Below are 72,089 nucleotides of genomic sequence, written 5' to 3' on the forward strand. Positions count from 1 at the left end.
AAAAGAGGACAGTAGGTTGTCAAATCCCATTTCATTTCTAATTGTAATATCATATCATATTGTATACCCTATTTCATTTCGTTTTATATCTGATTAAAATATTATATTGTAAACCCTATTTCATTTCACGACACGACTCTATAAATGTCTACTGGCCCACGTACTTATGTAAATGAGAACAAACTACTCTTTTCAACCTGTGGATAAAAAGCACTACATACAACGTCACGGCAGCATGAAACGATTGCATTGGTTAGCTGCGCTATTACAATATATGATTCATAGCACAAGACGAGACGTCATCGCGCGTATGATATATACCTTTGCACGCTGGTGTGATAAAAAGTGCCAACAAGTAAAGGAATCGATAGTTTGCACACATATTACGCACCGTACTAACGATTCTGTTATTAAAGCCGCTAATCGTCATTTTCATGTTCCGCAATCTGATTAAAATACAGATCTATATTTCGTTTTATTTTTTATACTTTCGATGGCCTCTACTACATGAAGATCTGACCGGTTGTAGTGGAAGGTCGCGTCAGAGGTTATACGAGCGGTTTTGACCTATGACGTCAGACATTTGATTAATCAATCAGCGTTGATGTTTCTAGTGGGTTACCCACAGTTCCGTACACCTCACGCCAAAAACTCACCGTAACCGACCGTTTCATTGGCTAATCTCACAAATAATCTAGAACGCGGGTTATATAACAACTCTTCCAGATTCTAGTGTAGTATAAAGACAAGTGAAACGGAATTTTGAACTATAAAAAAACTAAACAAAATAGGGTCTGTGTTTTAATCAGATTACATGTTCCGGACAATATTTGTGGTTTAATGGTCGAAAGCGAGACATTCAGTAATATATTGAAACAACACGAGTGACGTAGTCACGAGTTGTTGTTTCAATATATTACGCGATGCTTTAAGCTCGAGACCATTAAATATCTTAAAATACAGACACTCGCACGTGCTTTGCAATGAAATACGTCACGCGGGTCCAAAATTTTAACTAGTATAAATAATGTTCGCTGGGCACATTGCCCTACCATTATTTGAAATAATGATACGCCAACATCAAAAGATGACGTCACATCTGTATTTTAACTCATTTTATGCGATTTGATCCACGCTAAGATGTACACTAATGTATTATTTAATACTTAAAGATGCTTTAGGTACAATTTAGACGAAGGGCTGACAGTTCTCGCTATAATAGTTTATAAATAGGTAATGAAAAGGAAATATGTGGAAAAATACAGGCAAATTACTTCATTCTGAACGGAATTATTGTCGTTAGAAGAACAGTGTAATCTCGATTGTCGTTATTACGATAATAAACAATATCTCGATTATCCATTTTTAAAATCAAATCCTTAACTAGCAATCGTGTTTAGATCCATTGAAAATCAAAAGCATCCAATAGCATGTGAATAAATGTCCAATTAATGATTTATATAATTTTTGAGGCCAAAGGAAACATCAGCATTAGGCTGATTTAGCTCTTACACAATGCATCTTAAATTAAAGTTAGCTCTTACACAATGCATCTTAAATTAAAGTTTTGAAGATTATTTGATGGATGGGAGCCACGTTGGCTCGGCGAGTAAGACGATGGCTCGCTAACCTGGTGGTCCCCTGTTCGATCTTTCTGTTGGCCGAGAAATTTCATCGGGATTTTCCGGCGCGGTTCCCCCTTGTCACGGGGGCTGAAAAGGGACACGTATAGTCGTTCGGATGGGACAACAAATAGAGGCCCCGTGTACACATTGGCGTGCATGTAAAAGAACCCTTGACAGTCGGAATGCGAAATAAGAGTAGGCCGTAGCGCCGCTGCCCGGACACCCTGTATTACGTATGCCCGTCTTCATTAGTCGGAGAAGAAGAGTAGTACGTTAAACCGGTTTTCATTTCATTTGACGGACCGAGGACTCCCTTTAAAACTTACATGGAATATCTACAAAGAATTTCAACTTCGTGACTTCATCAGAGAAAGTCTGATTTTGACAAAGGTCAACATGATCAAGTGTTACATAAGAACAGTTGCAACGATGCATTGTCAGCAATCTGGTTATGTTAATACAGATCTTTCTGCATACTCCTCGTAGTGTTTCGTTTTATTAGAGCTAATCCCACTTAACACAGCTGTAATGGAAGCAAATTTCTGTTCCAAATTATGACTGGTCAACATTCCGATTAACAACCAATAGCTAACTGCGTAACAATATCATTACGCTTTAAACAGAGATCCAAATTGGACCAAATATGTTTACATAACGTTAAGTCATGACTCACCATTTTATTACGCCCAATTAACCAGTGCAGAAAAACTAATTGCGAGACAAAGAAAAGAGACTATCAAAACGGATACAATGTAAACAATACTGTTCGGAGAGCTTAAATCACTGTCCAAAGTTTTAGGGAAACCCAAGATTAAACGAAGGGCTGTCATGTTGCTGTACATGGGATAGATTTGACTGAACGGAAAGCATAGACACACTCCCTCAAAATCCCAAGTATCACAGTATCAGAAGCTAATCCAGCAATGGCCAGAGAGGGATTTGTGTATAGGACTGTCAAGAGCTATAATGCCGATTTATTAACTATGGAATCATCAGCGGCAGGGACTCCGGAAGCTAAAACTACCGACATCTATGAATGCCTTCCATGACCTATTTACAACCTACCAGTCTAAGTTCAAGTATTATATTTATTATTTTTAATACTAAAGATAGAAATGCACCAGCTTTAATAGGCAGGGACATTGAAAAAAATGGGGTTTAACGTCTTGCTATTCTGTATTGGTGGGGCTAATGACGAAAGACATACATGTACACGTGTTATATGAAAAATAATTTGCCCGGACAACGGCGTTATGGCCTACTCTTATTTCAAATACTGTCAGGGGCTCTTTTACGTGCACACGAATGTGTACACGGGGTTTAGGTTTTTCGTCCCATCCGAACGACTATACGTTGCCCCTTACTACACCACTGTCAATGGGGAACCACGCCGGAAAATCTAGATGATTTTTCTCAGCCAACGCAGGGATCGAACACCGGATCTTCAGGTTAGTGAGCCAACGTCTTACTAGCCGAGCCACCGTGGCCTCTCATGTACAAGGAAGAATATTAGTCTAGTCAGTGTGTATGCATCATCTGCATAAATTATAAACAAAATTTACTGATGTATCCACATATAATGCGCACCTCAATTTTATTACAAAATAAAATAATTAAAAAAAGACCCCCGCCTCCCCCTCTCAAACAGAAAGAAAAGGAAAACCTTTTTAAATTTTATCCCACTTTTATTTCAGATGAACGAAAAAACAAAACTAGCGATTTGTCGTCTCTAATAATCTAAAAGTCAACTTTTTCTTTCATTTTTCTTTGATTCCTGACAAAAAAAGAAAAAAAAAGATTGACTTTCCTTATATAGCAATCACGTGATGTAACTTGACCTATGGTAAAAGACATCTTTGACGTCACACACCATTCTTTTCCTTTTATTTCGATTTTTTGATAGATTTCCACTTCTGTTGGGTTTTGTTTCGTGTGTAAATTGTCGGAAATAATTAGCAAAAATGATGTCAGTCACTGATTCATCTACATGTATATAGGTCAATGTATTTGGAAATAGATCAACATGCAGGCATGGAGGACATTTTTTTTCTCTCTTTGTCGTCTGTCATTAAATCCTGATCTTGTAATGAAGGCAATAAAGACTCAAACCAATGACGTCATTTAATAATGATGTTTCCTATGGTACACCCGCTGTCTGTAATTATGGGGGTTGGATGGCCGAATGGTTACGCATGCGCGTTGTATCATAAGGTCTGTCATTGGGTCAACTGGCGTGGTTTCGATTCCCCGGCTGTACGTGACAAGGAGAAGGGTCGCCTGTCCATCCTCATAAGTTTTCTCTAGGTCCTCCGCCCCCCCCCCTCCTACACTGCTAAAGACCCCTACACACAAGCGAATTATTGAAATAAAATTGAACCATAATATGGTTAGTCCCGCAATGACCTAGTTTGTGTTACCCCCTCCCCTCTCTCTCTCTCCCTCTCCTCTCCCTCTCTCCTCTCCCTCTCTCTGTGTTATGCATGCATGCAATGTCAGCTTAGTTCAATTTGAGGGTTGTATTGGCTGAGTTAGCGGCAGTTGCACAGTGAGTCAGACGCCCTTGTTAACCGGTGTTAACCGAGAAAGTTCATCTACATTTTCCGGCGTGGGTCCCCCCCCCCTCCCCCAGTGGTGTAGGACAGATATTTAAATGATATTCACACTAAAGTCGTCTATTCATAGAAAAATCTCAAACCAAACGAACTAAAGATATCACTGAATGCATTGGGCGAGATGATGTGGGCGGTGGAGCAATTGATCTAAAGGTTAGAGTAGTTGTATAGAATTCTCTGGCTGAATAATAGCAAATATCAAGCTCTGATGATGGCTGGACTTTTTAAACCGGGACGTGTGTGTGTGTGTGTGTCTTGCAGTGCCAGATTTACTACTGTGCTCAGGTGTGCACACCTAAACATATGCCGGACTTCCTGTGTAGGCATGCCGGGTCTACCTCCTTCAGGGCCCAAATAAGGGGCCTCATAATCTAACTAGCACAGGGTCGGATTTGTCCTAATTCCGACACTGAGTGGGGTGGGGAAAAGTAATCTGAAATTTCGGGGAACTAGCCCCTATTGACCGTAAAAAAAATCAGCGTAAATATATTTTGTTGTTTCGTTTAGTTTTTTCTACTTGTTATTTTAACACGTGTGCATCACAAGTGCCTGTAACGTGGAAAATATGGCTACGATTAGTAGATCTGAATACGTTTTGTAGTTGATGAAATAACCGTAAAAGTGAATGATTGAGACTTTGTTTATTATCGTAACAACGCAGTTATGACAATCGAAGCAATATAAATTTGTTATCGCCGACAGCGTGGCTCAGAGTGAAGTAATTTGACTGAAATTTTCAGAATATTCTCTTTACATTATCTACTTTTAAACTATTAGAGCGAGAACCAGCCAGCTCTTTATCTAATCTTACCTAATGTAGCTTTAATATTTTGATTATAACATCAATATTCTCCAGTGCACTGTGTATCACATGTGTATTCACGAACAACAAACAGTAAATATACATGATATAACCGTCATTTTATAAGATACGGTGTGTCGATAGTGTCCATTCTAAACACAAATATAAAGCTGTTGTGTAATACTCGTGCAGTATTAAACAAGAAATCGAACTCGTCAAGATCTTTGGTCATAAACATATTATTACATTATATTTTGACATTAAAAGTTTCAACTGAATGGAACAAAAATTGTGGGCGTATAAAAATGAATTAAGGTCAGTAGAACTGTTAATTCAGGTAACAGTTGCATAGACTGGCTATTATGAAGCTAGCAAAATACCACATGTTGATCCATTGTTACTGTTGAAACAAGGCGTGTCTGTGTGAATGACTGCTGGGCGGTTAAATAGTCTGGCTTCAATGGAATAGCAGTGCGTTAACCCCGCGGAACAAAAACTATTTACATTTATTCCGATAAGTATCGATTTCCTACGTAAAAATCAATCTAATTGTCTGTGACTCAGGTATATGTCATGACGTAATGATCTTCCTCGTTCCATGGTACCAATTTACCCAAGTAAGTATAGTACGTCCGACGTTTCTGCACCAGCAGGGCTAATGAAATTATGACGGCGGCCTTTCCAGCAAGGGTTCTTATCTGTTACGTGCACACACCAACGGATGGGACGAAAACCCGAGGTCCCGTGTACACATTGGCGTGCACGTAAAAGATCCCTTGGCAGCTGGAATTCGATATAAGAGTAGGCCGTAGCGCCGCTGCCCGGGCAAAATTTCCCTCATAGCACACTGTATGGCGTATGACCGTCTTCATTAGTCCAGGTTAGGAGCAGAACAGTAGGACGTTAAACCCCATTTCATTTCATTTATTCCTCACCACTGACAAGGGGAAACACCCACTCTTACATAGTTTCTAGGCCCCGTCTTCATAAGCCCATTGATCATTTGCCCAGTTTTATCAGTGGTGCACGGCGGAGGGTCTGGTAACGGACATCGTATAGTCCGAAAAACCGAGGTCCCGTGTACAATTTGGCGTGCACGTAAAAGAACCCTTGACAGTTGGAACTGCATTGAGGAGTAGGCCGTAGAACCCCTGTCCGGGCAAACTTTACCTCAGCATACTGTATGACGAATGCCCGTCTTCATTAGCCAAGTCGGTGCAGAATAGTAGGACGTTGAACCCCATTTAATTTCTAACTGAAATATCATACTGTAAACCCTATTTCATTTCACTTTAAATAACACACGACACGACTCTATTAATGTCTACTGGCCCACGTATTTTTGCAAATGAGAACAAACTACTCTTTTCAACCTGTGGATAAAACGCACTACAGCGTGAAACGATTACATTGGTTAGTTGTGCTATTACAACAAGGGCCTAAAGAAAGACCTGCAAATAGGCAGGTTTAGCTCTTGCCTTTGCATAATATTTAACAAATTTGGACGCCCGGACTGGTATTTTGGATAAAAGAATTAGATAAGGTTAAAAAAAATTTATTCTAGTGATGGAGACAGTGCACGAGGTCATTTCTAGTAATACATAATACGAGTTTGTGTAAGGGGGTGTTCACATACATAATATTATTTTTATTTGCCTTACAGATTCATTGTAGACTAATAGGCGGATTCTTGTGACGTCATTATGTCCCGGCAAAATTGTGTAACTATTTGGTAAAATAATATTCAGAATATGTATAGATTGAAAAAAAATATACCAAACAAAAACCAGCAAGGGGCTTAATTATTTGCCTTCATACACTATATTTTAAAAATTATTTATTTGTCTATTGTAAAAATTAACAGAAACTTAACGGTGCTGTAGGCCTATACTTTTGTGAAAAGTCATGAGGCCACAAGATAGTTGACGTACAATTTTTTTTAGTAACTCGTTTACCACCTGTTTTGTTCATTATTAAATATCAACCATAGAATAAGAACAGTAATGAGAAGCATACTGCAATGTACAATGTGTGTAAAATTGTGTTTTGCTTGGTGCTTAATGTCCACTTTCACCGAAGGTGATATCGCAGACAAGTTGTCGTATTTATTTTCATTTTTATTATCTTAGTGCACGCGCAGGGAGCTTTCGTGTGGGAGGAAACCGGAGCACCCGGAGTAAACCCACGATGTGGAGAAGGCGCCCCTATCTCCTAGCCAAATACGCTCACACCTAGACCACTAGGCCATCCCAACCCCCCTGTGTGTAAACGCTAACCATTCTATTTAATATAGTAGACTAATAAGTGTAACGAGTAATATCTGTCACGTGAGTATCACGTGCTTAACAACATGACATCACAATCCATTGTATAACGTAACAACCATGGTCAGCGCATACTATTAATAATAATACAGCCGGTTTTCATAGACCGAGAACATTGGTGTATTTATTAGCTTTTTGAGCATTTAAATTTTTTTTTTGAGCTCCCATCTGTCGTTAAACTTGGCCTACCAAGATGAGTTTGCAACCGGAGCCATCGTTTAGAAGCATGGTGCGCAGTAGTGGTTTGGCTGAAGAATGGGTCCACGAAAATGATAACAGTAAATTCGGTCAAGTAGGCTGGAGGTGCACGACTAAAGAAGACGCCTATAGCAATACAACATTAATTGGAAACTGGAATGAGAAGAGATTTGATATTAGCCGAATAAAAAATAAACCACTTCCCTCGCAGGTAAGATATTTTATTTCGGCCTGAATTAGAAAGGACATGCACTCGAATCATATTAAAAGTCGAATCATGTGCAACGGACTTGATACAGTTAATTGTATATTATTTTAAATATTTTTTTTTCTGGTAGACCCTATAGGATAACCATTATTTTATATATATATATATTTTTTTTTTTTGCTTTTTTTTAAAAGTATAACTAACATTTCTTTTAGTATAACCAATATTTATCTGTTATTATTATTATTATTTTTTTTAGTATAACCATTATTTTGAATCGACATATGATGCTAGCCATAACGTAGCACCCAATCAAATGCCTAGAGAATTGAAACATTTAAAAGGTAAGAACATGTAAATAAACCTCTTCTAGAACAGAAATGTCGATTTAGAATTCAAGACATTGCGCTTTTAAAACGTTGCCATAGAAAATCTACATGTAGTCAGATGTTTGGTAGTTTATAGATCTGTTTTTGAAACCGTTAGTTCTCTGTGTGCAGAATGCTAAGTCACATGTTTGATCGTTTCTGACACTGGAATCCTGTGTTCAGGCCTATTATTCAGATTCCGAACCCCGGTTTGATCTAAGGAGAACGTACTTTCGGTTGTTGGGGGGTGGATGGCCGAATGGTTAGCACGCGCGCGCTGTATCATACGGTCTGTCATTGAGTCAACTGGTGGGGTTTCGATTCCCCGGTTGTACGTGACAAGGAGTAGGGTCGCCTGTCCAGCCTCGTGGGTTTTCTCCGGGTCCTCCGGTTTCCTCCCACTGCTAAAGACCCCTACGCGGAAGCGAATTATTAAAATAAAAATTAAACCATATGTTAGTCCCGAAATGACCTAGTTTGTGTCGAGTGGACGTTATCCCCATTTCTCTCTCTCTCTCTTTCGGTTGTTTGTTTTAAGTAGCCCGGTTCGGATACGAAAATATAGCCAACCCTTAAACCTATTGACAGTTCAGTTATCAAGCGGTGTTTTTAACTGACTTGGAACGCCCACCCCTCTACTTGAGTATATAAAAAAAAACCTGTGTAAATATGACAGTTAATTGAATGAAATAATTTAGGGTTTAACGTCCTACTGTTCTGCACCAAAAGGGCTAATGAAGGGTATAATAGAAAGCATGCTTGGGTTTAATCCCTTCAAGTGTATCTGGTCATTTACCCCCTGATTGGGAGTCGCGATGGCCCAGTGAGTAAGACATTGGCTCGCTAACCTGCATGTCTCGTGTTTGATCCCGGAGTTGGCCGAGAAAGCTCGTCGGGATTTTTCGGCGAGGTTCCCCATTGCAATTGGTACAGGAAAGAGGGGCTGGCAAGGGACAACGTATAGTCATTCGGATGGGACGAAAAACCGAGATCCCGTGTATACATGGGCGTGCACGTGAAACATCCCTTGGCAGTTTTAATTCGATATAAGAGTAGGCCGTAGCACCGCTGTCTGGGGGAAATTTCCCTCATTATACTTATAGCACTCTATGGCGTATGCCCGTCTTCATTAGCCCACTCGGAGCAGAACACTGGGGCGTTAAACCCTTTTTTATTTCATAATACCTCCCTACTAAACCGACATGAATATAAATGAAAATTATTATTATTTTATTTTACCAGCACGTCATCCACACGCCTTCCCAAGTCACCAACCAGAATTAGATCACCATAGTTTAAAATCACAGTATAATAGTTGGGAAACTACGTCACGTGGATCTTACGTCAGTCCTAAAGTACGTCAGCAACCAGTATCTACTATCGTACCAGACACCCAAACATCATAATGTCGAACTATTTTATTAATAGAAACTTTTACAAGTATGCTTACTTTCTTTTTAGAATCATTTTACAACACGTATTATTAAAAGTTGTGATTATGACTTATTCAAACACTGTTCGGAAAAGCATTATGTAAGAGCTAAATCTGCCTATTGCAAGTCTTTAATTTGGCTTCAAATGTTATAAAAACTATTATTTAAACATGTATTAACATGACAAGCCCATGGCTCAAATTCTAGGTAGATTAGAACGCCTCGGTCATTTAATGATTTAATTTAAAATGGAGAATCGAGGATAAGTCTCGAATAACAAGTACATGTACCGTTGTTACGATGATAAACAATCAATGCACATATATTCTCAAAACTACAAACAGTGATAATTTCGCTCAGAATAAAGTAATTTGAATGAAATTTTCAATATATTATTCATTTTGCATTATCTATTTTTAACTATTCTAGCAAGAATGGCCAACTCTTTATCTAAATCTTACATAATGTATCTTTAACAATAAAGGCGTTATTGTCTCTTCAAACCAAAATGTACTAAGTCTTGAATTCCAATATAATTATTATACATGTATACTAAAGCTTTATTTATTTGTTTATGTTCTCTAACATTTATAATTTAACGGAGCAAATAAAATCAAAATATGCCATTTTCAGTATTAATAATATCAAACCAAATATTTTAGTCATTTCCGCGGTCATATAAATATGGCCGTTGGTTATTTATGTATTTCTTGTCTACGATATCACCCTAGGTGGAAGTGGACGGAAAACTCTAGAAACGAACGAACGATTTATGTATTTTGAGATTTGTTGTCATGATAGATTATAATCTGTTATTGTATATTATTGTATGCATTATATATTATAGCGAATGACAATATTTGTATAATAAATATTATTAAAGACGGTATTTTTATTTTTGTCAGTTTTTTTTAACCTGCAAAGGCTTTAGGTTCGGTGTTTAAAGAATATTCACGCACATTCACTTCCGGGCACAAGTACATGGTATTAAACCATTGACCGAGATTAATTAAATTGAAGTAGTCACAGTATTTAGGGCGATTAGGGGATTAAGGTAACTTTTTATTGGGACTCTCCTGGTCGGATTAAGCTTGCATGGGGCCCTTGAATCAAAAAGTGCAAAGGGAGCATATTCTGGTCATTGTCTGTCACAGTTACACAAATGCACTTTGTATGACAGTATGTTAGATATATATATATTAGTTTGTCAGTATGGTAGATAGATATAGCTTTGCTTGTTTGTCAGTATGGTAGATAGATATATTTATTTGGCACAAACATATACAACATAATAATGACATATTTACTTTTGATACAAAATTGTTTGTAGAAGTAATTTTGGGGCCTCCCTTTAATATTGGGGCCCCTGGCTGCAGCCTAATTAGCCCCCATTTAATCCGTCTTGGACACACTGTAAAATAACAAACATAAGGGTTGGTTTAAGATTATGGGGGAGAGGTTAAGTCTCCACATAAGCACTGACCTAGGATGATGAAAATTTGGTTCGTGATATTTCCTACTTTTATTTAAAAAATACATGCAATAGATAGATTAATATATATACATGGTTGGTTTCGCTGTTTTTTCGTGTTGGTAGCGCTGATGATCGTCTCTCGGTGTCGCTTGCGGTATTCTGGTATTTTGGTTTCTGAAGAAAAAAGAATAAATTTGAGGCTCTCGGATGGGAGTCACATTAGTGTGTTTCCATCTAAGGATTGGATTTTCTAAAAACGAGTTTCTTTCCACTATCCCGGGGTTAGGGCTAGGGAATCTTATAACTTTGATTTATTTACTAAGGGTTAGGGCTATAAGTGTTTGATATATTCTTTGCTTTGGGTTAGGGGGAGTACTGGTGTTTTTTAATCTGATTTACTATGCGCACTAGGATGTCTTTCAGATTTTTATTTTTAGAATATGTAATTACTAGCAGGATATCCGGCTTCGCTCGGGGATCATAACTCCGAAACCGGAAATGGTAGACTAACGCCACCTGGCCTATGTTATGTTACTCCCCGGTCGGAGCTACCCCTATACCCCAAATTTCAGACTCGGGGCAGACCTAGTGTAGCCGCCAACCCCGCTTCGCTCGGGGGTCATTACTCCGAAACCGGAAGTGGTAGACTAACGCCACCTGGCCTATGTTACTCCCCGGTCTGAGCTACCCCTATACCCCAAATTTCAGACTCGGGGCAGACCTAGTGTAGCCACCAACCCCGAACAGACAGACAAACAGACAAACGACAGTCACAAATATTAGTATAGATAAGTTTCTGTGTGAAGATTTTCGGGTGATTTTCTTGGAGATCAGTATAGTGTTTTCTGGTGATTTTGGATGCAATTGCTGCTGTTGCGTTAAATGGAACTACAAAAGGGGCTATTGCGCTAGCCGTATGAATATTCAAACCTGGGGGCTGCTGTTTTCTATTTGTCAATCTAGAATTTTTCTCTTGTTAGTCTAAACGTTTTAATCTCTTCTGTAGTTTCAAAGTCGCTCTTGTTGTAACTGAATATGTCCCAATCTTTATTCTGGTCAACAAATTGTACTATTTTACAATATTCCAATTAATTGATGATACAAATTTCATCTTAACACACCTAATTTAAAAAATTGGAAAAATTCAACTACACTGTAAATGATTTGAAAAGCCTGACGTAAAGCTTTTCAAATGACGTGACTTGGATTTAAAAATATTTTTGAACCCCCTGGACAAGTAAAATAGGATTTAATAGATAATTTACATAACAGGTAGGACACTAACACATCTAGTACTTAGAATAAGGCTATTTTTTTATTTTCTGGAGCTTTCAAGCCAGCAAGAGTGTTATTGTCCCTTTAATCCTGTTTTTGTTGCTCGTTTGAGTTAAGAATTGTTTTTTGCGATTGTGGTTGAAGGGTTGATATTTCTGTGAATCGTTATTCGTAAAGAACGTCCTTGTGAATATCCTAAGTAATTACATTGCCAATAAAGAGTCAAACCAAGATAGTATTAAAAGTTTAATTTTCGTATTATTTTTGGACTAAAGGGAGATAACTCCACATTAACGGAAATTCTATTCTTACCCGGTTGCATACTATTCACAAATTGTACACATTAAATCTTTTGTTTATCTCGAGAACTTATTTCGGTCGAGGTCAAGATGGTATATATAATCTTGGTTTGTTTTTGTTTTAATCTTTTAGATTATATTATATCAAAATATAGCAAACATTTTTCTTACATTTTGTGTTTATCACAGAGACATGGGTAGGTAGAGCATTGGGGCCTGTTTCACGAAATTTTAACTAAGATAAAATCTAAATTTTAGTTATTTGACTAGATAATATTTTACTGATTTTAGTGCTTAGCCAATCAGAATTGAACTATCTACCAAAATTTGGATTTTATCTTTAGTTAAAATTTCGTGAAACAGGACCTAGGTTGACTAAGAAAGTTAATTAGCATTTTCCGGTCTAGTTTCCCCTTATTAGTGGCACGTCTAGCCTTAGAGTGGCCCAAAAACACTGAGATGCACATTGGCTACACGTATCAGAATCTTTGACAGTTGGAATTCAATACAGAGTAGACCGGAACGCCACTGTCTGGACAGAATTCCCTCATAGTACAAACAACACTTATTCTTTTTAATAAAATATTTTATTAGGATCAGTTTAGATAATAAACATATAAATATATTATAAAATGATTCCAGTCCTATTAATAACCATTTACCATTTTTTAAAATTAAACATGTACTTGATATACACATTCAATGTACAAATTAAACATGTACATAAATATATACATTCAATGTACAAATTAACCATGTACATGAATATATACATTCAATGTACAAATTAACTGTGTACATATACATTCAATGTACAAATTAACTGTGTACATATACATTCAATGTACAAATTAAACATGTACATATACATTCAATGTAAAAATTACATGTATATGCACATTCAGTGTATAAATTAAACTCATAATAACATGATTACTTCATTCATCTGCGGGAGATCAATATAACACTGATTATGTATCCATTGGACAACACACTGGTCTCTCATTTTGGTTAGGTCTAAATATTAAGACCACCTGCAGATTTTGTCAAGGACATGAGATGTAAACAGGGCTAGCACTAACACCTCACAATCCTCAGAAACAATCCTGTGCCTTAACCCTGTTTACATCTCGTGACCTTGACAAAATCTGCAGGTGGTCTTAATATTTAGACCTGAAACTTATTTGTCTACATCGAATGCTGTTCGTCTGGACAAAAAGGCGCAACGACTGAATTGGAAATATTGTATCAAAGTAATGTTCTGCATTCTTCCAAAACCCTATCCACTTAAAGACAAACGGAAAACTCTTTGGCACTGTGTATATACATAGTTTGTGTCTATTGTGTCTAAAATAAATATTCACCTGGAATGATCATGAGTATCTTTATAGTGAAACACTATATAAGAGGTCTTACTGTATTACCCTATAACAATAAGCGCAGGATGACCACACTACACGCAAACAAAACTACGGTAGTAACATATATGTCGTACAGACGAAAACGTAAGCTGGAATGCTGGAGAACTGTTATGTACAATCTGCAAATCGAAGTTGATTAAATGACAAAACCTTATGATCTAAAGCGCACATATTAAACCATTCGGCTACCCAACCCACCACATAACAATAATAATAATAGTATAAATAATGGTCCTCTAGCACAGTTTGAATACATTTAACTAAACATAATCGCCGAAGACGAAGTAAAGGTAATCATTATCTGCTGATAATGGAGGAATGTCTGCTTTTGAAATAAAACCATTATTTGGCAATATTAATAAATGTGTTAATATCAATGATAATTATTAGTTTTAGTTAAGTTAATATGATAAAAATAATAATAATCCTTCTATTTATATAGCACAATGGTACTAAGGCAGAAGTTTCTAAGTTTCTAATGTGCTTTTTCTGGTCTTCTCTATTGAACTATGGAAAATGCCTCAAAAACAGGAAAGTTTTTTAATATTAACACTTCCCTATGATGCCATAGTGAAATAGAACAAAAAATTTAACTAAAATACTTTTAGAATGCAGTATATTCATTGGCTGGGAGGTAAAATATGTACTAAGATTTTAAGCCTCAACCAATGAAAAGGCTGCATCTTTAAAATGTTTTAGTTAAATCAGTGGCTATAAATATATCAGTAACCATATAAATCAAGCATATATATACAGAAGAGCTCTTTTCTCCATTGGGTTCTTCCTTGTTGGAAAACTATTAATGATGCATTACGTAAAAGCTAAATCTGCCCATTGCAGGTCTTTTTTTCTGGGTTCATTTCAAATCTGTTATAAATTACTATATAGACATTTATTCACATGACAAGACTGTAATCAAATCTCTAGACCATCGAATGACGGAGACTTAAATGGACTAGAACTTTGTCCAAAATATGGTAATTTAAATGGATAATCGAGGCTTAGTCTCAGTTGTCAAGTACCATTGCTATGATAATAAACGATCTACACTATGTCTTCCAATAGTCACAAATTTGCTCAGAATAAAGTAATTTGACAGAAATTTTCAATATATTCATTATTCATTATCTATTTGGAACTTTTATACCAAGAGCAGCCAGCTCTTTATCTAAATCTTACATAATGCATCTTTAATATATTTTCTACAGCTACATATAAGTCATAAAATCAATACACTACACTGTAGATTCTCTCTAACCTGATTTGGCTGGTCCTCCATATGAAACTGAAGGGCTTTTCTATATATACTTGTCTAAGTTTTAAAAAAGTATACCGGTAAATGTTGTACAAGCTTATTCAAAATTATACAATTTAAGCATTATCCAAATTATATAATTTAAGCTAAATAAAAATTATACAATTTTTGTTAATTAAAAATTATACAGTTGAAGCTTATTTGGAATTATACAATTTGGGCCAAATGAAATTATATAATTTAAGCTAATTCAAAATTATATAATTGAAACTATTCCAAAATTATATAATTTAAGCTAAAGGTGATTTGGAAATAAATGTATAAAAACTGTCAGATATTTAAACAAAAAAAACCCCCAAAAATATATCAAATATTTATAGGGAATTATCTGTCATCGACAAATTGACCAGATCAATAGGATCTCTTTTCCACACAGTCTATGGGGGCATAGTCTAAAATCATGTGCTCTGAAAATAATGGTGCAATACAAAAAATAGAAGGGTCCTCAAGAAATATTATGCGCTGGGCCCAAATCAATATTCTAAAACTGATTTTGTATTTAAAAAATCTTCTAATATATATTGTGTATTACTATTATATAATTACATAAATAAAGGTGTGCTTAAAATAAAATGTCAAAAAATAAAAATACATGAATAAAATTAATAATGAATACTATGCTGTGGTGCAAAATATAAAATATCAATTAAACAAATAACATACATGAAAATAATTAATTTTCTTACAGATTGGAACATACAATAAATATCTAGAGTAGTGCAGTAACTTTGGTGGTGAACAATGTTAAATTTTGTCCAGAGTAGTGTGGTAACTTTGGTGAACAATGTTCCAGTATACTTTGGATGAATTCATTGTACAAATTGTTAATGATTTGAAAGGAACTGATAGGTAACTTAGTTTGGATAATTTTTTAAGTCCAAATATAGACCATCATCAGATCAAACAGATTTTATATGGAAAGGCATCTTTAATGTTATTTTTGAAAGAGGTTTTCCAAGTTATAGGTGTCTGTGACTCAGCCCCATTCATGACAATTTGATCAATTCTTAATTATTAAATATTGTATATTTTTAATACGTCTACTCAAACATTTAATAATAGTATTTCAAATTTTCAAAAATTAGAGACAGGTTAGCTTATATGTAATAATATTTCTTTAAAAAAAATAATAAAAAAATAAAATGATTTTGGCCAATCAAATATGTAATAATATCTCTTTAAAAAAAAAATAATAAAAAAATAAAATGATTTTGGCCAATCAAATATACTTCTTGTAGTATTGTAACATCCTGAGAAAGACACTGTCCATATGGTTGAACCGGATGACTAAGATTGGAAAATTTTGACAGCAATATAAAAATATAAACAGAGCTAGATATTGGCAACATCCTTTATATTGTGGTCTATTATCGGAAAATAGTTACATAGAAATCGTTTATATTGTAGTCATATATCAAGAATAGTTACACAGAGATCCTTTATATTGTAGTCTTATATTGAGAATAGTTACATAGACAGTGATCCTTTATATCGAGAATAGTTACATAGAGATCTTTTATATCGTGGTATATTATCAAGGATAGTTACATAGAGAGAGATCATTTATATTGTGGTCTATTGTCGAGAAAGAAATATGGAATGTATGTGTATAAAAACAAAAACAATACAATCTGCCATATTGCATGTCTTTTTTCTGGCTTCAAAACTTATTAATTTAACATTTATTCACATGACAAGCCCATAGTCGACTCTGTAGGACGTGGGGTGGCTAAGATATTGAGCGGATTAGACAATGTCTGCCATATCTTTGTTAAACGTTGATATGGATGGAATATGTTTATCACATAGGCAATGGTGTTTGAAATTCAAGACTAATTCTTGTCAAAACTTCAACCAATCATAACTTCGCTCAGGTTAAAGTAATTTGACTGAAATTTTCAATTCTTTTTGCATTATCTATTTTTAAACTAATATAGCAAGAATGGCCAGCTCTTTATCTAATTCTTACATAATGCATCTTTTCTAAACATGCTATAAAAACAATCAAATATTTTAACAGTGCTAAAAACAAATAAATGTAATTAACAATACATAAATAATAAAGGTGCTATGAAAAATAGATTTACGGTGAACATTACAACAATTTGGTGAAAAATTAAAAAAAAAATAAAAAAATCCAAATTAAAGTCGCTGATGGTCATTAGAAATCCACTCTAAAATATACTTCAATTGATTATTTTTAACATTTAATAAAGAAAATAAAATCAAAATATTCACTTGCATTAAAATCAGGACTAACAGTGGATATCGAATATTGACATATTTTCAATTCATCTTAACTTTGAAAATATTGAATGGAACTGAGCCATTTTTGGACTGATATTTTTTTTTTGTGATTCAACTTTTGCAATATTGTAGTTTACAACAGGTTCAAAATCACCCAAACGAAATGAAATGGGATTTAACATCCTACTGTTTTGCTCCGAACTGGGCTAATGAAGACGAGTATAAGGACATACAGTGTGCTATGAGGAAAATTTTGCCCTGACAGCGGCACTACAGCCTACTCTTATATCGAATTCCAACTGTCAAGGGATCTTTTACGTGCACGCCAATGTGTACACGGGACCTCGTTTTTTCGTCTCATCTGAATGACTAGACAGCTGTCCTTGTCAGGCCCTCCGTCCTGCATCACTAACAAGGGGGAATTCACCCAAACGACAATCAGAGACTTTAATTATTTTTAAAAAGAGACAATACATTTTAATCTGCAATAAAAACAAAACATTTTTTCTAATGTTAACGAACAAACACAAATTCTTTGCATAGGCTTTACAATATATATATTTATATATATATATATAAAGAAAATATATATCTCAGTTTAAGCCTTTGATACTATAAAATCAGATCGAATAGCTTGGAATATTTATTTGAATTTGAATATTTGTGTGAGTACTAAATTAAATTTGATATACCTTTTCTACCTTTAACAATGAAATTGTCTTACATAGATGATGTCAAATCGATATTTTAACCCTACAGCACTGGGTACATGTAAATTGAGTACTCTAGTTAACCCTTTAGCACTGGTTACATGTAAATATTGACCACCCCACTTAACCATATAGCACTGGGTACATGTAAATATTGACTACCCCAGTTAACCATATAGCACTGGGTACATGCAAATATTGAGTACCCTAGTTAACCCTTTAGCAATGGATACATGTAAATATTGACCACTCCAGATAACCCTATAACACTGGGTACATGTAAATATTGAATACCCCAATTCCTTGAAGAACATTAGAGAAAAGTGATATATTAATACCAGTACATCCTTGGACAAACCATTTACTATGGACGCTATAGCTGTGCATGTGATAGGGAGGTTTACAAGGAAATTAGTTAGGTGCTAAAAGGGTTAATACATTACATACATAGAAACATTTAACAGTGAAAATTAATTGATATATTGAACCATGACCAACATACTAAATAATATTTAACCAGGTTATGTCATTAGTAAGCTATTCACATAAAGAGTTCCACATTTCTCATGATACCCAAATCCAACAGTAAAATGTGAAGAAATAGCCAGATTACCTTATCTGAAAATCACAAATCAAAATCTTTAGATGCTGAGAATTGATCATTTAATAGATAAAATTAAAGAATCCCCGCCAAACAGAACCAGCAACAGACTTGTAGATTTAAAAGATCTTTATATCAACCCAACGTTTCGGGTGCAATACCCCTCCTCGTTTTCCTGATCATTTAATAGTTAGATTATCAAGAGCTATTTTAATTACATGTAATTTTATCTAAATAACAATTTATATTATATATTTTATCAAGTATGTTCTTTATTATCTCTTTATATTATGTATATGTAATATTGTGTTGCTCTACCCGTCTTTGTGAAGCGCATGAGCACATTCATGACGCAGTTGTGAGTTATAGAAATGTGTAATAATAATAAATTTGCATAACCGGGTAGTAATATAACTCATTTTTTTAATTGCACTGATTAACTGACCTATAATCATGACAATCACTTACTGCTATATTTATATCAAGCATATAGCCATGATTATCCAGACACTGTTATGGCACAGAAACTCTTAAGTTTTATTCCTTAGAAAAATTATCACAGTGATTCCAATGGTTCCAGGAGTGAGATAAAGGAATTTCTACCGCAGTGATTTCGATAGTTCCAGAAATAAAATAATGGTTTCTAGGAATTTCTACCACAGTGATTTAGATAGTCCCAAAAATTAGATAACGCTTTCTAAGAATTTCTACCACAGAAGTAACCACTAAAATATATATCTGAGGCTATTCCCTAAAAGCCATTTATCAACAATTTCTATGTTTTAATGAATTTTATACCCTATGTTAAAATTTACAAATTAATTATTCAATTAAGAAAACAAAATCAAAAGAGATAATCTCCTGGCTTGGATTCAATCCGATTAATAAGAGGCACATCAAAATATTTTAGAAAAGATTATAGGTGGCTCTGGCTTGTTCTGAACAATTTCAATTTATCAAATCTTTGTAAATACTGAATGGAATTGAACCATGTTTGGACTGATATTACTTTTACAGATTCAACATTCACAATATTGGACAGATGTTCTTTTCATCTTTCACAATATTGAAGCTTATCAGGGATTCAAATCTCTCAAATAACAACCAATCTGATTAAAATACACATCTATATTTTGTTTCGTTTTTTTTACTTTCGATGGCCTACACTACATGAAGATCTGACCGGTTGTAGTGATAGGTTGCGTCAGAGGTGGTCATACAAGAGACTTTTGACCCTATGATGTCAGACATTTGATTAACCAATCAGCATTGATGTTAATAGTGGATTACTCACAGTTCTGTGCAAAACATCCCTAAAGCTCGCCGTAACAGACCGTTTCATTGGCTAATAGCTCACATCATTCAAAACAGGATAATGATAACAACTCTTCCATATCCTAGTGTAGTAAAGACAAGTAAAACGAAATTTTGAACTATAAAAACGAAACGAAATAGGATCTGAGTTTTAATCAGATTGAATAACGACCCGAGACTTTAACAACAAAAATAATTAGTAAATATTTCTTAGAAATAATAGCATGCTTAAGCAGTAACATTGACAAAGGCAACAAGTTTGAACTTTGACTTGAGGTCATAACAGATGTTAAAACCCGGCCGGTTCACCACCTTTTCTAAAATCACAATTTGCGTATAATTTATGATCATGTTGTGTTATGCCTTGCACGATGGAGGAACCAAGCTTTACTTCTGTTATATTGTGGCCTTTCTGCTTTAATCCATTCATTATATGCTGGAATAAAAAGATAATAGAAATGATAGAGAGCGAGATCACAATTCATTCATGATAATTCATAATATATTGATTATTTTTTGTCCCCTCTGAATGACTAGACAGTCCTGCACCACTGACAAAGGAGAGCAAGAGAAAAATGGGGTTTGATTCCTTTCAACACAAACTAGGTTACTTCGAGACTAACACGGTTCAATTTTATTTAATTAATTCACTTACGTGTAGGGGTTTTTAGCAGTGGAAGGAAACCGGATGACACAGAGAAAACCCACGCGGGGAATCCAAACCATGCTTCTTGACTCAATGACAGACCTTATCATGCAACCATTCAGCCACCGAACTCCCCACTGACAAGAGGAAACCACACTGGAAATTCTGAGGAACTTTTTCGACTAACACTTCGAGTGGACCTGAGACCTCCAGTTTGGCTATGAGCCACCGCGGTACTCGAATGGTTGATGAGATACACGCTGAAAACAAATTCTGGACGGCAGGACGGACTGAGTCCATTTCATATATCCCCCTGTTAATTCCATTTTGGCATGAAATCATAAAGAGGAACATACTGTTCGCACAACAGTGTATCAACCTACTTTTCATCAATTTCCAGCCGTCATGGGTTCTTTTATACTCACACAGATAGACCTACTCTGCTTCAAGGGTTCTTTTATGTGCGCACAAATAGACCTACTCTACTTCAAATTCCAACAGTTACGTGTTCCTTCACGTACACGCGGATGGACCTACTCTTCATCAAATACTAATTTCCGAGGGTTCCTTTACGTGCACATGGGCAGAGAAAGTTCATCAGGATTTTCCAGCATGGTTTCTCCATGTCAGTGGTGCAGGACGGAAGGCCTGACAAGGACAGCTGACGGATCTAGTTTTTCGTCCGTAATAAATAGTAAATAATCTTACCACATTAAAACCTGTTTCATACGATATATACGGTGGTAACAATTGATGATGTAATCTTCTAGCATCTATAGATTGTTTTATATTTTTACCAAACCATAATACATTCATAGCAGCCTGTAATCAGAAAAAGACTATATTATATATACAGAAAATACAGGACAAAATATAACTTCAATAGTTTTTGCAGTATGGACATGACCATAACCATTTCAGAGTTAGACTGTAAGATTCTAAAATCTCAACTGTCATGATCGGGAGATTATCAGTATTGTCAGATCTGAAATCTCAAATGTCAGTTTGATAATGATCATAATCTGGAAATTATCAAAATGACCAGATTTATAATTTGACTCTTTCATGATGGTTTTCAACTACTCCTAAGCCGATTGAAATAAACCTCAGTTAATGGGATAAAAGACCCACGTAGGCTGTTGCTGTTCTTATTCTAGATCCCCCTGTTGATCCAAAAACCAATCAAACAAGTGACTCCTTGTTACATTAAAAAATGTGGCTTAAAGGAATTGGTCAAGTAAATGTTCTGGAAAAAGAACTTACATAAGCTGTTCTTATTCTACATTCCATTTACCAATCTAATAACCTACAAGTTTGTGTCGAAGACCCTACTCCTTGTGAAGGATCGAAATAATATGCGGCTTATAAGATTCAGCTAAGTAAATGTTCTAGAAAAAGGACTCACGTAGGCTGTTGCTGTGGTTATTCTAGATCCTCCTGCTGCTCCAATAACCAATTTAACCATACCAGATTTATCTACTGCTATAGCCGGACACATTGAAGACAGCGGTCGTTTACCAGGTTTGATAAAATTAGCAGGTGATGGGGGAATACCAAATTCATTTGTAATATTTGGTGTCGAGAAATCATCCATTTCATTGTTGAATATAATTCCTGTTCTCATTCCACGTAATTTTGATCCAAATCTACATACAAAAAAGAAACAAAATCTTGCATTTGTGCACATTGTTAATTCACTAAAACTTTTAATCTAATATGGGGTGTTCACAACCATCATTGCACCCTGGTGAGACCCTGCAGTGGCTTGGTGAGTGAGAGGCTGGTGTGCCAACCAGGAGTTCTCGGATTCGCTGCTCCTGTTAGCAGAGATAGATCCTGAGGATTTTCAGGCATGGTTTCTCCCCTTGTCAGTGGTGCAGGACAGAGGGCCTGAAAAGGACAGCTGTCTAGTCATTCCTACGATACAAAGGCTCTGTGTACATATTGGCATGCACATAAAAGATTGTTTAGGGAGCAGTGGTTTAGGGCATTCTCTATTTTTCAGGGAACTGGAGTAAGAGATTTTTACCTGTACTGCTAAAGGGTTAATAAAACCATAAAGTAAGGTGCTAAAGGGTTAATAAAACCATAAAATCAGGTTCTATAGGGTTAATAAAACCATAAAATCAGGTTCTAAAGGGTTAATAAAACCATAAAATCAGGTTCTAAAGGGTTAATAAAACCAAAACAACTGGGGTTAAAGGGTTAATAAAACCATAACATTAGGTTAATAAAATCATAAAGTCAAACTTACTTAGCATTAACAGTACTAGTTACAGAGACAGCATTCCCATCCTGGTCTACAACCGATAGATGAGCTGTACTTGTGGTTAGTTTATCGTAAAATGTTGGGCCATAATACATTAAATCATGTGTTTGATTATCCCAGATCATAGATCGAATATATTCCGCATAATCTCGAGATGTTAAATTGGCTACTAACTAAAAAAAGAAATAAATATCTCAAAGTTTGTGGTGTCTCCAACTTTTTAACGGGGACATTCTTATGTGTTGGAATATTACATTTCACAGGAGCTGATTTCAAACATATGGGTAAATCTTTAAATGACCATAATTAAAGATACATTATTTAAGATTAAGATAGAGAGCTGACCTTTCTTGCTATAATAGTCAAAGCCTACGATCAACTCTCTAGATCATCGGATGGTCGAGATTTAAATGAATTCAAACATCCAAGAGATTTAAAGTCTCAGTTGTGAAGTACGGTTGCTAAGATGATGAACGATCTATGCTATATCTTCAAACGGTCATAACTTCGCTCAGAATATTAAATAATTTAAATGATATTTTCAGTATTTTCATTGTCTATTTCTGAACTACACAACAACGTCCAGGTTATATTTTATCTAAATCTTACATAATGTAGCAGTACTGAAAAGTTTGATTTTTTCCATCCGCTGAAAGAAGTAAACTAGTAGTTTTCAACTTTTGTGCAAGCGTTTGAGTGTTTGAATGTTACGTCGTCAGAATATCAAAGAGTAACATCTAACTTGTTGGATTAGCTTTGAGCACAAAATATATTTTAATCATCGTAAAAAGAAAAAAAAAATCTTAAGCACAACTTACATCTCTAACGTCGACAAAATCTTCATCAGCTAAATCTGTTCTTTTAGCGTAGGCGAATTTAAAAGCTTCGACCATTCTGTGATATGTTAAAACAGAACTGTCTATGGAATCTATATCATCAGATATAAACTTGTAACCTGAAACAACATTTACAACAATACATTTACAGATGTATTACATAAGATTTAGATAAAGAGCTGGCCATTCTTGCTATAGTAATTCAAAAATAGATGATGCAAAATGAATATATTTTTAATTCACTTGCGCGTTTGGGTCTGTAGCAGTGGGAGGAAACTGGAGGACCTAGAGAAAACACACAAGGTTGGACAAATGAACCTACTCCTTGTCACGTACAACCAGGGAATCAAAACCATGCCAATTGACTCAGTGGCAGAGTTTAACGTCCACTCAACACAAACTAGGTCATTTTGGGACTAACACAAGGTTAAATTTTATTTCAATAATTCGTTTCAATAGTTGGAGGAAACCGGAGGACCTGGAGAAAACCACGAGGTTGGACAGACAACCCTACTCCTTGTCAAGTACAATCGGGGAATCAAAACCCTGCCAGTTGACTCAATGACAGACCTTATGATAGCCTACAGCGCGCATGTGCTAACCATTCAGCCATCCCCCACCCCACCCCGAAATGGAATCGGGTTTAACATAGTATTATAAAGTATAAAGAGTACTACTTACCATCTAATATATTAAGTATAAACGATAAAACAGCACCACTAGATGGAGGTGGAGGGGAATACAGTTTTAATCCATCATTTAATTTAATCTTTAATACCTTCCTTTGTTTAGCTCTATACATCTTTAAATCATTCTCAGTAATAATTGATTCTATTAAATAAAACAATTCATAAAGTAAGCTTAAAGATGCATTATGTAAGATTTAGATAGAGAGCTGAATATATTGAAAATTTCAGTCAAATTACTTTATTCTGTGAGAAGATATGAGTGTCATGAAGTTTGACAAAATGGATTGTTTATTATTGTAGCAAGACCCACCATGCACAGGTTCAGTTTAGGGGGTCATGAGCCAAAACAGTTGAAAATGGCATCTACAGTTTTCCATTTTTCCAAATTTTCAGTACAACGCTTTATATAGAAATTAATATGAATTTATTTGGGTCCCCTCCTGCTGAAAATCTTTGAATCGCCCCTGCTACACTGTATAATTCAGCATAAATCTACATAAGTCTGTATAATTCTCCATAAGCCTGTATAATTCTGCAGAAGTCTGTATAATTCTACATAAGTCTGTATAAATCTGCATAAGTTTTCATAAGTCTACATAATTCTAAATATACATAAGTCAGTATAAGTCTACATAAGTCTGTATAATTCAATAACTTTACTTACTAATTTCATTGAGATCCTCTAATATTAACTTTGATAATGAACCATTATAAAATGTTGCGTAGCCTTCCTTACTGATGGTGTCTAAGGTTGCACCTAATTCTGGTCTCTTCATTATCTCTCCACTTCTGTACAGTTCTCCCGTATCGGGGTTAACAAAAACCTTCCTGAAATAAATAAAATGGGATTTAACATCCTACTAATTACTCTTATATCGAATTCAAATTGCTGAGCATACATGTACATGAGCGGACCTTGGTTTTCTATCTCAAAAGGAGGAGTAAAGTAAGACTAAAATTCTAGCTACTAAGCCACATCAAATTGAATTTATGTTTCTTCGGGATCACTTCTCAAAATTTTGTGTCCTATTTTGGGGGGGGGGGGGAATTTTATCCAATCTGGTTAAAACACAGATCCTATTTCGTTTCGTTTTTATAGTTCAAAATTTTGTTTTACTTGTCTTTACTACACTTGGATCTGGAAGAGTTGTTATTTAACTTGTGTTCTGAATGGTGTCAGGGATAAGCCAATGAAACGGTCTGTTACGGCGGGCTTTAGGCGTGTTTTGCACAAAATTGTGGGTAATCCACTAGTAACATCAATGCTGATTGGTTAATCAAATGTCTGATGTCATAGGGGCATAAGTCGGTTTTTTTGACCCCTGACGTGACCTATCGCTATAACTTGTCAGATCTTCATGTAGTGTAGGCCATCGAAAGTATAAAAAAAACGAAACAAAATATAGATCTGTATTTTAATCAGATTGTTATTTATCTAAAAACCACAAATACATGGTTGCTCATCTCAAAAGCTTTGAGTTTAGGAATTCTAAATAAAATCCCTTTTTTTCATGGGAATCTGGTAGTTTTTTATTTATCATGACCATGAAGAACTATGGTTTGGCCATAATTATCTGGTTTACAATAAATTTCTCTAGTATTTTCTTACCTTAAAGATTTTTCTTTAAAAATGACATCTTTTTCTAGCTGAAAAGATTTAGCTAAATTATCTGGAACAACAAATCCTTCTTTGGCCATTTTGATTGAAGCTTGAAATAAATCTTTCCATGGTAATTTACCATATTTTTGATGAGCCAACCAATAGCCATGTATTTCACCCGGCACTGCTATGGATAGAGGACCTGAAACAAATCGATATGACAAATCTACATCTTTGATAGGTAATGAATTGTTTGAAATAAAATGGGGTTTAACGTTGTACTGTTTTATTCCAACTGGGCTAAAGAAGACCGGCATACACCATATACATGTAGTGTGCTATGAAGGAAATATTGCTGACAGTGGCACTACAGCCTACTTTTATATCGAATTCCAACTGCCAAGGGATCTTTTACGTGCACACCAATATGTACGTTTTCCTGGACTAACATGTAAACGTATGGTCTTTCTTGTTCCACTCACTATTACGTAAAACTGAAACAGGAGAACAGATGAAACAAATGGGGTTTAACATCCTACTTTTCAACACCAACTGGGCTAATGCAGTGTACCATGAGTGTAAAAATTTGCCGGGACAGCAGCAATATGAGCTACTCTTATTTTGATTCACAACAGTCTTGAACTCGTTGCCAATGTTGTACAGTGAACCTTGTTTTTATGTCCTATACTAAGGACTAGACACTTTTCCTCACCTGTCCCTCTTTCTTGAACGACTGACAAGGTAACCAGGGTAGAAAATCCTTAAAAATTTTCTCAGACAACAATCAGTGAACCTCCTAGTTAGTTAGCCTGACCCCATCTTGAACAGAAGGCTTGATCTCATATTATCTCTGCACATCTTATCAAGCCCTTGATGTAATCCCCCGAATTGGGTAATGACCAAGCTTGAAAGCCTATCAGATTCCTCGATCATCGCAAATACCAAGTCTTGCACTCTCTAGGTAAAATGTCTACCTGTGATAATAGAGTTGCAAAGTTCATGATTTGTTAAATGTCAAGGCTTATGTGGAGATTGCCATGTTTGACTTGAGTGAGTTTGTGTTACAACCTCTGATTGGGCGCTATTGTTGTCAAAGGAGATAACGTAGCTATACAATCGGAATTACAAAGCAGTGTAGCAATGTCTAGATGTTGTAAAACTCAGGGTTGTTGCTTCAGGAACATGGCCTGCTCCATGAACATTTTATTGCCTCCATTTTCTTTAAGATACAGTGTCCAATGGTTCTGATCAGGACCATTCCAACAGCCCAATTCACTCTTTATAAACTTACCCTGTTGTGAGGCTTTATGGTCTTTAACAAACATATCCTGAGTGGCTTTCTCGGGGGCTGTTTCTCTGGCATCAATAACAATGGCTTTTTTATTAGATCTAAAAATGTTTAAATTTAAAGACATAATAAATATAAACTTTTCCTTCCAAACAAATGAGAACAATTACTTTGGTACCAAACAAATGAGAACAATTACTTCGGTGCCAAACAAATCAAAACAATTCCTTCGGTACCAAACAAATCCAAAAAATTACTTTGGTGTAAACTAATCAGATCATCGAATAGCTCAAATCCATTAGAATATACTGATATAAGAAAGTAGCTTCTAATTTGAACCATTGTCGAGAAATAACCAATTTTGCATGAGTCACTTTGTAAGGTTTTCACACATTAATACAATTTGGTCAAGGGATATTTTATGTCCATTTATATTAAAACATGAGCCATACTTGTATGGTTATAACGCATGACACAATTACATGGTATACAAGTTATTTAAAAGATTTATTTCTGGGAATAAAGACAAGAGAACCCTTGTCAAAATGTCGCCAGAAATCCTTTGCTTGATCAAGATGGGAGAACCCATGTCAAAACGTCGGCAGAAATAAATCATTTAAGTAACTTGTATATATAATTATATTTCTGTCATGTGTTATTCTCGTTCAGTTACTACAGGCTGATTAAACAATTTATAGATATATCTGTTAAACTATTTCATCAGTTCACGATTTGACAACAATTAAGGCCATCTGTTTCACAGCGGTAATGTGAAAGCCTTCTTTTAACACTGTAGAGGTCTATGTGTGACGTCACATTGAAAACCTCCATAGCACGTGCAGTGTTTACATTGGACGTAGTAACACAAACTGGTCCAGGCAGAACTGGTGCCTTTTACTCATTTTACGTCTGAGCGTACTATTTTATGTACCCATTTACACTACTAAATAGGAAATATCTTCCATCCAGATATACCTTCAACACATTTATTTTGTTCTTAATAATTTTAAAAAAAATGTTTTAGAATTGAATTAGCAAAAGAAAAATAGTTATTTTTTAAAGCCATTTGACTCGCCCTGATGTCCACCCCTCAGTGATTGTAGGGGTCAAGTGAATATTTACTGCTGATCAGATTGCAATTAAGGATTAAAGGTCACCAATAAAAACTCCCATCACAGGTCGAGTAGTTGTTTTGATTACTCAATAAATATTTGCTATTTAAATTTAATCTTAGTTTCATTCGAGAATTCATTGTTGATTATTCTGATTATGTGACTTGAGTCACGTTGACTCTATTGTACAATGATGCATGACTATATTTGAAACAGGAAGTGTTTTTATAAAGTATCATCAATTCTAAAGTACCACTCAATGACTAATTATTGCTCTAGTAAACTTTGATTGCTTTCAACACTATAATCGTTCTTTTGTTATCTTCAATTGAACATAAAACAGGAAGAGAAATATGAAAATGGATTCAGATCCTACTTTACTGCACTGACTGGGCTAATGAAGACAGGAAAGACTTAAGGGTGGGAAATAACACTATAGTATTATTGTTGGGGGAGTCACAGTGGCTCAGTGAGTAACACCGAGAAAGATCAAAGGGATTTTGTGGTGTGGTTTCCCCATGACAAGGACTGTTGTCTAGTCGTTTGGATGGGACGAAAAAAACATGTAGAAATTAATGTGCATGCAAAAAAGATCCCTTGGCAGTTGGAAATCGATATAAGAGTAGGCCGTAGCGCTGCTGTCCTGGCAAAATGTCCTTGATAGCATACTGTATGCGTATGCTCATCTTCATTAGCCCAGTCGGAGCAGAACAAGAGAAAACTAAACCTCATTTCATTCTATATTGGTGGGGGCAGGGGGGCATTTAAGATGGGCATATGTCATGCAGTGTGATATGATGGAAACACTGCCTACACACGACCCCTATTCGAAACAATAGACACTGTCAATGTCAAGCTTTTGTTTGGCACCTCCAAGGCAAAATCCCAAGGAGCATTATCAAGTGGGAGGGGGGGGGGAAATGGGGTTTAAAGTCCACTCGACACAAAGTAGTTCATTTCGGGACTAACATATCGTTTAATTTTCTTTCAGTAATTCGGTTGCGCGTAGGGGTCTTTAGCAGTGGGAGGAAACCGGAGGACCCAGAGAAAACTCACGGGGTTGGAAAGGCGACCCTACTCCTTGTCACGTACAAACGGGGATTTGAAACCACGCCAGTTGACTCAAGGGCAGGCCTTATGGTACAGCGCGCACATGCTAACCATTCGGCCATCCAAGCCTCGGAACATTATCAAGCAAATGTCTTACTCACTGAGCCACAGTGGCTTACGATAAAGTAAATCAATATGTGCAATAAAAACTTACTTGTGATATATAGTCATAAAGAAGCCACCACCTATACCCATACTCTGAGCATCAGCCACACACATACATAATAACGTAGCTATAGCACTGTCTACTGATGATCCTTTCTTCTCTAAAATATCTCTATAAATATAAAATATCTCTATAAATATAAAATATCTCCATAAATATAAAAATATCTCTATGTAATAACTATAAAATATCTCTATGAAATAACCATAAAATATCGCTATGAAATAACTCTATAAAATATAAATATCTCTATAAATATAAAATATCTCTATAAAACATATCTGTATCATAAAATAGTGAGAATATGACTGCTTTAATTTGCCAGTGTAGTGCTGCTACTGTATCACTGTGGGCCATTTGACATATAAAGGCTAATCCAATAAAATTGATGGATATGAATAATGACACAGAGTTTGCTTGTTTAACAAACATGGACCTGGTAAGGACAGTGTCTAGTTGTTTATATGGGCCACAAAACATTTGGATTTAATGAAATATAACGGCCTGTGTACAAATTAATGTGCACGTAAAAGAACCCTTAACAGCTGGAATTCAAAACAAAATACGTTTGTAGCAGAATTTTGAAACCTATTTGTCTATTATCAGGTAACTTACCTCCCAACTTTTGAGCATTCTTCTACATCCGATGCTACCGCTGCATGGCTGTATTCTCCAAGGATAGAATTACTAGGACCAGGGTTGTCCTCATCATCCTGCCCTAGGGTCGTTATATAAAATAATCCTAGCACCAGTAGAAACAGTAGACACAGAAACACAATCAACGCAATAAAAAATCGAACTCTGAAAAACATAAAATAAATATTTAAAAAGACTAGACATCTTTGATATGTTTCAAAAGTAAAATCATAAAATGAAACAGGGTTTAACGTCCTAATGTTCAGCTCCGACTGGGCTAATGAAGACAGGCTCGCTACAATGTGATATGAGGGAAATTTTGCCTGTTCAGCAGTGCTACGGCCTACTCTTATATCCAATTCCAACTGCCAAGGGATCTTTTATGTGCACGCCAATGTGTACTTTGGAACAACACATTTCATAATATCCAAGACAACAGCAAATGGAAAGCCTTTTTAAAGAGAATGATTTCAAAATCGTAGTGTGAACCTTTTTTATTTAGCTCTCCATCATTCATTTCATGCACTGTATCAGGTTAACATCCAACTTTTCTGCTCTGACTGGGCTAATGAAGATGAGCATATTGCACCGGTACACCATACAATGTGCTACAAGGAAAATATTGCCCAGAAAGCAGCGCTACAGGCAACTCTTATATTAAACTCCAACTGTCAAGGGTTCTTTCATGTGCAGACCAATGTGTACACAAGACCTAAGTTTTTCATCCAATACTAACAACTATACATTATCCCTTGCCAGACACTCGGGACTAACATATTGTTCAATTACTCTGAGAAAGCCCACAAGGTTAGAGTACAAGCCAACCTACTCCTTGTCACGTATTGGCCGGGAATCAAAACCATGTCACTTGACTCCATGATCGACCTTATTATCTAAAGTGCATGTATTAAACTATTCGGCCATCCAACTCCCCATAAATCAATAGACAATGGTAGTGTCAAAGGCTCTGTAAGTGTAATGATACCCAGTAGAACTTTTTATGTTGAACAGTGATCAGCAGGATAGGATTTCAAAAGTCTAATAAAACTTATTTTCTGGAATAATCCTCTTAAAATTTTTGTTGTTGAAATTCTAGATTTATTCATAGAACAACATGTAATTCATCTTACAATACAAAATTTCATCAAAATTTATTCTAACAGGGTATTATCTATTTCATGTAAGAAACATTCAAAATTACATTTAATTTCTTTGTGAGCATGATCAGTTATTTAGTGCTTCTTTATGTGATTTAGAGTTAAAGGGCATAATGAAAATGTGTCTTGTCATTCTGGTCAAAAGGTGCAAAATCTAGGCCAGGGCAGTGTTAGTACTGTTACTGGTAATTCATCATAGTAAATATATTATAGGGGACTGATTGAGTAGACTTACGCTTAGGACTAGGATTATTTTAATGATCACTAACAACCTGTATTCTATAATCCTTTAAATGACAATTTAATATATATATGACTTGATCCTTTGATTATTCGATCGTTTATTTATATCGACTAACTGTAAAGTCTAATAACTGCCACTGATGACAAATTATGTCATGGTAGAGAATTGAAAATATTAAATTCATCATGCTAACCTTCTTTTTCTCTTCAATCTCTCCTTATGGAAATGTTGAAAATCTGGATCATATATAAGTGGTTCTCCTTCTTCATACAGGGGAGTATTATTTTCTGACATTCTTATTCAGTTTTTGGTTCTGTATCTTTATAAGGAAGTATTATTTCAGATCGTGTCAGCCCTACTCCATTAATAAAATGATGACAACAAACCAAGAAAAAATGTGTTCACCGAGAGTTATCTGTTCTTGGTAGTCTTTAACAATAAGTTCAAAATCCTGTTTCTAAATAACAGTAATGTAGACGGAAAAATTCATAGAGAATTTATATAGGCGCAGTGATGATATGATTAAATATATATATATATAAGCTTATAAACTTATAGGCTTACACATTTTAATATTTATTCCGCCATTATCAAATGCATCAATGGATCTCGCCAGTGTTTCGGTCATATTAATTCATGTGTAATTAATTAGTTCTTATATCATGTTCTATATTAAACTGATTTATTTAACATCTGTTTGGGTTAAAAAAAACCGACATGTTGCGTAATTATAATTAACACGCGTTGTGTTATGGACATATGTTTCATCATAGATAATACCGTATTATCTATGGTTTCATGCAGTCTCATGGGTTTAGTCCGGGTATAGGCTACCCCGTTTTCCTCCCACATGAAGAATAAAATAAGACAACCTACCTGGGATGTATAGGCCTACCGTTCTATTTTCTGCACCGACTGAGCTAATGAAGACGGCCCCTTAGCAAAACGTCATATAGAATACCAGTGTAGCAGAAATTCTTAAGTTTTTTGGGGACCCCCCAACACACCCACACAAAACTCTAATAGATTTTTTTAATAGTATAGAATTCTGTAGAAAACCAGCCTACATAGGTAGCAGAAAATTCCATAGGAAATAACAGTCCCAAATATTCTAAAGTTTCTGTACATAGCGCATATTTTTGTAAACATTTCTATAGGAAAATACTGTATAGTTTTTTTTATAGTGTTTGCTGTAAGAAATTATACAGTTATCTATAGGAGGGAATACTGTGGTATTCTGTAGTTTGGGAATTGGGTCACTACAGTTTTCTGTAGGAATGGGTACTATAGAATTCTATAGATTTTTAATTAATTCTTATTTTGGGAAACATATAGTTGGCCGATGTCGTCTAGATTGATAAGCTGATCTTTTCTCTCTGTGGATTTATTTTAATTCTGTTGATGATTCACCAGTCGGAACCATGCGAAGTTTTCTTTTTGGTATAACTGAAATCTAGGGAAAGACTAGTTAAAGGAATTTGTTTAAATAACAAAATCACATAAATCTTATCTAATTTAATATTATTGTAAAGAAAGCAATAAATAATATATTTACCATTCTGTCTTTAATCAAGTTCTATAAAAAGAATACACAGTTGTTAGTGCCAACTTCTGTTAAGTTGTTATACACTGATTTTTAGAATTTAAAATTCAGCCAATGACCAAACCGATTTCGAAAGAGTAAATAGGCTGTTAATTAAGGGTTGTTAACAGGTGTGTACGGTTGACACAATGCTTTCAACAAGTATATAATTAGAGTACAGTACAGAATCAATCAATGGGGTTTAACGTCCTACTGTTCTGCTCCGACTGGGATAATGAAGATGGGCATACCCCATACATAACTTCATTTAAAGGGCCATTATGTAAGATTTAGATAAACAGCTGACAATTCTAGCTATAATAGTTAAAAATATATAATGAAAAGGGAATATGTTTAAAATTTCAGCCAAATTACGTCACCCTGAGCAGAGTTATCGCCATTACAAGAACGGTGTAACCTTGATGTCATTGCTACCGTTGTTACGATAATTAACAAAATCTAGATTATCCATTTTTGCGTTATAACATTAACCGCAAATCGTGTTTAAATTTGTTGAAAATTTTGAGAATCCGATGGCATCAAGAGTTGATTATGGTCTTGACAAGTTAATTAATGTCTAATTAATAATTTATATATCATTTAAGGCATAAAGAAAGATCTGCAATAGACAAGTTTAGCTTTTGCATATTTCAGTGATATCAAACAGAAAACTTGTCATGGTTTAGACCTGTTCGACCAACAACATAATTCAAATCCATCGACTGAGAGAACAAATAACCTACCAATTTAGAAGAAGTCATGGGCCAACTATAATAATCTAAAGAATACCATTGTACCAATCCCTACATAAATCTGTAGTAATCCAATTCCAATTATTACTGTAGAATTTCCCATAGGAAACACAATAAAAAAAATATCTATAGAATACTATTGTCTTTTCCTATAGAAATTTTCGCATAAAACTGGAGGAAATCCTATAGGCCCACAAAGTTCTGTAGAATATTGAAAACTTTTTATCCGGTAGAAAATTGCCCCCCCCCCCCAACCCCACACCCCGCCAAAATCTATCTACGAGTTTAGTTCAGTCGTTCCGTTACCCAACAGAAGCCAATTTATCTATAGCAGCAGCAGAGTAGGGATGTTCTCATGAACGGGGGCAGGGAAGCGGTATCATTCTAAGTTGGTAGCTCCTCCAGAGGGTATAATGGAGTGGAGTTGTTGTGCGAAGGTGCTTCCCAAGATGGTATAATGGAGTGGAGTTGTTGTGGGAAGGTGCTTCCCCAGATGGTATAGGGGATTGGAGTTGTTGTGGGAAGGTGCTTCCCCAGATGGTATAGTGGCGTGGAGTTATTCTGGGTAGTTGCTTCTCCAGATGGTATAGTGCAGTGGAGGTATTATGGGAAGGTGCTTCCTCCGGTATATGGTGATATGGTGAAGTGGAGTTATTGTTGGAAGGTGCTTCCCCAGATGGTATGGTTGAGTGGAGTTATTGTTGGAAGGTGCTTCCCCAGATGGTATAGTGGAGTGGAGTTGTTATGGGAAGGTGTTCTCCGAAAGGATTGTGCAGAAGTCAAGGGGCCCTTCTGTATCAGAAAAGAAACAATCAAGACATGGGAAAGATTCCTGTCTCACGAAAGTAGACGGTTTATTAAAACTAAAATATGACCACCAATGGGTCATTCCATGTCAAGTGGGCCAGAGGTGGGAAATTGAACCCCGAGAAAAAAAATCTGGAAAAATATATGTTATACATGTAAAAACTAGAAACTGTGCTAAATTTGTGGTCTGTAGCTTGAAAATTGACTCAGATATGGGCATTTGAGTTTCATGAGTTACCAATAAGTTTTCAAAACAAAATATGTACCAATAATTTACTCGAGTTTCAGATGTCTTATTTTCACCTTTTTAGTGAGGATATACAGCTAAAACTTGGTAGTCTGAAAGAACTTTTTGTGTAGATTACGAATCAGCAATTAGATTAGAGGTGAGTGGTAGGGTTCGCATGCTACTTGGCCATAAAAACCGAAAACAATTTGGTGTAATTGTATATTTTCTGGATTTAGTAGTGCTCTAGGAGCTACAAGGTAATAGATATAGACCAAAAAGTTTGGCCTATCTAAAGATTGCCGATAGTAGTACATAAGAAACATATGAAAACCATCAGTCTTCACTAGATTCTCAGAAAATTGGCCTCGAATATGGTTTCAGACACAAATTTTCGAAAATGAGCACCTAAAAATCTGAAACTTGGTGTAATTATAGTTTGTACTAATCTCTCTAACACAGTGGTTCTCAACGTTTTTTGCCAACGGCACACCATGGAACACATAAGAAATTAGCGGCACACCTTCAACTTCAACTTCAATGAGATACTTCACAAAATCCTCTGTTGGACATGACGTGAAGGTGACATGACGTGAAGGTGCTGGCTAAATATATATGAAAAATATTTGAATTTTGCAAATTAAGAACATGGCATACAACTGTCAGACTATAGTCATAGACATATAGAATGACTTAAAACTAAATAACGAAAACCACAGCCATGAACTTACTTTATTGCAGTCTTTCGAATTTCATCAGTTAAATAGCTGGCTTCTTTGGTGAGAATTTTTCTAAGTGTGCCGTTCTAAATTTCGCGGCACACTTAGGAAGATCTTGTGGCACACTGGTTGAGAATCACTGCTCTAACATATATTATGTTCAAACCATTCTTGTCACATGCCATCTCAATATTTTTTCGATTTATTTAAAATCTGTGTTTTGGATCATTCAATGTCAATTTATCACACAATGAGTCATAGGCGTACGAGCCAGGGGGCCCGAAGTCTAATAAAACAATAATTGTACTTTTCTTTTAATTGAATACCACGCATCTGTACTTAATGGACTGTGATTTAAACCATTTTGTCTGGAGCCAGACAATGTAAAAGACATTGCATGCACATGCGCTACGTATGGTATCCTTAACCTTCACTTCATTACATAGAGTATGTTAGCGTTATTACATAAAGCATAATATATGATATATCAGTCGACATTTTGTATTTCCTATATTCATTATTAGGCATTGAATATTATATCACTCAATCACACTGTATATACCAGCACCCGAAATTAACGTCAGTTGTTCTTAAAAGTATTCTTTTCCTCTAGTTTGTAGGCGCTCCAGTACCACGGTTACCCGCTAACGACAACGCACGTCATATATTTAGTATTGATGTGGAACAAGGGTTTACAGTTGCGCATTATCGGAAGACGCTATATAATCTTCCCGAGACTCACTCCCATATATACCCTAACGGCGCTAACCCTAATCGTCAGTGTTAAGTAACTTTTAATCCTCTTGGTTTCTAAACTTGGTCTGAACCTAGAATTGCAGGAAACCGCAAATAATGTTTCGACACCAACTATATAAAAGTTGAATAAGAGATCTTGAAAACCATTAAATATTTAAATAATTATAATGTACATGAACTGTACAGGAAAGGGCTTTTCGAGGAGATATGATAAGACATGTATGACTAAACATCGGAACGTAATATCTGTATACTATAACACGACTAACAGTTCCTGAGATACGGTCCACCCAATTTTGGGGATTTCGACCAAAAAGGGCGTGGCCACCATTATTGAAAGGGCCATAACCCAGTAACCAATAGGTCATAATTGCTGGAATAAGTATTTCTGGAATGGGAATTCCGCTAGGATTCTAAATCTGCACTTATTATATTAGGGAGTAGAGCTTTGTAAGTGAATTCACTTGTCTCTCACACCGTTGATGATTTATGATCAATAAAATATGCTTAAAATAAATCCAGGTGTGTTTTAAAGAGTGAAGACCTTTTGACTTTGAATCTGACCTTGTAAACCATGTGACCTTGAGATGAACTTTCAAGAAAAATTTAGCTCAACATGTATACAATGTCAAACAATTGGAGGTATAATATCTTTTATAAGTATCTAAAATCAAGTTAAATATTCACACTTGAGGCTGAAAATCAGTGTCTTTGCACTTAAAAATGGTGTATGTTCATGTTCATGACTTGGAGGGGGGGGGGGAATGGTTAGCAAGTGTGCGCTGTATCATAAGGTCTGTCATTGAGTCAACTGGCGTTGTTTCGATTCCCCGATTGTATGTGACAAGGAGTAGGGTAGGGTAATTTTGACCGGTTACTGCGTTATGGCCATCTGAATAATGGTGGCCAGACTCATTTTGTCCGAAATCCCCAAAATTGGGTGGACCGTATCTCAGAAACCATTAGTCGGATCAAGCTAAAATTTGGAATATCAGCTTTTGCAGCCCTCATAAATATAAACCAAATTTCAGCAGAATCGAAGAGGGTACGGTTTAACACATTGGAATGACCCAAAACATAGATTTTTAAAAAAATCGAAAAAATATCGAGATGGCATGGGACAAGAATGGCTTTAACATATTTTGGAGACAATAGTACAAACTATAATTACACCAAGTTTCAGATTTTTAGGTACTCGTCTACTGGGTTCTTTCGGCTCGAAAATACGCGGAAATTTACGAAAACTTGTGTCTGAAACCATATTCGAGGCCAATATTCTGGGAATCAAGTGAAGGCTGATGCGTTTTCATATGTTTCTTATGTGGTACTACCGGCAATCTCTGGATAGCCCAAAATTTGGGTCTATATCTATTACTTTGTGTCTCCTGGAGCACTACAAAATCCAGACTATATACAATTACACCAAATTTTGTTCGGTTTTCATGGCCAAGTAGCATTGCAGATTCGTAATCTACACAAAAAGTTCTTTAAGACTACCAAATTTGGTCTGTTTATCTCCACTGGAAAGATTAAAACAAAATATCTGAAACTCGAGTAAATTATTGATACATATTTTGTTTTAAAAACCAAATGGAACGCAAATGCCCGTATCTCAGACAATTTTCAAGCTACAGACCACAAATTTTGCACAGTTTACAAATTTCTGAAAATTGACCCACTTGACATGGAATGACCTCAATACTATTACCAAATACAGACTGAACTTCTTATTTGCCATTTGGACTGTTTTGCGACTTTGTGATCTGGACAGAGAATGATATATTCCTTGAGGGAATTGGGCCAGATGCAGGAATTTGGGAGGTGTTACTTGATAAATCTTCAAAGTTTTTCAAACTGTCATTTTGCCTGGGTTAATACTGAAATATTTTAAACTGTTTCAATGGCATTTAGTAATTGAACTGGAGTATACATGCTTGATAATGACCAGAGAAGCCTAGTCGAAACGTCGCTCAGTTATAAGCAGTAATTGTATTCCATAGAATTGTGACCTGAAATACCACAGTATTGACAGAATTTAAAGACTCAGAAGAAACTAAACTTAAAAAGAACATTAAAAAATGCAATCCACTAAACCGATACTGTAAACGGCTAGAAGTGTTCCATCGGATGAAGATAACAGAGACCTTGTATCCTGACCTTGACAAATCGTTTATCTTCTATATATACTATTCAAAAAAAGTAGGGGGTATTTGATTTTTAAGTGTTATTAAAGTCACCTAATGAAACTGACGAAGAAACAAATGACAAAATGAAATGAAGTTCACATTCATCGATTTATTCCAAATGATCGTTAGACTAAGTAAGGCACAGACTGACCATTATAAGGGTAAAATGATACCCGGGGTCAAACAGCAAAGTTACCACAGCATCACAACCAAGTCAGTAACGGGTAAATCCTCCTCTGTTTGCCAAACAAGCATTGATCCGACGTGGCATACTCCTAATGAGACGTCTAAGGTCATTTTGGTCCAGATTGTCCCATTCCTGTTGCAACGCAGCAGCAAGTTCTTGGACATTGGCAGGACGTTGTTGACGTTGACGTAACCTCTGTCCAAGCATGTCCCAGACATGCTCGATGGGGAGAGGTCGGGACTCAGTGCTGGCCAAGGTAATGTGGTGATGTTCTGTTGTTGGAGGTAACCTGTAACGATCCTGGCCCTGTGACATCTTGCGTTGTCATGAAACGGCGGCCATGACGTCGTGCGAACGGCACAACATGGACTGCCAAGATGTTGTCCCGGTAGTACTGGCCTGTAACACGCCCTGCAACAACATGTAAAGCCGTTCTTCCAGCAACAGTGATGCCTCCCCACACCATAACAGAACCACCCCCAAATCGACCATGTCTGATGACGTTAACGTCTTGGAAGCGCTCGTTTCGACGACGCCACACCCTCCTACGTCTGTCCAAAAAATCAACAGTGAACCTTGACTCATCTGAAAACATCACATTGCTCCAGCGTCGATTATCCCAGTGTTGACGATCCCTACACCAACGACGTCTTGCCTGAATGTGATGATCTCTCAAACAAGGGATCACGCGAGGACGTCGGGCGCGAAGGTGACCCCTATGCAGTCGATTCCGAATCGTCTGGCCACTCACTCTCACACCAGTGTCTGAAGACGAGCGCTGATCTGATTTGCTGTGATGACACGATTTCTCAAGGCCAAGGTACGGATAAATCGATCCTGGGCTTGAGTTGTCGCCCTTGGTCGACCTGAGCGTGGTCTGTCCTGTACAGATTGTGTATCACGGTATCTGGACCATAGCCTGCTTATGACAGACTGAGAAACATTCATCGTCCGCGCCACAACCGCCTGTGTTGTGCCGATCTGTAGCATGCCAAGGGCACGTAACCTTTCCACCCTGGAATTCAATGCCACAATGACTGTAACATTCAAAGTCAGAGTCGTGCAAATCTTGGGTTGGACCCCCATGATGATCCCAAGCATCATCTGCATTCCATGCGGTAGCTATTGGTGCGTTTGGGCGTCACATGTAACTGGAAATGTTTCTTCTGTTAGGTTCTATAGTGACTTTTTTCGTAGTCATTTGCATATTTTAGTATTATGCCCCCAAAATCAAATATCCCCTACTTTTTTTGAATAGTATATATATATATATATATATATATATATATATATATATATATATATTTGTCTGTCTGTCTGTTCGGGGTTGGCGGCTACACTAGGTCCGCCCCGAGTCTGAAATTTGGGGTATAGGGGTAGCTCGGACCGGGGAGTAACATATGCCAGGTGGCGTTAGTCTACCACTTCCGGTTTCGGAGTTATGACCCCCGAGGGAAGCCGGGTATCCTGCTAGTATATGCATAATAATACCAAAGTCGTGACACTCTAGAGGTCAAATATTTTATACAATATTGATGAAATTGACAATGTATGTTTACAATCGAAAGATCTTGACATTTTGAGTTCGCGAACCCTCGAGACCTCGCAGTTTTTATTTGTCAAAACAGCTTAAATTTATCCCCTTTACACCATATTTCGTGAAAATCGAATCGAAACTGTCCGACAAAATGGCCGCTACACTTAAAAGCACATAATGCCCAGGTTGTGGGTCATCCAGAGTTTCGAATTTTCATCCAAATTTGATATATCCCAAAGGGCTAGGTTCCTTTCCATATTGGCGCGTACTTTCTGGATTATGACCCCTGATTGTACGAATAAAATAAAACCAAGTACAAACAATCCAAACCATTAGACAAAATTCGAAGTCCTAAAAAAACAGTATACCAAGTTTTTAGCTTGTGGACACTCTAGAGGTCACCACTTTTCATCTTATTTTCAAAACCGGTCAAATATATCACCGTTACATCATAATTATGGTTGAATCCGAATTTCATGAAGATCGAACCTACACTTTCAGTCAAATGACCACCACCCTTTACACAGATAGTATAAAAGCATGTAATGCCAAGGTTGTTGACCACCTAGAGATCAGAATTTTTATCCGATTTAGATGAACTTAAAACGAATATCACTAGTTCTTGGATGAGTTCAGTTTTGGTTTGCATTGGTCCCCTCCCTTTTACGCAAAATGTTAAATATGAATGGAGTTTGTGGACCTTCCAGGGGCTACAATTCCTGTCCGATTCATGAGATGAAACTTAACTGTGTGTTAAGGATTAAAAGTTCTTGGATGAGTTTGACTTTGGTACGCAAAATGTTAAATATGAATGGAGTTTGTGGACCTTCCAGGGGCTACAATTCCTGTCCGATTCATGAGATGAAACTTAACTGTGTGTTAAGGATTAAAAGTTCTTGGATGAGTTTGACTTTGGTACGCACCAGAGCTTACCTATAGCCCCTGCTTTTTACACAAAATGTGAAATATGTATGAATTTTTAGGCCCTCCAGAGTGGCTACAATTCTGGTGAAACTTAACAAATGTGTTAAGGATCAAAAGATCTTGAATGAGAGGATGAGCCCTATTGATTTTACCTCTTCCCCATACACTTCTTGGAAAATGTGGGCGTATTATGCATGGCAACCTCTTGTTCGTTTTAACTCGTCGTAACTGACAGATAAGGGACACAGGGAAAGAGTGTGAGAAAAACATTACCTAAAGTCCTAATCTGTCATACATATAGATACAACGTTGTACCTAACGGCATAATTACTTGCGTGCAACAACCCGGAGAAAAGAGTAGTTGAGGCCAAATTATTGGGGGGGGGGGGGTAAAATCCCCCCTACCCCCACTCCGCCGGGCCTGCTAATAGACCGTATGAATGGTTCCATTTTCCTGAATGTAATTGAAGAATGAACCAACGGGTATATGGTACTGTCTGGACTGCAGTGAATATGTGGTATTGATTACAATAAGAGAATGAAGACGATAATTACAACATTTAAAAGCAACTGTATTAAAATCTATCAAACAAAAGACAAATAACAACTCCATAAAACAACTCATGTCTGCAGTTTTTGATGTGAAAACTTAAGCTGCACTGATGAGCCCTGGGTGGGCGAAACATATTTTGAAAAATACATTATGTAAGACAATTGACCGTTCTTTCAATAATAGTTTAAAAAAAGATAATGCAATGTCTAAAAGAAAGATTTGCAATTGGCAGATTTAGCTTATATTATGCAATTTGCTGAGGCTATTTGCCTGAACATTTTCTTTGCCACTGTCTTGGTCCGAGTGGTCTACTGTCTTGGTCTGAGCGGTGTTCTGTCTTGTTCCGAGTGGTCTACTGTCTTGGTCCGAGTGGTCTGCTGCCTTGGTCCGAGTGGTCTGTTGGCTTGCTCCGAGTAATCTATCAACTGGTTCGACTGGTCGTTGTCCGAGTGGTATTTGGTTCAAGTTGGCATGCATTCGTTTAATGTCGGTTCTCTTCTGCAGTCTGTCATATCTACATGTATCTGAACCATAAGCACCCTTACACGGGTATCCCAAATTCTGAGTAGGTGCCCAGTCAGGATTTGTTTCTTTATACAATTCAGATGGTTTTCCTAAAAGAACAAATTATACATTTTTAGAATCTAATAATGAGAAAAAAAACAACACTATTATTGTCAAAACGTGACCATGTTAGTAGCCCTTGGATGTATTTGCTTTTGCCCGGGATAGATAGCCTACACTTACCCGCCCTTGATACTTCTGCTGTTTTTATGGACCAATCGAAAAAAACCCCCAACACTTTTATTGTCAAATTATGACCGTTTCAGTAGACCTTGGGTGTATGATGTTCCTGAAGCAACGACTGCGAGTTTGACAGTACGTAGTTAAAGCGAGATCAAGCCATCTATTAAAGATGTGAGTGTATTAATTTGCCCAGGGTAAATGAAATGAAATGAAATGGAGTTTAACGTCCTACTGTTCTGCTCCTAACCTGGGCTAATGAAGACGGGCAGATAGCCGACACATACGTCTACATTCTCGGTATACCCAGTGGTATCGTTCCGTTCTACTCAACCAAAATCCTCCATCCACGGGGAAGACACAGTCAAATTACCCGCCTTTGATACTTCTGCTATTTTTATCGACCAATCGAGTGGGCGAAGGGAAGTAACTCGCATTTTATTGCATCTAAGATTATCGAGAGAGAGAGAGAGAGAGAGAGAGAGAGAGAGATGGGGTTTAACGCGCACTCGACACAAACTAGGTCATTTCGCGACTAACATATGGTTTTCTTTTATTTTAATAATTCGCTTGCGCGCATAGGGATCTTTAGCAATAGGAGGAAATCGGAGGACCCGGAGAAAACCCATGAAGTTGGACAGGCGACCCTGCATCCTTGTCACGTATAACCCCGGGATTCGAAACCACGCCAGTTGACTCAACCACAGGCCTTATGATACAGCGCGCACGTGGTAACCATTCGGCCATCCAACCCCCTCCCCCCTAAGATTATTGTGGAAAAAGTAAACAATGACGCCAGTAATGGTTATATGTAAACCAGGGCAGATAATTTGAAATCGTGAAGATCCCGTGGATGGACTCAAGAGGTTAATGTAGTAGAACGGAACGATGCCACTGGGGATACAGAGATTGCAACGGTGGTAGAATGACTTTGTCACGGTTATTGGCTATACAGTATGTCACGTTATATTTTTACGTCAGAAAATACTATATTAAATTTAAATCATATATCAACTAACCTGATATAAAGTGATCCGAGCAAACTCTAAGCTGGCCACAAGTCTTGAAGTTAATATCTACACGGTTGATAGCCGCAAGCCATAACCTTCGGCGTTTCTCACTTTTACTTTGTGTTTCTTCTCCTTGGTGTTTTAATACACAGGGGATTCGAAAAAAGCTTTTGGTATCTCTTCCGGACCTACTATTGCAATTGATAACAGCACAGGTAGTTGGCATTGTTTGGTTTGATCGACTGTTACGCTCTCCTTACAAATACAATACTCCACGAAGGCTTCCCTTTGTTTACATTTACCGCCTTCCACTATGATCACTCGCTATGAATTGTGGGGAATTCTTAGTCGCGGAACTCTTACGTGTGACGTATTACCGGTGTCTATTTTTAGCTCCGGAACACTGACCTTATTCTTCACGTGCCTTCATGGTAAATGCCTGAGAAAACGAAGATTTTAGTCTTTTTCTCTTTATAGAAAACGTATTCTTGAATGCCACTCTTGTAAGTTGCATGTAGCATTCCTATTAAAGGGGCTAAATCGCTAACATTTGGGACCTAGAAATTGACACAAGTGGGTCGGAACTCATATAATACTGTATTATGAATGTATATAAACTGATATACATTCAATGGTTTCCGTTTTTACTCTAATTTCAAATCATTTATGTTCCGCGAAATAAGCCAGCAGTCTCAATCGAATGCAAATTTCTAGCGACTGGTTATTCCAGTCTACATACGCCGTTTGGTTTGGTGCAATATGTCTAGCCTCCTTCCTCGAGTCTCTTGCTAGAACTGGGGCTGAAACGCATTATGGTACACGATGTAAATTTCGTTAAGGTCACGAGATGTAAGCAGGGTTAGGGAACGTAATTTTTGCCCATGATGTGGGTTAGGGTAAGGGCTAGGTTTTGGGTTAGGGTTGGCGCTTGCCCTGTTTACATCTCGCGACCATGACGAAATCTGCAGGTGGCCTAATATTTTAATCTAACCTGGGTATTGCATGCTTTTAAGGGGAGCGGTGAATTTGTCGGACAGCTTTACGGAATTTGAATCAAATAAAACATTTAACTTCTACAGGGTTCACAAGCTAAAATGTTATTGTTCGTAAAATCAGGGTCAATAATGCAGGAATTGAAGGTCCTATTTACGACAATATAGAAAGGAACCGAGATCTTTCGGATATAAACATACCTTGTAAGTTATTAAGTACCTTCTTAAACTTTGGTACCGGAAATTAACCGAACGAAATATATTTTCGTAGTCATATTTACCCAGACTGGTATGTATTAAATACAATGTTGTTGGTATATTTATTCTTTGAGAGAGACGGCCTGGGCCGCGAGTGTCATTTACAAAAAAATAACCTGCAGCCAAATGGCGACCACAAATGATTTGCTGTTCACCATTTGATAGGACAACAAGTTCTTTGATTAAAGGATAATATTGGTGCCATCCATTATCACATACGTGATAGAGCTGGTTAAACACATGATTCCAAATATAATTTTGACACAGAGATCATTGCTACGATAGTCTCACACAACAACTTTTGGTCTTGGAAGGAATTATTAGTGAGCAGAAATTCGCCCATGTATCTTTTATCACTCGTCACTTCAATCAGTTATATAGAGGGATGACTCGTGTTTTCCTTTGGCGTTCGTCACTTCCGATTCAGGAAACCGCTTGTTTCAGATTATTGCAGGTTTTTTATTATTATTGGTGTGCGGATGCTATACGATGCCGACGATAATTTAATCATCATCATGGCCGAGACCGGTAAGATGCAATTTAAAAGACAATTTACATTCAATAACAGACGCCATAAATAATTTAAACAAAAAATTTACATAGTCGATCAATTTGAAATCGGTACGTTTTTGCTTACAGTGATTTGTGTGTGTGTGTGTGTGTGTGTGTGTGTGCGTGTGTGTGTGTGTGTGTGTGTGTGCGTACATTTATTTGGGGAGAGGTGGCACAGTAAGTTCTTTTATGTTTTCTTAAGAGTGTAAGACGTTAGCTAGTTAACCTGGAGGTCCCGTATTCGATACCGGTTTTGACCGGGATTTTCCGGCCTGTTTCCACCTTGTCAGTGATGCAGGAGAAAGGCCAGGCAAGGGACATATAGTCGTTCGGATGGGACGAAAAATCGAGGTCCCGCGTACACATGGCCGTGTACGTAAAAGAACCCTTGCCTGTTGGAATGCGACATAAGAGTTGGTCGTATTGCCGCTTTATGCGAAATATTTCTTCATAGTACACTGGGAGCTACGATGGCAAAGTGGATAAGGCGCTTACTCGCTAGTCGCGTGTTCGATCACTACAATCGCCGAGAAAGTTCATCGAGATTTTCCATCATGGCTTCCCCTTGTCATGGGTACAGGAGGGATTGTGGGTCTGACAAGTACAGCTGTTTAGTCGTTTGGATTGGACGGAAACAGAGGTCCTGTGTATACATTGGTGTGCACAAAAAAAAGGTCCCTTGGCAGTTGTAACTCGATATAAGAGTAGGCCATAGAGCCGCTGTTCAGGCAATATTCCGTTATAGCTCGCTGCATGGTGTATGCCCTCTTTATTATCCCAGTTGGAGCAAAAAGGTAGGACGTTACACCCCATTTCATTTCATTTTCATCTACCGCTATGACGTTGGCAGAAAAAATGATGTCCGAGATATTTAACTTTTTTACATGCAAGTCTGCACTTTGACGGTTTTAAGGTAATATCGCCTTTTTCAAGCTTCTTAAGAATGTTAGATAAGTGTCCTAAGTGCTGCTCAAAACACGATAATGTCACGAAGGACAACATGTCACGAATGATATCAGTCATAACCACTTGAAAACTCATTTGCGTGTTGGCTAATCAAAATGGCATGAGGGTTGCTTTATGTTTGGAACGTTCATCCATGCCAATTTGCCCAAACCCACTTGCACAATCTAGCACCGAAAACATTTTAGCCTTTGCTCTACCAATAGTATCAATAACATCCTCAAATCGAATGAGAGAGAAAAAATTGACTTGGTTACACTGTTCAGTTTCCTATAATCTACAGCGAATCGGTACTCACTTCTCGCCCTTTTTACCATAACAACTGGTGACCTCGAAGTAGAATTTGACTTTCTAATGATATCAGCTTCTAACATTCTGCTGAGTTGGTTGGAACATTGATCGCGCATTTTTTTGCATTTTTAGTGTTTGGGGGGGGGGGGGGCGAATGGTTAGCACGTGCGCGCTGTATCATACGGTCTGTCATTGAGTCAACTGGCGTGGTTTCGATTCCCCGGTTGTACGTGACAAGGAGTAGGGTGGTCTATCCAATCTCGTGTGTTTTCTCCGGGTCCTCCGGTTTCCTTCCACTGCTAAAGACCCCTACGCGCAAGCGAATTATTGAAATAAAATTGAACCATATGTTAGTCCCGAAATGACCTGGTTTCTGTCGCGAATTGACGTTAAGTCCCATCTCTCTCTCTCTCTCTCTCTCTCTTTGGAGATTGACGATAAAACGGCATCCTTACTGGTTTTACATCTACAGTTGTTTCGATATATGATATGATGCTTGTAAACATTGGTTTTATCTAATTTGTTATGGTTCGCTGAGAAGACATGTCTGTTATCCCGTAAAACGTCTACTAAGCGCTGCTTTTCCTGATCATTAAGCGCTACATCGGACAGATCAAATTCCTCAGGAATGGAAGACTGTGCTTGTGAGTTATTTTCTGTTGCGCATAGGTCATCTGGCACGCTTAAATGCTCTGAATGAATATCTCCTTCATCGACCTGCATAGCTCTAGCAATGATTTTATTTTTGGAGAATCAGTAGGTTGTTGATACTAACTAACTACGCATTTACTTCCAGGAATGTTACTTTCGCGCAGGTTTTTTGGGATTGGTTTCTAAAGGGCTAAAGCTTTATCCGTAGCTTTTGATAGACAGGTATTTCAATTTCTCTACGCGGGCCAATTGTGATTGAGTTAACAGTGCACACAAACCCAAAGAAACATTTATCTCTTATGTCCATGGATGATGTGCCTTTCTTAAAAATCGGAACATAGAATCTGTTTTTAATCTCAACTGCCTTGTTCTCGAAATGTGATTTAAGTTTGTAGTTTGTCATGAAGTCAATGCCCAATATTAAAGGATGATGCACGTGTTGGGCGCACAGGAAATACGCCTTTCTCGAGTTGTTTTATCATCTGCCCAAAACATCTTTGGCATGCGCTTTCGTGTGTCCATATTTGTTATAAATATTAAATGAATTGAAATGGGTTTTTTTTTACATCATATTGTTTTGCCCCGAATCTTATACTGAATTCTAACTGCCATAAAAACCTTTGATATGCGGTTTCGAGTGTCCTATTTGTTTTAAAGGTATTTTAGAAGTACCTTGAAAGTCATATATACATGTACCATATAGGGTCATTTATTTAAAGACATCGATATACTAAGTTAAAGGATATGCAATGGCTAACATAATTACTATATACTCAAAATCTGAAATTAGCGTTTAAAGGAATAATCCAGTCGATTTATTAATTATCTGGTATAAAAATCGTGAAATCGATTCCATCTTTAATTAACATACGACATGTGGCGTCACTGCAGGAACTGCCAATCACTGTGTAATATAAGCAAACTAGCAAAAGGTCCTATCTCTATATTTTCTTCTATGGTCGTCCTGCGCCTTGTGTTAATTATTGTTGGTTTTGCTTTGTTCGCTGGTCATTTCATTTTCACAGTGCATACTGAATTGTGCTGCTGAAACAGAAGAAATCAACATGATAAATAACGCTATGATAATTTTAGTGGTCAAACGCAATTCCATTCCTTAGAGCACATGGCTCATTTATGAAATGAAATGTGATTTTATGTCCTACTGTTCTGCTCCGATTGGCTAATGAAGACGGGCATACGCCATACAGTGTGCTATGGGAGAAATTTGCTCGGGCAACGGCAATATGGCCTACTCTTATATCGAATTCCAACTGCCAAGGGATCTTTTACGAGACCTCGGATTTCCGTACCATCCGAATGACAAGACAGTTGTCCTTGTCAGGCCATCCCGATGGACTTTCACGGCTAATACAGGGATCGAATACGTGAGCAACGTGACCCCAAGCTAGCGAGGCAGCGTCTTATTCACTTAGCCATTTATGAAATGGGGCTTAACGTCCTACCTTTCTGGGTAGCCGCGGTGGCACAGTGTTCAAGAGTTTGGCTCGCTAGCCTGGCTCCTCGGGTTCCCCCCCCCCCCCCGGCGTGGTTCCATTTGTTAGTGATGCAGAGCGGAGGGCCTGACAAGGACAGCTGTCTAGTGGCTACGCTCGAGATCCAGTGTAGACATTGACGCGAACGTAAAAGAACCCTTACCTGTCGAAATTCGATATAAGAGTAGACTGTAGCATCGCTGCCGGGTAAAATTTCCTTCACAGCACACTGTATGGTGTATGCCCGTCTTCATTAGCTCAGTCGGAGCAGAACAGTTGGACGCTAAACCCCATTTCATTTCATTTTCTAGTTTTTTTGCACTGACTGGTTTAATCCCAGCATGATCACTTTTTCTTTATAGAAAAGATGTCTTTTAATCTTTGACCGGTAGGGCGTATACATGAATTGCATGCGCTTAATATATACACGCAGATTGTTATGCAAGCGAAAAAACAAAATGTATACAAGTACCACTTCGTTTTTGTCTGTTTTGAATAATAAATGGCCGTTCGTTTATGATCCAGTGTGATGTTGCGTTTCCACAATGGTTAGCAATCTCGTCACCAGCAAATTTTCGGAGAACTTTTGCATTTATAGGTTCCACCGTGTAGTCAAATAATATTTTTTTGGGAACCCTTTCTGTGCCCTGAAAGTAACAGTATTACAATAGACATTGATAAATCTTGATATAAGGAAGAATAATTATATAACACTTCATGTATATTAATAATTCAACAAGTGTTCTCTATCAAAACATAGCCTCGCTTCTCCATGTGTAAATTAATTCATTAAATGGCCGAACCATTCTATTCTAAATTTCTAAGACATAAAGAAAGACCTGCAATAGGCATGTTCTTGAATAATTCGTCTTTAGCTGTTGTCATGTCGCCGGGTTTCAAAATAGACAAAAAGCTAGTCAGGAATATGCAAGTTCTCTTGTCGATAAATCCAGGTCCATTTCTTTTTAAATCAATTCTTCAAATAATTTCATATAATATACGTGTGACGAGCTTTGTATACTAGGTTGACATCGCCCTTCCTTGCTCCCGCTGCTAAAGAATTATTGAAATAATATTGCACCATATCCTAGTTCCGAAATGACCTAGTTTGTTTCAGGTGGACCCTTGACAGTTGGAAATCGATATAACAGTAGGTCGTAGTGCCGCTACCCGGTCTTTATTTTCCTTATAGCACATTGTATGGTGTACGACCGCCTTCATTACCTCAGTCGGAGCAGTAAAGTAGGACGTTAAACCTGATAACATTTAAATTTGACGTCGACTGTGACGATCACTTACTTCATGACTTGACCAGAAATGTAGACCTCCATTAAACGTCTCATTTATTCGATCAATGAAACACATGTTCTTAGTTAAGTCGTGTAAAGCCATTAGTTTCTGAAATAAACCAAAATATTATTTTAATCTGGTCGAACAATCGTGTACCCTAACCCTATTTACATCTCACTACCTTGACGAAATCTGCAGTTGGCCTTAATATTTAGACCTAGCCCTCTCCTCCTTCATCGCAAGATCCCAATCAATCAATGTTCCGGGGGGGGGGAGGTTACTCTTTGTTGTCAACAGAGGCTGCAGACAACAATTAAATTTGTAGTTTGTCTAAATATAGCAATTCTCCTGTCTCCCCTTTTGCAAGGCTGTTTGTGAGTATATTTTATTGGTCCAGAATCGATAAAGAGGGTTTGAATTAACAATTCCTGCCAGATTTTCGTAAATATTCATGGATGAGAGGCGGAAAGATGACATAATTAAGTTACTGGTTACGGCGGATAGTTACAAGTTTTTAGTATGCAACTTCAAATTCAAGTATTTATTCAAACCCATACAAAGTTTAGAGCACGATATGGCCAGACGTTGGTCTGTCTGAGGTAAAAGTTTTCTGCGCAACAAAACTTTGGAGCCTGGTAAAGAGACAAAATTAACATTGAAGTCCTTGGGAAATTTAAGAAGGAGAACAAAATAACCATTGAAGTCGATGGGGGATACCAACGGTTGTCCGACTCCAACAAGTGGAGCAGAATTAACATTAAAGTCAACGGGGAATTAATGGTGGTCTAACTCCAACAAGGGCAACCGAATTCACATTAAAGGACACGGAAGTGACACAAGGAATGGAAAACAAGAGTTATCATTCTATATAACTTACTGAAGTAATGAGCGATAACAGATACACGGTCGAATTTCTGTTCACTGATAATTCCTTCGAAGACGAAGAGTTGTTATATGAGACTGTGAGGGGATATCTGACGATTCAGAAAAGAATTGACTGTCACTAGATAAGAGAAAATGAAATAAATAGAAAACGTCCATGCATTACAATGTTTTTATTATGTATAGAATGAAGAAGAAAAATATGGCAATGTTCGATTTCTCTTATCTAGTGATATTTAATTATTCTTTTTCGAAATGTCAGATATCCTCTCACTGTCTCATATAACAACTTTTCGTCTTCGAAGGAATTATCAGTGAACAGAAATTCGACCGTGTATCTGTTATAGCTCTTACTTCAAACAGTTATATAGACTCTTGTTTTCCTTTTTTTGCGCCACTTCCGTTTCTTCAAATCTTCGTTACGCATCTATCGTAGCAATGCTCTCTGTGTTAAAATTATATGTGGAATGTGTTTAACCAGTTCTATCACATATGTGATAATGGCTGACACCAACATTATCCTTTAAAGTCAATGGGATGCGGGGGGGGGGGGGGATTAATGGTGATCTGACTTACAATGATGGTTAAAGTGGTTACCTACCCTGCCATAGTTATGGAGAGCGTCCAAAGCGTCAGTATTACCATGCTGTTCATGTCTGACGTATATAAACTCATTTTTATAATCCACTTGAATATGTTCTGGTAAAGCCTCGCCATTTATTATGGCTTTAGTTTCGTATTTCTGGGAAATAGATCACAACGTTAACAATCCTTGAATTAAATATTATGACATTCGTGTAATTTAACAGCGTCACTGAGTGGTCCCACCAATGCCCTCTATCGGGTGCATCATTTCATTACAAACCAACAAAATCAGATAACAAAGTTTATTAATGTTTGTGATAAAAAGACTTCTACCTGCGGCTTTCGAGAGTCATTTGTAAGACTGGATAATAGCTGAAGCGCCTTCCCTGACACGAAGAAGGGCGAAAATATCCTAAATATAAAACGGAAAGAAAATGCCGAAATACGGCATGATTCTCGAGCAGAATGACAGCCACGAGATAACAGCAAAAAAAGGGGATTGCATATCAAGGATAGATTGCAGTAAATGCAATGTACACCCACAGATTTCAATCAGATTAAACTAGGGTAATAAAATATGAACATGTTATCTAACTTATTAATTAAACATTAATTAGCTAATCAAGGCCACAATCAACTCTCGGTGCCATCGTTAGCCTCGTGGATAATCGAGACATTGTTTATTATCGTACAAACGATAGTCATAGCGTTCGAGGCTAACCTAAAATTGAGGCGCTCATATCTCGGTTCAGAGTGAAGCAATATGACTAAAATTTTCAGCATAATATTCTGTATTCATTATCTATTTTTCAACTATTGTAGCGTGAACTGTCAGTTCTTTATCTAATCTTCCACAGTGCCCCTTTAAATATACGCCATTACCTCTTTGTTAAAAAGATGATAGTTATAGGCTATAGCGCCAAAAGTTGTACCAGAGATTATCAAAAGAGCGACGATGACACTGGTTGCTATGATACACACACGGCGTGTAGATCGTTCACCAGCCGCCCTCTCCACTCCCTACGTAAACAAAAGATATAATTTATGCTCAATAGAAAACAAAGAATACTAGTATAAAGCGACACTCATTCACAATATGTTTTGTAAACTAGATGGAGTAATTCAAGGTGACTTATTCACCACCGGCAAAACGCAAGAGAAATTATGTAACTAGTAGGGTTTCCATGTTGCAGCCACGTTTTTCACACATCAATCTCAGAAATATGATGCACACATGAGCATAAGCACCAATCCACATGACGGACCGGATATCCCTACTCATCCTATCTTAAAGGAGCTAAATCGCTAACATTTGGGACCTAGAAATTGACAATGTATGAATGTATATAAACTGATTTACATTCAATGGTTTCCGTTTTTACTCCAATTTCAAATCAGTTATGTTCGGCGAAATAAGCCAGCAGTCTCAGGCGAGTGCAAATTTCTAGCGTCTGGTTATTTATGTCTACATACGCCGTTTGATTTGGTGCAATGTGTCTAGCCTCGTCCGTCGAGTCTCTCGATACAACTCGGGCTGAAGCGCATTAGGGTACACGATTCGTGTACCAAATGGTAAAATGTATATTTTGTCTTAAATATTGGATATCAAAAGCCAATCTTTTTCCGGTAAAATCACAACATGAATGTTGATTTAATTTGACAAATAAATCGTGTTTACAATGTTGAAGATTTTGGATGATATTGAGTTAGAGACTTAGCTACTTTAAATCGAGGAATCCACGAATACTTACATCCGTGGGCGCAATGCGGGTCCGTGATGTGTATTGGTGCTCATGTGTCCGTCAAAATGTAAGGAATTGTTCTTAACAGATGTTAATGCATCTGCGATTGTATGGACATAAAGTCATGCTAGTTATGTTTTGGCGATCAACTCCGCAAATAATTATTGGTGCTCATGTGTCCGTCAAAATGCAAGGAATTGTTCTTAACAGATGTTAATGCATCTGCGATCGTATGGACATAAAGACACGCTAGTTATGTTTTGGCGATCAACTCCGCAAATACTTAAGACATCTCGGGATTGCATGGATAAGGCGGTACATGGCTATTTTGCGTTTGCAACCTAATGTAGGCAAATAGTTCACATTTAAAAAATAAAACATTTATATTTTTAAATAGCTCATCTCTTGAAATAAAATGTGCTAAAATAAAACTATATTCATAAAGAAATAAAGATAGTATGCAGGTTCCATTGGGTTATAAACACCCAACTGACCTAAGATGTGAACGGACGACAAACGCACGTTTGCAACCAAAATCTGCATGGATGATTGTAAATATACCACCTTGTATAAATTAATAAAACAGAAATACGTTAAGACTGTATCGGCACATCATTAGAACACTAGAAGGTGAGCAAGGTGGTGCGGAACAAGGAGGTCAGTGGTGAAGTAAAGTGGCCCAGCGAGAAAGGCGGTGCGGAACGGTGACTCCCGAACAAGGTGGTCAGCAGGGTGGTGGCTCGCTAACCAGGTCAGTAGTTGTTCGGATCGGTACAACATATGTGTACTTTTAAATTCGAAATAAGAAAGAGCCTTATCTCCCCCACCTCCCCATTGCACACTTTATGGCGTATGCCCGGCTTTATTATCCCGGTCGATGAGGTTCATTTCTTTAGATGTAGAAAAACAATGACGTACCTCACAAATTTTTGGTTTTGTCTGCAGGCACACCACGGGTGGCGACATTATACTCTGCTATACAATACAGATTTACATGTAATCAACAACAGAGCGTGTTCTGATGATCAGGACACAGCTGCAGTAATATAGGAGCAGAAAGAGGAAGAAATTCCACATAGATAAAATTGCACCAATCACATAATAAATTGAAATCATATTTCGGTGGGGCTGAGTACAAAACAGATAAAAAATTGTTTATCTTAGTAGGCCTAATTTTTTTTCACTTCCTCTTTGATAAAACAACAAAAATGCGGCTAGACAAGCCCCGTCTATGTTTATTTTTAACAAAACAAAAACATTTACTGATTAGTCACAACTGATAGAAGGGACCCTAGTGAAGATATTTGTAGTTTGCCATCTCTGAATACCACGGGCTAACTTCAAGAGAACAGAAAATCAAAGATGGAGGCCAAAATCGATCGTAATCAGTATTAAACTACGGAGTCACATTGACAGCAAGTGGAGAGACCCCCCCCCCCACCCAACCCTCCGAGTCCATTAAAATTCCACAGAATCTGAGAAAGCCCCACCCGAGTCGTTTTCAGTACTTACTGATTTCCTTTCTTCTCCTGGACGACCCTATCTGAAGCACGTGTAGAGGGCTGAATTCGGTGTCTGGATATTCAATCGCCAATGCATTATAAGGACATAAAGCCTGTCATTGGGCGTGGTTTCGATTCCCCGCCTGTACGTGACAATTAGTAGGATTGCCTGTCCATCTTTGTGGGGTTTTCCGGTCCTCCGGGTTTTTTCCCACTGCTAATTAAAGAACCTTACCCGCAAGCTTTTGGATGCTATTGATCCCGGGGCAGTTACCATTTTCAAAAAGCCGGATAGAAATGTGTATTATATTTCTGTTATATGTTCGTGGGAATTTTTCGGGCCATTTTTCTATTGTTTGTAAGGAGTGACTAATTTATCCATTGTAAAGTCACTGCCCAGTTAGAATCACCGATGTGTCGCGCAAAATGCTTATAACTGTTAAAGAGTTCAGGAAAGGCTTGTTAGACAAAATTTAATGGTTTATATACGATTTCCATAATATGGTCTTTTTATCATGCGACTTTATCTCTGACTATACTTTTGCAACACCGAAAGTTACAGGTGCTTCAAGTACAATCAAAATGTCGAAATTGTTTTTCGTAATTGACAACACAATTCTGGAGTAGGGCCTATAAATAAAGACAGGCATACATATATAGTGTGCTATCACAATCGTATCTAAGTTCTTACATACACACGTTGATGAAAGAAATCAAACAGTCTTCACGGGTTTGATAGTAGAGTTAGCAGAGATACTACTGGCTCAACAATTAAACCATAGCTTTACATTGAAGCTAACAGTGGACGGGGATTATGGTATAGTAAAAAGGATGGGGTAGGACAGGCGCGGTTTGTGAATTGTACCGTCTAGAAGAAGTGGATATCGTCGTCATCGCAGATTTAGTTATTACTGCTGAACGAGCAGCGGTGGTTGATTATATTCTGCCGCATTTTTTATAAATAGTTGGTCGGCGATGTATCAAACTGGAATAGACACTGAAGTTAAATGGATAAAGTTTACGTGTATTTAATTATGCTAGGCACTGTTGTTTATGTAACAGTTTTAATTTATATACTGGCCGTATATTCTAATGTGCCACCTAGTGATGGAAGAATGAGAGACCCTTTAAACACACAAGACCTAGTACACATTGGCGTGCAACGGGGGGCAGTAGTAAAAAAAACATCATACGTCAAGTCGAAAAATATGCACTGGACCTGGGTAGACCACCCACCCATAAAAATCTTGCGTAAAAAAATATGCACCATCATTTTTAAGAAAGACCACCCTAAAATCTTGCGCAATAAAATGTGTTCTTCACAGTTGCTTTATTGACCACCCAAAAATCATGCGCAAGAAAATATGTTCCCCACAGTTGCTTATTAGACCACCCTAAAATCTTGTGCAAGAAAATGTGTTTCTTGAAATATCTCATTTTAGACCAAAAGAATGTGCAATACCTAACCATTAAAAGAATGAGCAATAGAACAAATGACAAGACGATATGTTATAAATACAGTATTTATATTGAGTTGATGTTCGACAAAATTCTGAGTCTGAATTATTAGCAAAGATAGTCTAAGACTGCCCATATGCAGAGACAGGCTAAAATATATGAACCTAGGCTTGTACCTATTCATTTATTGTGCTTTCCCATATCCACTCAAATCTACTGATCACAGGTTGACCAATTTTGACCAGAGTGTGAAGAAGTAAAAGATTACCCAAATCTCATCTCGGCATGCTGCGGTGTTGTGGGTAAAAAAGATGTTGACCCTCTCCACGCGACGTGTTTATTCGGACTGGGCTGGCAAACCAAATTGACAGGACAATAGTCGACCAAATCACGGGATAACACTTGAATGAAATGATAAGGCTTTGAAATATTAATGAATATTTATGTAAATAAACATATATACAAGAAACAGGAGTTACAGTACAAACATAAACAAGTTGAGAGTTTTCTTTGTTGACAGTTCTAATTCAATAATTAGAGGTCACGAGTCACGGAATTCACAGTTCACAGAGTTCACGGTTCACAGAGTTCACGATGTCTATGGAGATCCGCCATGTTAGAAAGCATGGGTTTTCATGAAATTAAAGTTCACTTTCCTGGAGGAATTATAATGTTAATCACAGTCCTCACCTTACGATACAAAGTTCACCATTCACTTAAGTATCACAATTGTCCTAAAAGCATAGTTACCCAACACCACCTCCGAGACAGGGAAAAAAACAGTATCGACACGGCATTGTAAATTGTAACATGCTTAAGGGTGAATCTTGCGTTTTGATTGGTGGATTAGACACTGTCGATTGGACAATATATAACACCCCTCTGTTTTAGCAAGGCGAATAACTGCGTATATAAATATTACAGTGTACTTTTTTTTCATTTTGTGCTCAGCCATCGTCCTCAACTAAATCTTTATTGACAAATATCTTCTGCTCAAATGACCATCACACTATTTTCAAACTTCATCCAAACACATCTCTGAAATATATAAAACAGAAGAAAATCAGTCATAAACAGGCATAATAAATTATTCGTAACTAAGCAGTGTGGACAATTTTTTTTTTTTTTTTTTTTTGCACTTTGCAGTGTTTACTTTAAAGTGGACAATTTAAATCAAAGTTTGCCCAAATTCTGAATAACATGATCCGCCTGATAATGAGTCATTAGTCTCAAGAAATTGTTTGAAAATATAGTCACTAGGGGAGGTGAAGTAGCAGCTAATTTGTGTCTAGGATAACGGGAAATTATGCTAAAATTGACAATGACAATGATTGACAACACGTCAGAACGATATATACTCAGCCAAATTAAAAACTTGACACTGATGAATTTCAACAAATTTTGTTTTCTGGTAAGTCAAATAAATTTTAAAGTGTTTCTAACGATAGTAAGTAGTAAGAAGCCTTTAATTTCATAAAATTGTAAAGTCACGTGGATCACGTGACTTTTGAGCATATAAAGATGAAAAACCTGAAAAACACGTGCAAACACAAACTCGTGAGGTCAATCGATGCAAGTTTGCTTAAACTGAACACGCACACGTAACTTGAACTGGAAAAACAAATTAAAATTGTTATTTTCATCTTTGTTAGAAAATGCCGCGCCTTTCAAATGTAGAACGTCTACGTGCTATAGGTAGGCTCTATGCTGGTCAGTCTGTGGTCACTGTTGCAAGAGCCTTTAATTGTTCACGCCAGACAATAATTAATCTTAGAATGAGAGTGCTTCAAACTGGAACTATTGCCGAACGCCCAAGGGCGGGAGCGCCACGTGTGACGTCACTCCAGGAAGATCAAGCAATACGATTACGTCATCTTAGAAACATATTTGTCACTGCAACCTCCACAAGTAGAGAGATGTTTGGTGGAAGGGTAACTGCACAAACTGTTCAAAATCGCTTGCAGGCTGCTGGCCTTCGAGCTCGGAGGCCCTATAATGGACCAATATTGACACCTCTTCATCGCCGTAACCGACTTGTGTGGGACACAAACACATAAGATTTACTCAAAGACAGTGGAATTCGGTTGTCTTTAGTGACGAATCTCGATTCACTTTGAGATTTGCCGATGGCAGGGCCCGAGTGTACCGCAGACGAGGTGAACGTTACGCTCAAGTATGCGTCAGAGAAGTTGACCGATTTGGTGGCGGCAGCGTCATGGTTTGGGGTTCTTTTTGTGCACGTTCTTCTCTTGTTGTTGTCCAAGGGAACTTAAATGCTGTCCAGTACAGGGATCAGATTTTGGAACCTGTTCTTCTTCCGTTTATGCAGAGACATGGGCCTGGACTAACGTTTCAACAAGACAATGCTCGACCCCATACAGCAATTGCTACCCAGAATTTTTTAAGAAATGCCGGTGTCCAAGTCCTGGATTGGCCGTTGCTTAGCCCCGACCTTAATCCTATTGAACACATCTGGGACGAACTGGGCCGACGTGTTCGTCAGCAAGTGAATCCACCACTGACGTTGCAGGACCTTCAACATGCTCTTGCTGAGCAGTGGCGACGTTTTCCTCGGGCAGTGTTTACTAATGTTCTGAGATCCATGAGAAGACGTTGTGTGGCAGTACGAGACGCTAGAGGAGGCCCCAACCGTTACTAGACACTTTATTCCGATTGTTCTCCAAGTCTGTGAATTTAATTTTGGGGGGTACTGTGACATCACGAACGTTATCAATGTCAAGGACTTTCGGCGAGACGTATTCTTGCTTTCTGTTGATGTCAAGGTCGTCTGTGCACAACATACATGTAACACTAAAATAGTTGCCTTAAACCAAATATTAAAAACCTAGTCCCAAAAATCCCGAGTGTCAAGTTTTTAATTTGGCTGAGTAGGCCTATACATGGCGTGCAACCACTTGAATCTTAGGCATCACATAGTTTTATAGGGTATTCTGAGGGGTGTATGCAAGAACTGCTCTTTTCTGAGCAAGAACTAGCATTAAAATGGTGTTGACGGTCTGCAAATAAAGGCTAAAAACTCACCCATGTTAAAGTTATCAAAACTTCGAAAGTGTAGCCATCATTGTTGCCGGTTGTTGCCCATAGTTATCCCTGTGTAGTCTCGGTTAACAGGTCGTAACTAATTCATTCACGACTGGCACTACCGGTCAAAAAGGCCACACTAAGGCTAATTTACTAATCTTTTTAAAAATCTTCAAACGTTAAAAATATTTTATTTGAAATATTCGAATAGCATTTTCTTTCATAATGTATTTACCAGTGACCCAAGACTCAAGCATTTTAATTTTGAATACGGCCTAAAATACGATTTTATTTTGATGGAGTTGTTATTGATATGAACTGAAACACTTCGTATCCCGTTTCATGCAATTTTCTTGCAGGGACCCATTAGACCACCCAATTTTCTTACCCAGAAATGCTTTTTTTTCTTTCAGAACTCTGTTAGACCACCCAATTTTCTTACCCGGAAATGCTTTTTTTCTTTCAGAACTCAGTTAGACCACCCAATTTTCTTAACCGGAAATGCTTTTTTTCTTGCAGAACTCAGTTAGACCACCCAATTTTCTTACACGAAAATGCTTTTTTTTCTTGCAGAACTCAGTTAGACCACCCAATTTTCTTACCCGGAAATGCACTTTTTATTGCGTTTTTTCGGCTGGCAGACCCACCCCACCCCCCAGTTGCTGTTTGCATTTTTTTTTACAGTTGCCCCCTGCGTGCAAGTAAAGGAACCCTTGGCGTTGGAGTTCGAATAAAAAAGAATAGGCCGTAGTTATGCTCTCCGGGCGAAATGTTCCCCGTATCACGTTGCGTAGCATATCCCCGTCTTCAGACATTAGCGCAGTCGGTGCAGAACAGTAGAACGTTAAACCCCATTTCAGTTGATTTAGAAGCAGGATTATCCTGGTGCGTAAGCCAGCGCCACAACCGCCAAACCAACCACCTCCCCACGTACATGTGTCATACGGTCCAGCCAAATTAAAATTGTTACATACATCGATTGTATTACTTTATTTTAGTGAAAATAGAGCAAATCTTATACCCGAAGTACAAAATGGTTACTTGGGGATGTATTGCGGAAGTTGATCTCTAAACTTTGTGGTTTATCAAAATGATGGCAGTAGATACTATCAACAGTATATAACTATATGACGTCATACCCGCTCCTGCAAATATAAAGATGTTATAGCTAAGCGTCACTAGAGAACAGATACTAAGCTGGTTGGCCGACATTTTAATTTATAAATCTGCAATTTAAGTCGCAAACACTAAGTTTATATCGGTCTGTTAGCTTCGTGTCTGCCTACAATTAAGCCTGCTTGAGAACAGACACGAAGCTAATGGGCTAACATTAATGGACGGTGTTAGTTGAAAACACGAGAAGTATAATACTACTCTTAATGCTAAGCGTCACTGGAAAACAGACACTAAGCTGGTTGGCCGACATTTTAATTTCTAAGTCTACAATAAACCCTGCTTGAAAACAGATACGAAGCTAATAATGGACTAACATTAATGGACGGTGTTAGTTGAAAACACGAGAAGTATACTACAATTCTTAATGTTAGATTCCCACTGTCGTGCGATGCGTTATGATCGAGTTGTCCCTATTGAGTCCACGATCTGGTTCGTGCAGATACGTTCGGATACATTTAGATACGATCAACACGAGTGCTATGCCTGACCGCAAAATATGATATGACCTGATAGGATCACAACGATTAAAACCACGATTTAAATCGAAGCACGAATCGTGATAGTGGGAACCTAGTATTAGGTGTATACATAGTTCTTTGTGTGCAGAATGATAGCTAAACGTAGACCAACCCAATTGGAGTAAGATGTTCACTCTTATCATTATAAAGGGGAACGAAATACGGTTGATTAGACAGGCCGCAAACTGGACGAATAGGGCTTTTCAAACGTAAAGCTCATGCCACTGGTTGAAATTTGGCCTGGCTGCTAGCTCGTACACCAGAGAAGAAAATAGGCACCGTTATACGCAAACCACTAGAAAAGTCCGTACCAGACCAGCTTGGAAAATGCAAAATTAAGATCAAGGGAAGAATTTAATGTCAGTTAGATCTAAATATTAAGGTCCTTACTTTAACCCTACCCCAAAATCCTGAGCAACAATCACATGTACCAGGCCTATTTACATATTTACAAATCATGACCGAAAGTGTTAATACAAACTCTCTTCTTCGATTGTACACCAATTGCTATACTACCTCCATTATTATAGACAATTAAAGATGTCGTATATACCTACCACAGGATATGTTTCTTTTTACTAATTCGCGCTTGTATTTTTTCTCAAATTCACTAGTATAACATCCAGCAGTCTTGGAGCATGTAACATAGGTGTTCAACTCCCTTGAGAAAAGAAATTACAATACATGTGCCAGCTGATTAATATTTTAAAGCGGATGGGTTTGGGTATTTTCAGGAAGCAGTATGGATCGCATGCTCGGTATACCTCATCTTCAATAGAAGGCTTAATCTCGCCTTAACTACGCACATCTTATCAAGCCCTTCACGTAATACCCCGCATATTTTGGCACTATTTTTGATTGGGTATAAGCCCAGCTTGTGAACCTATCAGATTCCTTCGTTAAAAATATCGTTACGATTATCAAGTCTCGCGCTTATAGCTAAAATGTCTACATGTGACAATCGAGTTGCAAAGTTCAAGGTTCGATCAATGTCAAGGTTGCTGGAAATCATACCTGATCAATAATGAGTTTCTATGGAGGCCGCCATATTTGTTTACAGTGTGTTATGTGCGACGACCCCTGATTGGACAATGCTAATTGATCACGTGTAAACACAACGAGCGCAAAATTTCGGACAAAACACAAGCCCCTGTGTACACATTGGCGTGCACGTAAAAGAATCCTTCCCATTTGGAATTCGATGAAGAAATGCCATTCTCCATAGAAAATTCCGTCATATCAGTCTGCGTAGCGTATGCCCATCTTTAATTTTCCGATTAACTGCACGCTGCAAAATCCGGGGAACTTTCTTGACCCACACCAGGATCAGTGTAGATAATCGTAGTATGGAGAGGAATATGGCCGATAACCCGACATCACGACATTTTAACAGCACAATGCATATTTTTAATGTGGGCGTATCTTGCCTGGCAACCGCTGGTTTGTTTTGTAAGTAAAAAACGGTTGATTAAAAGTGCTATTTTTAAAAATGTGCATTAAATAAAACTCAATAAAATCAATTTTTATATATATTTTATCAGAAAGAGTGTTTAAATTAGCTGTCCTCCAAATGTAAATTTAATATTATTAGGTACAAAAAAGCTAGATGGGCTTAAAGGCTTGACAGGCATATCCCTCCATGAATAACAAGTTTGTTTTTTCTGTTATTTTTTTTTTTTTTTTAAAAAAAAAGATATTTTGTCACAAAGAAAATGATATTTTACTGTTTTTTAACTGAAATGATTTCGGCTCATAACAGAAATAAAATGAGGTTTAACGTCCTACTGTTCTGCCCTTACTGGGAAAATGAAGACTGCGGACAGAGGCGCTACAGCCTCTCTTATATCGAATTTCAACTTCCTCAGAGACGCTAATGTGTACACGGGACCTTGGTTTTTCGTCCCACTCGAAAATTTGCCCCTCCGCCCTGCACCACTGACAAGTGGAAACCACACCGGAAAATCCAGATGAACCGTCTCAGCCAACACCGGGAGCGAACGCTCGACCTATAGGCTAGACAAATCCAAACATAAAAATGTTTAAGAATGAATAAAGAAGTTATTTTTATGTGTCTGGTTCTTTTTTGTTGATATTTTTTGTGATGCATATTGTTCTAACAAGGAAAGTGTGGTCTACTCGTTCCCTAAATGACCTAGTTTGTGTCGAGTGGACTTTACCCCCCCCCCCCCCTCTACCTCTTGCTTGTCCATAGAGGAAGGAAAGTGACTGACCTCAACTGATCACGAATGGCAACGATAACCTCTGGAGTTTGGGATGTAAGGGATTGACCGCATCTGATCATGGTTGGCAACGATAACCTTTGGGGTTTCGGATGTATGTGTATGAGTTTTGGGATATTTGTGCTTGACCTCAACTGATCATGGATGGCAACGATAACCTCGGGATATATGTGATTGATCATCGATGGCAACGTTCTGAAATCAAGAATCTATGTTTACAAATATAAATCAAATGTAAAATCAGTTCATTCTTCAACGAAGTAAACGATAATGTACTAAAATACGATTATCGGAGGAAATGAAGTGAAATAGGGTTTAACGTCCCATTGTTCTGCTCCGACTGGGTTAATGAAAACGAGTATACGCCATACAGTGTACTATGGGGGACATTTTGCCCGGACAGCGGCACTCGAATTTCAACTGTCAAAGGATCTTTTACGTGCATCACTTGAACACCGATCTGTAATTACATAAATATATAATTATCCTGTTCTAGATTATACTAAACATTTAACGTAACGCCTGTAAGATATACATGTATAAAATAATCTGCACACTTCACACTGCCCAACGTCACGTTGCTGATCATGTCAAGGGTTCCTTTACGTGCACGCCAATGTGTACATGGGACACCGGTTGTTCAACCATACTAGCCTCTAGGCACTTGTCATGACATTTGTCCTACACCGCTGGCACTTCACCCTCTGTACTCACATAAAGAATACAACACAACCATCCAAACAACTTACGAGCATATTTTGTCCATCTTATATTCTTTATTGCCAGAACCAAAGCCTATATCAATCAAATTCGCTAAGTACTTTCTACCACATTCCCCAACTTTAGATTGATTACATACTGCTTCTGCCATATACATACTCGTAATCAAACCTATAATAAGATTTATTATTTATGAAATGGGGTTTAAAGCGATAATTTCATATTTTTAAGTTATATTTTTAAAATATATTAAAATAAAGCCTTAAAATAGATGGTATCTATAAGCAGTCCTACCTTGTTAAAGAATAATCATATTATTCCTATAATTCACTATTGCCAGTTGAGAAATTGGCAAAAATATATTTTTCAACTTCAAATTCAAACGTTTGAAGATAGCTTTTCCATGGGGGAAAATGGAAAAACAAGGGAGGTAATTGTGTTATTAATCCCAGGGTAAATGATTTTGAGTGTGAGAATGACACCTATGAATATGATCGTATAATAGTGAGTTGACAACCCATTGAGCAAAAGACATAGAAATAATTGTGTTTTGACTTTCTTAGAAAATATGAAATTCTCGCTTTAACACTCTGCTGTTCTGGGCTAATGAAGACGAGTGTACTATGCGGGAAATTATGCCTTGACATCGGCGCTACGGTCTATTCTTATATCGAATTCCAACTACCAAGGTTTTTTTATGTGCCCACCTTTGTGTACCCGAGACCTGGTGATATTGTAACACTAGTTATTACAAATATGGCCCCCCACTGTGATAGTAATTTTGCTGGATAAACCCACTTTATATAGAGTAAATTCAAGACTAAAAATGTACCCCAAACTACATGAGAGCATTAAGTTAAAACTTCTTTAATTGTCCCCGAGCCTAATATGCTAGTACACACCTTCTCTGCTAATCTCTTTTGTGTCCATTACTGTAATTATAAATGCTAGTAAAAGGTAGGTGGTGAGATTAAATATAATTTAAAAAATAAGGATAGAAAGGCGGAGTTTCTAGAACTGAGATAAGAAATAATTTTAAACGCTAGAAAGGTGGAGTTACTATTAGAAGTGAAAATAGAAACCATTTATCAAAGTTGGAGATGGTGTTATGTTGTGACAAGACTGGTGTCTAAAAGAAGAAGAAGATGATGAAGATGAAGACTGAAGAGAGAGAGAGAGGGAGGAGTTTAACACAAAACAGTATGGTTAATAAGGATGTCCCGGGATCGCTCCCGGTGTTGGCCCATACAGACCCTCATGATTTTACGGCGCGGTTCCCCTTGACAGTAGTGTCTAGTCGTGGACTAGGAAGAAAACACATTGGAGTGCACTTAAAATAAAATTCGAAATAAGAGCAGGCCATAGCGCCGCTCAACGGGCAAAATGCCCGTCATAGCCCACTCGCCCGTCATAGCCCACTGTATGGCGTATGTCCTGCTTCATTAGCCCAGTCGGAGCTGAACAGTAAGACGTTTAACCCCATTTCATTTCATTTCATTTCATTTCATTTGGTTTTCTTATAATAGGAAAATAAACATACCATTATACTTACAAATGGAGAAAGGTAATAGACGCTGAATCCTCATTTTCTTGTGTAGGTTTGTAGTCTAATAAGTTACTCTTTCGATCTTATAGAAAAGTGTCTGATTCACGAAACAGTGAGCTAATAAATGGTGACTTTGCCCCCCACCTTTTGCTCTATATCCTGTTGATTCAACTATGGAAGCCGATAAGTACCCCATTGCGCCCCCTTGCCTTCTCGTTAAGAAATGAAATGAAATCAACAAGGCGAAGCTAAGAAGTGACTCGGCATTTGGGCTTCGCACTGCTTAATTGCTGACTTCGCGCTGCTACTAGTAGCGACGAGAAGGCAAGACAGAGCGAGATTTCAACCATTCGCACCTCGTTGATGCGAAAGTAAGAAGGGGTGAGCGTGTACTTCTCGACTTCCATACTCAACCGATTTGTTTACTTAAAACACATTTATTTAAATCTCGTAGATATCATTTTATATCGTACACGTCATTTTACCTGGAAATTATGCAATGTGTTTTACCTAAAGGCCCTATGCGTCATTTGCATTTTCTCTAAAATATCAATTTTCTCACGTCACTCAATTAATCAAGAAATAAAATCAAAATATCAACGTTAAATAACCCTGGATTTAATCCGATTTAAAATATGTCCATCGGATTTATCTGCCACCAATAAAGGGGTATTGTGGATGATTAGATAAAGAGCAAACAGTTCTTGCTATAATAGTTAAAAATTAAATAACTTAAAGAGAATATGCCGAAAATTTCAGTCAAATTGCTTCACCCTGAGCCGAGAAAACCGAATTTAAATAAAACACTGTAACCTCATTGTAACGGTCATTGTTTATACCGTTTTTACGATAATAAACAAAGTCTCGATTATCGATTTCAACTCGGTTTAATATCGTACCCATCAGATGACACAGAGAGTTGATTAACATTTAAAACCTCAAGAAAGACCTGCAGTAGGCAGATTTATATCTTGCATAATCTACGTTTAATAGCGAATAGCATACATCGATGGAATTTCAATTGATCATAACTTTGTAAATGCTGAATGTTGGATTGATATTTCTATTAGAGATTAAATTGTCACAATGTTTATAGCGCTATATCTAGCCTTTAAAGTTTAATATATACAGTGTATATAGACATAAGATTTAATATAATATAAACATAACGATATAGTTCATAGAGGGATATAGAGGGAGCGCGGTATAGCGCGGGATTGCGGTTGCAAAACCATTGGACTATTGAAGTGCCTAAACCATGCAGTGGCGGCGCCAAGGGGGGGGGGGCAATCTGGTCTGCCCTCTGTTTGCCCCCCCCCCCACAATAATTTTAGAAAATAAAAAAAAGTATTTGTGATACGTTTCGGTAATCAATACCTTCTACGGTGAATAAATCCCACATCCCCACTCAGTCATAAACTTGCATGTTGTAGAGCATTTCCTATAGTCTATTTTTCAAAATTTTCTTGGCGAGGTCCCCAATGGACTCGCTACTTTGGCGCCCACAAGGGGAATTCGTTTGACATTTTGTTCTCTAGTCGGATAAACTAGTGATCAGGCGACGAACGGTATCTGGGCAGAACAAATTATCTCGACGATCGGTGCCTGACAGAATACTGTAAGACAGCATTTCCGGAAGTCTATTTTTCAAAATTTTCTGGGGGAGGACTCCCTACTTTGAGGCTTCGTTTGACACGTTTGGGCTTCGTCCGTTCGATTGACACTTTACCTCATCGATCAGTGCCTGAAATACTGCCAGGCTGCATTTCCGGCAACCTGTTTTTCAAAATTGTCTGGGGGATGCCCCCTACCCCTAGTTGAAGCTCGTGCCTTTGCCGCCTTAACCTTGGACTTTGCCCCAGCTTTGCCCCTCCAATCACCGACGGCTGGCGCCGCCACTGAAACCATGGAATACACGATTGACTGCAAGTGGAACACATTGAAGTTGCGATTTTCACATATAGTCTACGAATATTAGTCTAGATGCGTTGTCATTGTTAACATTTGTGAATAATAGGTCATTGGCTAGATTATCCGGCCTTTTACATTATCATTAACAGCGTCTAAAGGAGGTAACTCCTTCTAAAACAAGATGATGACGCCCATGAAATTAATTTAAGAATGCCATTTCAAATAATCCATTTGATTGCATGCAAGTTCAATATCCAACACTCTATGGGCCATATCTATGTTTTTTTTAAAAAAAAATTAATCCTAATTCGTCGTCACGATTCATGTTTTTTTTATATTAATGCAAGAATTATGGGATTTATTGCGGGAAGGGGCGCAACTCTTACTTGACTTGGACAAAGATATTGGATAATCAACCAAAATAAAAACCAAACCCCCGGTTACGCATGGGCAATGGACTACACGTCAAATATTGACAACGGCCCCAGGCCCTCCATACGTTGAAAACTAGGCGGTTCTGGGTGACCGAGACTAGGAAAATTTCGGTTCTTGCCCCTAACATTCATCGAGCCCGTACGCCTATCGTTGTATCCCCCTGGTACTCAAGTATAAGATCTAATACTGAGAAATGTGAGAAAGGAAGACATTTTGAATAGACGAAACAAACATTTTATTACACACCCAATTTTTCACGTTGACGTGTTATGCGGTCGCCCCTGTCCGTCTGTACGTTGACGCGACCGGTCATACTTGTTTGTGGCCATTTTGATATTAGCACTTATTAGTTTATAACACTTCAAAGTCTTTGGAAATTAATAAATCAAAATTTTATTACACACCCAAATTTTCAAGTTGACATGTTATACGGTCGCCCCTGTCGTCTGTACGTCAGTGCGGCGGTGCGACCGGTCATACTTGTTCCATACTGGCGAATAACGATTTTGATGAAACTTACAATAATATATGTTTCTATTCCAAGGATCTCGGATAGGTTCGGTTTTATCACGTATCGGACCGTGACATCATGGATTATTCTCCCTTGAATGTACGAAAAGAACGCGCGGAACCTCTAAAAGTAACAATTTTGCCACGATTTTGATGAAACTTAGAATATATATTTGTATTTGTAACAATTTTGGATGAATTCGATTTTGTGGCAATCGCACTGTCATTGTCAATTCCCTTGCTTCCTCATTTACACAGATAGTGACAAAGCCTGTAATACATATACCAAGGTCGTAGACCCGCCGATTCAGATGCAACTTTGAATATGTGTCAAGAATCATCAGATCTTGGATAAGTTTAATAAAATATCTACAGAGTTTGTAAACCGTTTAAAGACTCTATTTGTTTTGCTATTCAGATAAAACTTAAAATATGTTAAGGGTCTAATGGGATGAATTGGGATCATGAGCTGCATGAAACCTACCGATTTTCACACTTCGCTATTGGTCATGGATTAACTGTATACATGATCGGTATATCGATGACTCTCTGTGTTCTGGATGTGCCCTCCCTTCCCCACCCCAGCCGGATGTGCCAACAGGTTGGACGTTAAGTACCATTTCATTTATTAGCTGATTGACTGGGGTCGCTCAAAAATGACTCAACTTAGTACAACTACGGATTCAAATCGTCAATACTTTCAGCCACTATTTTAAAACTTCACTGTATGACAAGGACTAAAGTTAGGTTCACACCAACGGCGCTTTGGTGGCGCTTTAGAGCGGCGTGCAAAACGGCACCAAAGCGTAACAAAGCTCGACTAAAGCGTCAGGGTCGTAATAGATCGTTGGAAAGCTTTGAGCAAAGCGGGACATTCGGCAAGAGCGCCAACAAATTTGAAGACTGTTTCAAAATTTTTGGCGCTCTGTCACGAATTAATTAAAGCGCCGAGAGCGTATCAAAGCTTAACAAGGCGTGACAAAGTTCAGCAAAGCTTGACCCAAAGCGTAGGAAAGCTTAACAGAGCTTTGTTCAAAGCGGGGACCCCAGTCTTCACGGTCTGTCACCACTTGACACGCTTTGTTAAGATGTCTCAAGATTTGCTACGATCTGGCATGAAGATCTGACACGCTTTGTTACGCTTTCCCACAAATTGAGACGCTTTGATCAAGGATTGACACGCTTTGCTAGGCTTTGTTACGCTTGGCAAGCTTCCTCACGCTCTCTCACGCTCTCCTACGATACTCAAGCTCTGTGTCCAGCGCTGCGACTTGAGTACCACTCATTGCATTGTTTCAGAAAAAGTATCCGGAACCTGAAAAACAACACAAAGATGGGACCCAAGAGAGGTAGTGGTGCAGCAAAGATGAATAATAACATAAATAATAATCATAGCATCCTCCAAAGTGCATATAATAACATAATAATTTCAAATTTTACATGTCAATATTACAAAATAATGTTCATAACACACTAGTCTTCATCCTCAGTCTTGCGGGCTCTCTCTCTGTCTGTCTCTCTCTCTCTCTTCAGTCTTCATCTTCATCAGCCTCGGACCCACTCCTCTCTTCAACTGTACCAGGAAGTACAACACCAGCCATTTTTTGCTGCCAGTCAACAGCACCCACTTGGGGAGAAAGTAGTCTTTGAGATGTTCTCTCTGACGTCTGGCATCCACAGTGGCGCGGCCCCTTACAGGTGGCAGTGGAACATCTTCCACGTGAGGTTCATATCTCCAGGCCCCTGGTATGATATTGTGCTCTTCATCCTCATGATCCACCTCATTGGCTGCCATCACCACCCTCTGCCCCAGCAGGTTGTGCAGCACCACAGCAGTTTCCACCAAATGTCTGACGGTCTCTACCTTCTGTTCCAGTGTTTCCAGCAGGCACCTGAACCTGTTTGCCAGGATGCCAAAGGCATTCTCCACCACTCTTCTACCCCTTGAGATCCTGTAGTTGTAGATTCTCTGCTTATCTGTCACCCCTCTTCTACTGTATGACTTCATCATGTAGCTCTTCAGGGCAAAAGCATCATCAACCAGGATAAAGTATGGAATATCTGGCTTAGTTTCCCCAGGGAGAGGGCATGATGGGGGCAGCCCTATGGACCCATCTGCTAGGCTTTCAAAGAGCTCAGAGTCTATGAATATCTGGGAGTCAGACATGTGTCCTTTACCTCCCAGCTCAATCCAGATGAACTTGTACTGTGCATCTACCAAGGCCAGCATTGGTATGGAGAAGAACCCCTTGTAGTTGTGGTAGAGACTGCTTGTGTTTGCTGGCTTCTTGATGGCTATATGTTTTCCATCCAAGGCACCAACTGCATGGGGGACATGCCACCTCTGTTCAAACTGCTGGGCAAGGTTTCTCCATGCTTCAGGGGAGGTAGGTGGGTTGAAGACCTCATCTTTATACGCCTGTACAATGGCCCTGCACCCTTCCGGAATCAGCTCTGATATGGTGGAGATACATCGGAATCCATATGCCAGTGACCTGTAGTTGTCCCCAGTGGCCAGATGTCTCAGTGTGATTGCCAGCAGCTTGAGGCCAGCCGACAAGGGGTGCCTGTAGTTAGTCTGCTGCTTCTGGATGACTGGTGCCACTCTCTCCAGGATATCATTGAACACCTCAGGGGTAAATCTGGTGAAGTTTCTGAAGGCAGCAGAGTCTTCTAATCTGAGTTGTGTATCCAGCAGGCTAGTGTATTGACCATACCGTTGTCTTCTTTCTTCAGTGAGCCATGGCCTGGTCCAGCAGCTCCTGATGAATAGTCTTCTCCCTCCTGCTGGTAGACCAACCTCCCCTGGTCTTTGCTGTTCTTCCTCCTCCTCAAGGGCTAGGGTGTATTTATACAGTAGGGAGACAAACATCATGTCTTCTTCAGATATATTATGCTTTAGTACATCTGGAACTTCTGGATCTTGTAGTTCTGCCATCGTGTTGTGGAGTCAAAGATGCAATGATTTTGTGGATCTGCTCTGGATCAAAAGCGGCATGAAATTTTTCAATGCGTAACACAGCTTAACAATGCACAACAGAGCTTGATAATCGTATCCGAGCGTGATTTAAAGCGTCATTATCGCATCAAAGCGTAATAAAGTTTATCAAAGCGTAACAAAGCGTAACAAGGCCTGATCAAATCAGGAAATAATTCGTCCCCTAAAGCGTAACCAATTCGTATCAGAGCTTATCAGAGCGTAACATTACTTAGGAGATCGTGATATTTTTGGAAAAGTAAACAAAAATGATGGCGCTTTGCTCGCCGATTTAAAGCGCGACATTCGCCGTTGGTGTGAACTAGACTTAATGATGAAATAAATGCACGATTATAGAAGATAAAAAATGCAAGAGCACAATCTGCCTATAAC

At 37.7% G+C, this 72,089-nt stretch overlaps 2 protein-coding genes and 2 long non-coding RNA genes across 4 annotated transcripts; 1 reads left to right on the top strand and 3 right to left on the bottom strand.

Moving 5' to 3' along the window:
• The first annotated feature begins 7,105 nt into the window (after positions 1-7,105).
• On the top strand, positions 7,106-10,453 carry LOC130014064 (cilia- and flagella-associated protein 68-like). Its single transcript, XM_056102937.1, has 3 exons — positions 7,106-7,772; positions 8,029-8,113; positions 9,380-10,453. Exons 1-3 carry the CDS (start codon positions 7,557-7,559, stop codon positions 9,541-9,543), a joined length of 465 nt encoding a protein of 154 aa, XP_055958912.1. The 5' UTR covers positions 7,106-7,556; the 3' UTR covers positions 9,544-10,453.
• An 8,217-nt stretch (positions 10,454-18,670) lies between these two features.
• LOC126829855 (glutathione hydrolase 1 proenzyme) lies at positions 18,671-32,346 on the bottom strand. The gene is made up of 12 exons (XM_050560022.2): positions 32,173-32,346; positions 30,558-30,743; positions 29,931-30,053; positions 27,558-27,655; positions 26,276-26,468; positions 25,331-25,494; positions 24,659-24,808; positions 23,960-24,096; positions 23,127-23,314; positions 22,278-22,518; positions 21,581-21,694; positions 18,671-20,662 (listed from the first exon to the last, which is right to left on the bottom strand). The coding sequence occupies exons 1-12, from the start codon at positions 32,271-32,273 to the stop codon at positions 20,516-20,518; spliced, it is 1,842 nt and encodes a 613-aa protein (XP_050415979.2). The 5' UTR covers positions 32,274-32,346; the 3' UTR covers positions 18,671-20,515.
• Positions 32,347-48,379: 16,033 nt separating this feature from the next.
• On the bottom strand, positions 48,380-52,915 carry LOC126829864 (uncharacterized). The gene is made up of 5 exons (XR_008789127.1): positions 52,802-52,915; positions 51,936-52,076; positions 50,462-50,560; positions 49,635-49,809; positions 48,380-48,713 (listed from the first exon to the last, which is right to left on the bottom strand). It is a non-coding gene; the product is annotated as an uncharacterized LOC126829864 (long non-coding RNA).
• Positions 52,916-60,682: 7,767 nt separating this feature from the next.
• LOC126829865 (uncharacterized) lies at positions 60,683-65,965 on the bottom strand. The gene is made up of 4 exons (XR_007683568.2): positions 65,870-65,965; positions 64,347-64,488; positions 61,915-62,018; positions 60,683-60,808 (listed from the first exon to the last, which is right to left on the bottom strand). It is a non-coding gene; the product is annotated as an uncharacterized LOC126829865 (long non-coding RNA).
• Between the last annotated feature and the right edge of the window lie 6,124 nt (positions 65,966-72,089).

Source organism: Patella vulgata, chromosome 8 (genome assembly GCF_932274485.2).
Source record: "Patella vulgata chromosome 8, xgPatVulg1.2, whole genome shotgun sequence".
Taxonomy (NCBI): Eukaryota; Metazoa; Mollusca; class Gastropoda; family Patellidae; genus Patella; species Patella vulgata.

Coding starts and splice junctions, on each gene's coding strand:
- LOC130014064 (XM_056102937.1), top strand. CDS start 7,557: ATGAGTTTGCAACCGGAGCCATCGTTTAGAAGCATGGTGCGCAGTAGT. Junction 7,773..8,028: donor ATAAACCACTTCCCTCGCAG/GTAAGATATTTT, acceptor TATTTTTTTTAG/TATAACCATTATTTTGAATC. Junction 8,114..9,379: donor AGAATTGAAACATTTAAAAG/GTAAGAACATGT, acceptor TTATTTTACCAG/CACGTCATCCACACGCCTTC.
- LOC126829855 (XM_050560022.2), bottom strand. CDS start 32,273: ATGTCAGAAAATAATACTCCCCTGTATGAAGAAGGAGAACCACTTATA. Junction 30,054..30,557: donor GAATGCTCAAAAGTTGGGAG/GTAAGTTACCTG, acceptor TTATATTTATAG/AGATATTTTAGAGAAGAAAG. Junction 23,315..23,959: donor ATTTTGTCGACGTTAGAGAT/GTAAGTTGTGCT, acceptor TTCTTTTTTTAG/TTAGTAGCCAATTTAACATC.